This window comes from Camellia sinensis, chromosome 10, assembly GCF_055761805.1.
Source record: "Camellia sinensis isolate YWXY chromosome 10, ASM5576180v1, whole genome shotgun sequence".
Classification (NCBI taxonomy): Eukaryota; Viridiplantae; Streptophyta; class Magnoliopsida; order Ericales; family Theaceae; genus Camellia; species Camellia sinensis.
In genome coordinates this window covers 156,770,998-156,843,086 of record NC_138970.1, presented here as the reverse complement: position 1 = coordinate 156,843,086, position 72,089 = coordinate 156,770,998, and the positions used below count along the sequence as shown (strand labels likewise).

The following is a 72,089-nucleotide window of genomic DNA, read 5'->3' as shown; positions in this document are numbered from 1 at the left end:
ACTAATGTAAACATTCACACTACAACGTGAAAATATAAAACAAAATTAAAAATCGATTATTTCAATTGTTCAATGGTAATAAAAATGATTGCTCAGCCAATAAGCATAATAACAATTAATATATAACAAGTCATCAAACAATATATAAAGATCATCAAATAATTCATATATATTGATACACTTTTTTGAAAAAAAATTGTATATAATCAACTCCAGCATAATACTGACAAATAAACTATACAATATCGATGACTACACAAACCGAAGAAGAGACTACAGTTTATGTATAACAATAACAAAAAAGATTGTTTATCACCAGTTTACCATCATCTCTGTTGTGAGTCCATTATTATTTCTATTATTAGTCTACATATACAACTAACCTTCTCTTTCAAATATTCTTCCACGGCAAGACCTGATTGTACAATAAGGGTGAAGGAACACCTTGGATCAAGTGAATCTCTCATATTGAGACAAAAAAATACTCAGAATAATAATTTTTTATATTTATATACAGTATTTTATATACATTATAAATGAAATATATCTAATAATAATTTTATCTCTCCTAAATATATGGTATAATATATATATATTATAATAATTTATAAGGATAAAATAGTCTACATAATACTTCTAATATGAGAAAAAAGGCCTATTATAATATAAATGTATGAGAATAGTTTGTGGACTTATTGGGCTATAAGTCATCTAGATGGGATTTATAAATAAATCTCTCTTAAGTTTATGGATTTTGCAACACAAAAAATTAGTTCAATCTAATAATTGTAACATATTCAAATTTATCACATTTGTCACAAAAAAAATAGATGACAATTATGATTTTAAAAATAAATCATTCTTTTCTTCTTCTTTTTTTGTGCCAAACGTAATAAATTGAATGAGTTATGATCATCGAATCGATCTAATTTTTTTATAAATAAAATATACAAAATACTCGATAAAATAAATAATTTGGTGAGCCCTACAAAGCCAAACAATGCTTCTAATTTAGATTATGGCGGGAGGAAATCTGCCTCCTATTATGAATACTGAAATTACTAATGTGGGAATATTATAATGTAAGATAGATTTTGTTTGTTTGTTTGTTTGTTTGTGTAGTAGGGGTGTACACGATCCGTATTGGTTCGGTTCTGTGAAAATCCAAGAACTGAACTGATCCTAACGGTTCTGTGATTTTAAGAACCAGACCAGACCGTTACACTTGTAAAACCGGACTAGAACCAAACCGAAAAAACGGTTCGGTTTCGGTTTGGTTTACGGTTCAAAAAATTTCTATTTATAAGAATAAATTGTTAATATTAGCAAAATAATTACTCAAACTAATTACATTTAACTCATGATAAAAACTAATAATATTAAGGCATTACTTAATATTACATATCTATGCCATCTTAATATCATTAAAATTATAAAAAATCAATTAACAAAAATAAAACTTAATATTATATATATATATCTTTTAAAATTCGGTTCGGTTCGGTTCGAACAGCGGTTTTTTTATAAAATCCATTAACCGAACCGTTTTTACGGTTATCATATTTCTTAATCCGAAACCGAACCAATTTTTAATAGAACCGAACCAAACCGTACGATTCGGTTTGGTTCGGTCCGGATTACCGGTTTGAACGGATTTTTGAACAACCCTATTGTGTAGTAATGTGCTAGTATTAATTAAAGATTAAATATATAAAATTGCCTAAAGATTCTTGTTATAGATGATTTTATTATTTTTTTTTAAACCGAAGTCGTGAGATTGAGTTAGCAATTACACCCCAATATTTGTATCAAAAAAAAATTACACCCCAATATAAAAATGCTACTTATTCCCTTTAGTTTTTAGAGTATTTTTGTCTACTTGCAAAACACTAAAAATCGAAATATTTATGTTCAAATGTAAAGTTACAATAAATAAGTTAAAAAAACAAAAGTAAAATTGTCACTGGATAATCACTACAACAAAAAACATTTTTGGCGACACTTTTTAGCAACCAAACAAAAATTTAGTTGCCAAAGATACATCATTGGCGACAGAATAGTTGTGGTCACTAAAAACCAAACTTTTGGCGACGAATTTAAAATTTTGGTCACTATTGAGTTTGGCGCCAAGTTATTTTTTGCGCGAGAGTGCTGAAAACAATTTGGCCACCAAATTAATTTTTAGCGACGGAAATTTTAGTCGCCAATTATATGTATTTGGTGACAATTGGTCGTCGAAAATTTGAATAATATTTATGGCAACCAAATTTGGTTGCCAATAAATTATTTGCCTTTACCCTAATTTTTTATTGCCAAAAATAATTGACTGAGTGAATAAACAAACAATTGACCATCACTTTCCTTCTCACTTTCTCACTCCATCTGAAACGGCACACACAAGTCGATCCAGGTAATGTCTTCTTCTCTTCTTCTTCTTCTTCTTCTTCTTCTTCTTCACTTCTTCTTCTTCTCTCTCCCTCCCCCTCTCCCTCTTGCTCTGCTGTATCGCCGAATGTGAAAGGCACCGGAGCGCTGTTGACAGCAGCGCTGTACGGCGGCAGATCGCACCCTCTTTTTAGGTCGATTCCCTCTTCCCTTCTCTATCTCTGATATGTTGAATGTAGTCCCTCTCCCTCTTGCTTTCTCGAGCTGTCGGATGCCAATGGCACAGCACCGCTGGGCGGCAGATCGATGCCCTCTTCTTTGGGTCGATGCCCTCTTCTCTCCTCTGGGCCAAATGATATTCTGAATGTATTTTCTTAAACCAATTTTTAAAGTTACAGAGGTGAAATAAACTAATTTTTATTTTATTTTTGATATGTATTATATCTGTTGTGTGACCTACATGAACTATATGTCTAGTAGTGACTCCAAATCAGTAGACCTTCAGCTATAATTGCATGTGTGATCACCTTCATTCTGTTTTATGTTGTAAATAGTTGATCTGTAAATGTAGATTACCTCCTCCCTCTTAAGAAATCCAAATATGCGAGAGATAGTTAATGCACCATGATTAGATTTTGTCGAAATATGCGTCAAACTGAACTATATCCATTTGTTGATGTATGTCAACAGCTTGAGGTTCATGGTTAGTCATCTTAGGTATCTTAGAGAATGGAACACTTTGTGAAGAGATTTCAATTAAGCCTTTTTTTATGCTAAGATCAACATTTTGTCTGAAGACAGTGGTATGGAAATACTTTAGTCACTTACTTTTAAAAAAAAATGCTAAGATCTTGTGCAATATGTAAAATTTGTATAAGCATTTTTGTTGAGTTATTAGAGAAAAACATGCAATGGATCTTTATTGACACTAGCAGTAGATCTTTGTAGTTATGGTTTCCTTTTCTTTTTGAATTTTCCCTCTTGACATATATTGATAGTGAAATGTAGTTTATTGGTACGTCATGGTTGGCTATTCATTGACCTGACAATTTGTAAATCTATACAGTTTGAGTATGTGGTTGGTGTTGGTGTTGTTGTTGGTGTTGGGTTGTGATTTATAATGAACACTTTGAACATGTGACCTCTTTTTAATGGCATTGGTTGTTTGTGGAGAATACAGGTTATTTATGGTTTTTTCTTTAGGGATCTGCGTCTGTGATTTTAACACTCCATTAGGATTCTAGTGAAGCTAAGAGTATTTCCTGGTATTGTACTGGAAGGCATATCATGTTGGATGTCTACCATATTCAATGGGCAACATGACTTGTTTTCTGCCTTGGAGTGTACCTTCTCATTTTGCATAACTTGGGTGATTGGAAGGCCAGTTACTTGCCAAGAATAGGCTTTTTTTTTTCTTTTTTCTTTTTGGGATGTTGAGGATGTTTGGACCATTACATTGGATTGTCCTTGTAACTTGAATATGCATCTGCTTGTTGATTATATTTTCTGATTGGATCTTATTCTTCTTTCTTTCATAACACTCCTATTAACACAAAAGGGGTATTTGGGGTTAATAATGTATAATGGTCAAAATTTTAGGATGTTTGTAGTATTTTTTTTTAAATGCTTGTGAAATTTGACCTTTAAAAAATAAATTTATTAAGTCTTTGTCAGTAGACATAACCGAACTTTCTTCGGCAGGGCAACCCAGGTGCCATTTACTCACAACTGGCTGGAGTGTCTTTGTTAGTGCCAAGAAATTAGTTGCTGGTGATGCTTTTATTTTTCTGAGGCAAGTTTTGTCATATTTGATGCTTTTGTGATTTTGTGCTCTCGATTTTATCTTATTTATTTTTGTCTTTTCATGGTTATATATGTATATGTGTAGTCATAGATGTGGTTTTTTTTTCTTTAAGATCTCTTTCAATACCATCCTCTTGAATTTCCATTGGACCTTTCGGGCTTAAATCTTTTTCAGTAACTTCCTCTCTTCTAATTTTATGGAAGATGATTTGATAGTGGAGAGGCTGACATAATATGCTTGTTTTTGTTTCATGGGGTAATTTAACTCAAAAGACTTTTTATTCAACTTTACATACAGTAAGTATTTGAATTGGATATGTACTGTATGTCAGTCTAGTTTTTTGTTTGTTGTTTGGTTCCTCTGTGAGCTTGTGGTGTATTTTGTTCTATTTTTGGTTCTCTATCTCAATGTCTCAAACACTGCTTTCGCTCTCTTCCTCTTATGTGTTTTCATTTCACCAATGAATTCAAGATCAACCCAAAGCTTTTCCAGTCCAAGAACAGCCAGTCATGGTTCAACTCCAGTTTGTATACATTTGATTAATAAAGAAAGGGATCTTGATTCAACTCCAACATTGCGCTTTGATCCTTTTTTTCTTCTTTCTTCTTTCTTATTTCATGTCTATTGATGTAATCTCATATGAAATGTATGTTTTTTTCATCAATAAAGATTTTTTTGCTGATCAAAAAAAGATTCCATTTTTGATGGAAGGGATTGAAAATGTCCTCCATTAAAAATTTTCTTGATTGATAAAAATCAGTATAATATATATATTTAGAAAAGTATTCATATATATATGTGTGTGTGTGTGTGTGTGGTGATGGTGGTGGCTTGAACTTGGGTCTTCTATAGAGTGAAGGAGTTGTGGAAAGATGGCATGCTTACGTATGATGGTGCATGACACTAAATTGATATTGCTTTAATTGATATTTATGTTGCCATGCCATTGCTTTAATTCATATTTATTCTTGCTTCAATTCAAGTTTCCAATCTATGTGCATGACACTAAACTAACGAAATTAGAAACATGCTTTTGGCACTTAGGTTTGGAGTACTTGATTCAATTGTTGTCTAGATTAGAAGTACAATCATTTATTTAGATGTGTAGTCAAATTGTTTATTTTGCACATATCCATGGCAAGGAAGTAGGACAAATAAGGTAGAAAATTAAAAAAAAAAAAAAAAAAAATTTGAAGACAGGACATGAGTATCCTTATATGTTATTTGACATTCATTTCATGCCCATAACTCTCCATTAATTTCGTGTATAGTGCGATTTTAATTTAAACTTTGATTTACAATTGCCAATTGGTTATAGGCTATCGGTTAATGCATAGAGATAAAAAAGCTGCACTTGTTCGTTGGGGGCAATTACTACATCAGGTAATATTTGACTATTTGTTAAGGCTTTTTAAATTTATTTAGAGAATTTTGACACTTTTTTTTTATATTAAATTTGTAGCTATTAGAGGATTCACTTATTGTATTCTTAGTTTTTTTTTACTACTGTGAACGTATCATAACACATACATACATAAAAATATGGAATTCTAATGTTTCCTGGACTGCAAGAACACAGATCGCGCTAGATGCGTCCGATTCCTTTCTTTTTAAGCAATGCTTAAAAACATTATGCAGAGACAATTGTCAGAATTTTCTTCTAAACTTAAGTTTAGATTTGAGTTTAATTTTAATCACCTATGGGTCAAAAATGTAATAATTTTTATGTCAATTACTATAGAGCTACTACTGGTCAATTTGTTAAATTTCAAAGCTGAATTTAGTGGTGTACTTCATTTTATAAGGAGAATTGTAAGTAATCAAACTTTCCATTAGCCATATGTGAAAATGTGCTTCTTATACATATGTGGTGGCTCTCATTTAAATCCATGAATTCATTCATCAAAATTTACTATGTTCAAATGTAATTGTTGATTCATTTTTCCAGTAATTCACTCAAACAGGTGTTGTCCCTTTTATTTTCCTGCTACTCCTTGTTGAGTGTTGTTCCGCGAGGCCTTTCTATTCACTCCCTAGCAAAATTGAAAATAAAAACAAACAGCCTCTGCAGACGCCTTGCCCATATAACCTTGCACATCGAGGTTCAAATTGAGAGCTTCCTGAAGAATCTGCTCCTGCATACATGGTAAGCATGCCGGATAACATTTTGCTTATTTGAAAAAATATTTTCATGTCCTGATCATGTAATGAATTTGGAAAATTTTTCTACTTCATGGTTGAGTCGGTAAAAAATTATGCTCTGTAAATGGATATGCCTTAGACCTGGGCTGTACCTCAAATGGTCTTGAGGGGACCCTTAGGTGCCAGTGAGGTTAAGGCATCAGGTTCAATCCAATAGGGTGACATCAACTTGTTACAGTAATCTGACTTTACTAACATACTAACATCCTACTGTGGGGTAAAAAAAATGTCAATGCCTTGATTCTATGGATTTGACTGCAACCATTTTGTGGTTTTAACGGTTTGATTGAAGGCCAATAAATAGGGGAAAAAGGGTCATGATTGATTTGGTGCGATTAATAGGGTTTTGGGCAGAAAAAGTGACTTTTCTAAAGACGTAAACATTACCCAAGAATAATAATAGGACTCAAATTGACCATAGGCAAGTTAATATAGAGCATTTGAAGTGGGTTCCATGTCAAATTTCAAATTTTCCCCTCTTTATCACATGCTCTGCATCACTTTTATTCTTGAAAAATGACTTTCTTGCAGAAAGCTGTTGAAGAGGGCGCGGACTTCATAGAATCAGATATCCTAGCCTCGAAAGATGGCTTTCTTATATGCATGCATGATGTAATGCTTGATGCTACTACTGATATAGCAGAACACAAGGAGTTTGCAAATCGGAAGAGGACCTACAATATAGCGATCCCGGTTGTCCCTTTATTGTTCTGTTGTATTCCGGATTCAGTTCCGTGGAGTTGGTAGTTGTATCTATCTTGTTGTCATCCTTTAATTCCATTTGTTCGGGTTTTAGGATGTATTAGGCAGAGTTGTTACAGGTTGGTTAGGCTTTGGTTTCAATTCTTTGTTGCCCAGTTTTTAGGAGGTCCACTCGAGCGGGTCTTCTTGCGCTCGAGCGGTGGAGCTCGAGCGGGTACTCTAGCGCTCGAGCAGGTAGTACTTTTTGGTGTAAGTTCTGGGAGGGGGAAATCTACGCTCGAGCGGACTGGTTTTCGCGCTCGAGCGGATGTACTTTATTCTTGTGTCTTGGCGCTCGAGCGGGCCTTCTTGCGCTCGAGCATACCTAGTTTTTTGTTCTTGAAGCTCGAGCGTTGTGTTCTCCGCTCGAGCGGGAATGTCGTATATCAGTTGGCAGCTGGGCGTTTTAAATTCACTTTTTACATTCTCTCTCTCTCTCTTACTTTCTAAAAAGACATTTTGAGAGTTCCTCTCTCTAGAAACTCCCTTCTCTCTAGGGTTTGATCTAGTTAGAGTGTTTCCTTTTCCTTCGGCCTTTGTAAAAGTTGGGTTGATCGTCGAGGGCTACACATTGATCCGAGAATATTGAGTTTTGGAGCACGTTGAGTTTCTTCACCTTCTTTTCTTGAGCTCCGAATTTGAGGTAGGGATTCCTACTCACTCTTATGGTCTTTGACATAGATTTTTGATTGTTTTGATAAAGTGTTGAAGTTGGATAAATTTTGACACTTAGGGTTTCAAAATGTTAAAAGAGGATTTGTTATTTTGAGTCTAAAATGTGTATTGTGGGTTCAAAATAATGATATCGTTATTGGTTGTTGATATTTAGACCATTGGGTCAATATTTAAAAATCGGGTGAAAAACCCTAATTTTGGGAAAATTGTGACTTTATGAAATTGAGTTGGAAATAATGAAATTGGTTCATTATATGGTTGAATAGTGGAGTTAGATTTATTAATCGCTCACTTTTGAAAACAATGATATTTTATCTGTTGGAGCTTTTATTATCTGTTTAGAAATAATTGCTTGGGCTACCGGTGGAGGGTAGTTTTGATTGTTGTAGACAATGCATGATAATTAGGCAAACTAAAACTAATCAATTGGATATGTCATAGAGTATGACGGTTGATAGAATACATTAACGTTATGTATTGATTGATTGTGTATATGACCTTTGTGTATATACGTTGTGTATGTGGGAGGAGATAGGGGATGTACTCCACGGTTTAGAGGAAGATAGGGGATGGACCTCTAAACCGGATATTGTTTGGGAGGAGATAGGGGATGGACTCCACTGATACAGCTCATATGCTTGTCAGATAATGTGTTGATACAGCTCATATGCTTATCTTTGGAAGTGTTAATACAGCTCATATGCTTATCTTTGGAAGTGTTGATATAGCTAATATGCATATCTGTTGAAATGTGGATACAGCTTGTATGCTTATCTGTTGAGATGTTGATACAACTTGTATGTTTATCTATTGTAAAAATGGGAAATGTTTAATATGAGTCACTGTCTCATATAAGTGGTTGGCCAGGTTCTGAGCCGTTGATGTAAATTGTGAAATTGATAAGAAATGGAAATTGAAATGAAACATGAACATAGTGGTCATGAAATGGAAATGGGTTATGAATTGGTTTATGGAAATTGAACATTTATCAATTGCTAATGTCTTAGTCATTGCTCATACTGTGTTTAGTATATCTCTACTGGGCGTTGGCTTACCCTTTATGGGACATTATTTTCAGGTACAAGTAGTATACCACCTCCAAGGACATAGTTTGGATAATGATGAGAGTTGAAGACTCTTTTTTTTGTTTTTTTTGTTTGTATTACATATATATCAAGCCAAGGGCTTATTTTGTATAGAGTTAATACTCTTCTTTTGTGTAACCAGGTGTTGACTTGGAAAGCTGTAAACCCATAGGGCATTTGCTTTTGTTGTTAACATGTAATACAGTTGTAAGAATTACTCTGATGAATAGAAATGGTTGGTTTCTTTTATATCAATGCATGTCTAAAGTGATGGGTTCTATGTATTATTTTGAGGGCGTTACAACTTGGTATCAGAGCGTACCAGGTTCGAATACTTTGGGTACGTGGGAAGTGATTAGGATCACAATGGGTTTGTCTCGCTTGATAGAGACTTAGATGTAGTGTCATATGCTATGTGCTTAATTGATAACATGCTTATGTGACTATGTGGGTATGGAATGTAGTTTCTAGGATGTTGATTGGATCCTTGGATTTCTGGGAGTCTTGTTGGAAAAGCACTTGATCAATGTTGTTTCTAACCAGAACTCTAGTAACGCCTTGGGACTATCATTATCCGGAAATGAAATTCGTAAGTGCTTATGTGTTTATATGCTAACGTGGAGTGAATTACAGTTGTCCATGTATTAGGACGCAAGTGTTTAGTTTTGGCACATTTATGAATGTGCTAACGTTCTTCGTTACCTTTATTAGGATGTCAGGACGAGGACGTGGTAGACGAGGCAGACGTGGTAGGCAGGAGATGCCTTTACCGGATGATATTCCGGCACAGCAGGAGTGGGTTGGCCAGGCCAATGTGGCCGAGCTAGCAGGTCAGGAGGCTATGAGCACTTTAGCCCGAGGGATAGCCGATGCTTTGAGGGCGTCTGTAGGTATTTTCCGAGCTGAGAATCCAGTTCAGGCTCCAGTTCAGGCCCAGGTTGTTGAGGCAGGGCCTTCCTTCTTGAAGAGGGAATTCTTCCGGTCCAATTTGGACGAGTTTGTTGGGGATCCGAAGGAGCCACTTAAGGCTGACGAGTGGTTGGAACAGATGGAGAAGACGTTCAAGATGCTTGGCATCGAGGACGGGGCTTTAAAGGTGACCTTGGCATCCTTCCAGCTGAAAGGAGATGCGGGTCAATGGTGGAAGTACGAGAAGGGCAGTGTTGGTGGTGCATGGGAGACGTTTGTGAGTACTTTCCAGGAGAAGTTTTTATCTTCAGCTGCTAGGGAGAAGCTGAGAGAGCAGTTTTGCCAGCTTAGACAGCAGGGCTTGTCAGTGGCCGAGTTTGAGGCTACTTTTACTAGTCTGTCCAGGTTTGAACCTGAACTGGTGGCGTCCGAGGAACGTCGTTGTTTTGAGTTTGAGCGGAAGTTGAGGCGTGGACTCAAGTTGAGGGTTGGAGGGTCCTTTATCCGAGAGTACAGACGTTTGGTTGATGCTGCTGCTCATATGGAGATTATGATGTAGGAGGAAGATGAGGGGCAGAGAGGCTCCAAGAGGAGCCAAGATGGTCAGGGTGACGGTAGGAGACAGAGGGGTTCTAACCCTCAGCAGTCTCATGGTGGTTTGGCTAAATCGACCTTTCCAGTGCCGAGTGCGGGCTTTGGGAGAGGTAGTTAGGGAGGCTTGACTTGTTTTGCGTGTGGCCAGCTGGGTCACAAGTCTTCGGTTTGCCCGCAGAAGGGAGGGGGTCAGTGAGCTGCTTCTTCTTCAACTAGACCTCAAGGCCAGAGTCAGGGCAGGGGCTAGCCTTTGTCTTGTTATCAGTGTAGTCAGCCTGGGCACTTGAAGAGGTATTGCCCACAGTTGAGTGCTACTTCAGGAGTGTCTGGTTCTAGGCAGACGCAAGGTTATCAGCCAGCTCAGTCTGTGCAGGCCTCGAGGGCCAATCCGGGGGCTTCGTCATCCCAGTCAGTGCAGCAATCTTTTGATCCTAGAGGTGAGCAGGTAGATCAGGGGCCTACAGGGCGCGTGTATGCTGTTACCGCGCAGGATCTAGTACCGGCTCCATCAGTAGTGAGAGGTACCTTTCTGTTTTGCAACTCGGTTGCTAGTATTTTGATTGATACGGGTGTATCTCATTCTTTTATGTCTGCTGCATTTGCATCTGTTTTGAAATTGGAGTTGGCATAGTTAGCATCTCATATATGTGTAGTATCACCTGTTGGTGGTGTGTTGATCTTGAAACAAGGTGTTAGAGGTTGTGATATAGAGGTCGCCGACCATAGGCTTCCTTTTCCTTTTGTTGTCATGCCCATGAAGGGTTTTGATGTTATTTTGGGTATGGACTGGCTATCGTCATACCGGGCTGTTATTGATTGCTACCGCCAGAGGGTCACAGTTTGTACCTTGAGCAGGGAGTGTTTCCATTTCTTGAGGGATCGGGTTGGTAGTGTGTTGCCACCGATGTATGATCCGCGAGGGCGAAGTGAGCTTAGTGGTCTACTTGCTAGCTTTTTGAGTGGTAAGTGTGATAAGACCCAAACTGTGTTGCCAAGAGTGGTTTGTGAGTACTTGGACGTCTTTCCCGAGGATCTCGTTAGTTTGCCACCTCACCGAGAGATAGAGTTCTCTATTGATTTAGTGCCCGGCACAGCGCTGATTTCTATGGCACCTTATCGTTTTGCCCCAGCCGAGTTGAATGAGTTGAAGATTCAGCTCCAGGAATTGCTAGATAAGGGTTTTGTTCGCCCTAGTGTTTCGCCGTGGGGAGCACCGGCCCTCTTTGCTAAAAAGAAAGATGGTGCCTTAAGATTGTGTATAGACTACCGGAAGTTGAATCGGGCTACGGTCAAGAATAAGTACCCTATGCCCCGTATAGATGATCTGTTTGACCAGTTAAAGGGTTCCCGTTGTTTCTCTAAGATAGACTTGAGATCGGGTTACCACCAGTTGAGGGTCAGGGAGGAGGATATTCCTAAGACGGCATTCCGTACGCGGTATGGCCATTATGAGTTTCTGGTGATGCCATTCGGGCTTACCAATGCACCGGCAGTCTTTATGGACTTGATGAACCGGATCTTCCGAGAATTCTTGGATCGATTTGTAGTCATTTTCGTGGATGACATTCTTATCTATTCGTCTTCTGAGGAGGAGCACGAGAAACACTTGAGAGTGATGCTTGAGTTGCTTAGAGCCCATAAGCTGTATGCCAAGTTTGGGAAGTGTGAGTTCTGGCTAAGAGAGGTCAAATTCTTAGGCCATGTGGTATCCGAGGAAAGGGTGTCTGTTGATACATCCAAGGTAGAGGCAGTGCAAGATTGGGCACAGCCTAAGAGTGTGTTTGAGATCCGCAGTTTTCTGGGATTAGTTGGGTATTACCGTCGGTTTGTGAAAGATTTCTCCAGGCTAGCTTCGCCGTTGACTAGATTGACGCGAAAATGGGTCAAGTTTGTGTGGAGTGAGACTTGTGAAAAGTCGTTCCAAGAGTTGAAGGTTAGATTGACCACCACTCTGGTTTTGATTATTTCAGAGAGAGGGTTGGGTTATGCGGTTTATTGTGATGCCTCACGAGAGGGTTTGGGTTGTGTGTTAATGCAAGAGGGGAAAGTGGTAGCTTACGGCTCACGTCAGTTGAAAATACACGAGAAGAATTACCCTACACACGACCTAGAGTTAGCAGTAGTGATCTTTGCCTTGAAGATTTGGAGGCACTACCTTTATGGTGAGAGGTTCGAGGTGTTCTCGGACCACAAGAGTTTGAAGTACCTGTTTACACAAAGAGACTTGAATTTGAGGCAGAGGAGATGGATGGAGTTCATTGAGGACTATGATTTTGAGTTGCACTATCACCCGGGAAAGACCAATGTTGTGGCCGATGCCCTTAGTAGAAAATCCATTAGTGATGTAGCTTGTATAGCCATCCGGGAATGGGAGATGTTGGGTGCACTTGGCAAATTTGACTTGCTTCTGAGTGAATCAGCTGAGGCTGCAGCCTTGTTTTCTATTGTTGCGCAGCCTACACTTGTGACCCGAGTGTTAGAGGCACAGAGAGGTGACCTTGAGGTAGAATCCCTCCGAGAGAAGATCTCAAATGGGAAGGTTGAGAAGGGTTTGACGGTGTATCCCAACCTGAGTGTGAGATACCGAGACCGTTTGTTTGTGCTGGAGTCTTGCCGAGAGGAAGTACTCTGAGAGTTCCATCATTCACGTCTTGCGGTGCATCCGGTAGGCACTAAGATGTATCGGGATTTGGGTCGCCAGTTTTGGTGGCGGGGTATGAAGAGAGACGTGGCTGTTTTCGTGTCTAAGTGCCTTACTTGTCAACAAGTGAAGGCTGAGCATCAGTGGCCAGCGGGTTTGTTGCAACCCTTGCCTATTGCCGAGTGGAAGTGGGAGCATGTCACTATGGACTTCGTTGTAGGTCTTCCGAGGACTCAGCGGGGTAGTGATGCCATTTGGGTGGTTGTAGACCGGTTGACTAAGTCGGCGCACTTCATTCTTATGCGCATGAGAGATTCAGTAAATCATCTCGCCGACTAGTATATTCGGGACATAGTGAGATTGCACGGGGTCCCAGTGACGATCGTCTCAGATAGAGATCCTCGTTTTACTGCTAGGTTGTAGCAGTATTTGCAGAGTGCCTTGGGCACTAGGTTGACCTTTAGTATGGCTTATCATCCTTAGACTGACGGGTAGTCCGAGGGTACTATTCAGATCCTTGAGGATATGCTTCGAGGTTGTGTCCTTGACTTTAGTGGGACGTGGGAGAGGCACTTGCCCTTGGTGGAGTTTGCCTACAACAACAGCTTTCAATCTAGCATCGGTATGGCACCGTTTGAGGCCTTGTATGGCTGACCGTGTAGGTCTCCAGTGTGTTGGGCCGAGGTGGGTGATGCACCTTTGTTGGGTCCGGAGTTGGTTAGGGAGACGACGGAGAAAGTTGAGCTTATCCGTAGGAGGCTTGTTACAGCCCAGAGTCGCCAAAAGAGTTATGCCGACCATAGGAGGAGGCCTTTGGCGTTTGAGGTAGGTGATCATGTCTTCTTGAAAATATCACCTAGGCGAGGTTTGATGAGGTTCGGGAAGAGTGGGAAGTTATCCCCTCGGTTTATTGGTCCCTTTGAGATCCTTGAGAGGGTTGGCGAGGTTGCTTATCGTTTAGCTTTACCACCACAGTTGTCCGAAGTGCATGACGTGTTTCATGTGAGTATGCTCCGGAAGTATGAGCCGGATCCGTCCCATGTGTTAGATTGGACCGACTTGGAGGTAGATGAGGATGCCTTGTATGAGGAGAGACCAGTTCGGGTCTTGGATAGGCGGGATCAAGTCCTGCGTAGCAAGACCATTCCTTTGGTGAAGGTTTTGTGGAAACATCACGGAGTGGAGGAAGCCACTTGGGAACGTGAGTTGGAAGTCCGCAAGAAATATCCGGACTTGTTTGTTGATGTGTAACCATGTATTGGTAATTTTGTAATATCGTTGAACTTTAAGAACATTATATGTGTCTTAAGTTGTAAAACATTGTGAATGTTTTGGTTAATGAAAATTTGTTATAACATTGCATATGTTCAATGTATTGTGGAAATGCAGGCATGATGTTAATGTTGCATGTATTATGGAATTGTGGAAAATGAGTTGAAATTAGTAAATTTCAAAGGAATGCATGTTGATAATGCAGGTTGTTATGTGTAATGTGAAATGCCTTTTGAAAGAGAGGGGATTGACCGATAATGGGTCGGATTGTTTAATATTATGTTGTAGCATTGTTGAGAATAGAGAAAACCTATTTTTGAAAAACTTGTGTTTAATTTCGGGGACGAAATTCTTTAAAGGAGGGAGGTTATAGCGATCTCGGTTGTCCCTTTACTGTTCTGTTGTATTCCGGACTCAGTTCCGTAGAGTTGGTAGTTGTATCTATCTTGTTGTCATCCTTTAATTCCATTTGTTCGGGTTTTAGGATATATTGGGCAGAGTTGTTACAGGTTGGTTAGGCTTTGGTTTCAATTCTTTGTTGCCCCGTTTTTAGGAGGTCCGCTTGAGCGGGTCTTCTTGTGCTCGAGCGGAGATTGCACGCTCCCAGTATTTTGGTGCTCTGCAGAACTTCTGCAGGCATGTTTTTCATGCTTGAGCGGGTTTCTTTGCGCTCGAGCGGTAGAGCTCGAGCGGGTACTCTGGCGCTCTGGCGCTCGAGCGGGTAGTACTTTTGGTGTAAGTTCTGGGAGGGGGAAATCTACGCTCGAGCGGACTGGTTTTTGCGCTCGAGCAGATGTACTTTATTCTTGTGTCTTGGCGCTCGAGCGGGCCTTCTTGCACTCGAGCGTACCTAGTTTTTTGTTCTTGAAGCTCGAGCGTTATGTTCTCCGCTCGAGCGGGAATGTCGTATATCAGTTGGCAGCTGGGCGTTTTAAATTCACTTTTTACATTCTCTCTCTCTCTCTTACTTTCTAAAGAGACATTTTGAGAGTTCCTCTCTCTAGAAACTCCCTTCTCTCTAGGGTTTGATCTAGTTAGAGTGTTTCCTTTTCCTTCGGCCTTTGTAAAAGTTGGGTTGATCGTCGAGGGCTACACATTGATCCGAGAATATTGAGTTTTGGAGCACGTTGAGTTTCTTCACCTTCTTTCCTTGAGTTCCGAATTTGAGGTAGGGATTCCTACTCACTCTTATGGTCTTTGACATAGATTTTTGGTTGTTTTGATAAAGTGTTGAAGTTGGATAAATTTTGGGACTTAGGGTTTCAAAATGTTAAAAGAGGATTTGTTATTTTGAGTCTAAAATGTGTATTGTGGGTTCAAAATAATGATATCGTTATTGGTTGTTGATATTTAGACCATTGGGTCAATATTTAGAAATCGGGTGGAAAATCCTAATTTTGGGAAAATTGTGACTTTATGGAATTGAGTTAGAAATAATGAAATTGGTTCATTATATGGTTGAATAGTGGAGTTAGATTTATTAATCGCTCACTTTTGAAAACATTGATATTTTATCTGTTGGAGTTTTTATTATCTGTTTAGAAATAATTGCTTGGGCTACTGGTGGAGGGTAGTTTTGATTGTTGTAGACAATGCATGATGATTAGGCAAACTAAAACTAATCAATTGGATATGTCATAGAGTATGACGGTTGATAGAATACATTAACGTTATGTATTGATTGATTGTGTATATGACCTTTGTGTATATACGTTGTGTGTGTGGGAAGAGATAGGGGATGTACTCCACGGTTTAAGAGAAGATAGGAGATGGACCTCTAAACCGGATGTTGTTTGGGAGGAGATAGGAGATGGACTCCACTGATACAGCTCATATGCTTGTCAAATAATGTGTTGATACAGCTCATATGCTTATCTTTGGAAGTGTTGACACAGCTCATATGCTTATCTTTGGAAGTGTTGATATAGCTAATATGCATATCTGTTGAAATGTGGATACAGCTTGTATGCTTATCTGTTGAGATGTTGATACAACTAGTATGTTTATCTATTGTAAAAATGGGAAATGTTTATTATGAGTCACTGTCTCATATAAGTGGTTGGCCAGGTTCTGAGCCGTTGATGTAAATTGTGAAATTGATAAGAAATGGAAATTGAAATGAAACATGAACATAGTGGTCATGAAATGGAAATGGGTTATGAATTGGTTTATGGAAATTGAACATTTATCAATTGCTAATGTCTTAGTCATTGCTCATACTGTGTTTAGCATATCTCTACTAGGCGTTGGCTCACCCTTTATGGGACATTATTTTCAGGTACAAGTAGTATGCCACCTCCAAGGACATAGCTTGGATGATGATGAGAGTTGAAGATTCTTTTTTTTGTTTATTTTGTTTGTATTACATGTATATCAAGCCAAGAGCTTATTTTGTATAGAGTTAGTACTCTTCTTTTGTGTAACCAGGTGTTGACTTGGAAAGCTGTAAGCCCATAGGGTATTTGCTTTTGTTGTTAACATGTAATACAGTTGTAAGAATTACTCTGATGAATAGAAATTGTTGGTTTCTTTTATATCAATGCATGTCTAAAGTGATGGGTTTTATATATTATTTTGAGGGCGTTACATACAACGTCCAAGGGGTCAACAAAACTGGTTTTTTCACTGGTAATTTCGTTTACCTCATGCTTGTAATGTAATAATAATATTCATTTGTTGAACTAAAGTCATTGCCGGTGAACTTTTCTTTTTAATAATCCTATGCAGTTGATTTTACACTAAAAGAACCAAAGTCGTTGAGGTTGAAGCAAAGGTTCCCTTTCCAGGATCAACAATATAATGGTAAGTTCCCTTTTGAGATTTATCATGAGCCCAAGTCTTCCCACTTATTTCTTCTATTCAACTTGTAAAAATTAATATTTTATCTAATGAGATTACAAGGGAATCCTAATGGAAATACATACATAAAAATATGGAATCCTAATGGTGTACGTACCATGCTTTAGTGTGATCGTGAATATATTCAATACCCTTCGCAACATCTAGCGCGATCTGTGTTCTTGCAGTCCAGGAAAGTGGCTGATGGCCTGTTTCAATAATTTGATGAGAATGAATTGACTATTTGTTTCTCGATTTCAGTTCAATTCTACAGAGGCGTTTAGCAATTGGACTAATTGATACAATGTGAAAATTTAAGCCAAGTATAGAGTAATGGATAGAGTATCATAATGAATTGGGTCAGATTTCGGATTAAGCCAAGTAAACCAAATTTAGATTCAGATTATGCTAAAACCAGTCTGAATTCAATCTGTTGAGAGGCCTATGCTAAATAAATACCTTTGAGTAATGGAGCATGAAGGTAATCACTGACAAATCCATTTTGAATGTACTCATAAACCAAGTAGAGGTGGTCATCTCCACTGGCATACCCCAACAACTCCACCTATAAATACATATAGGCTTGATTGGTAAAAAATGTTTGAACTTTGTTAAATCACATTAAATTTCATTTTGCAGATATGAAAATGTTACTTACCACATTAATGTGATGTATCTTGCACAAGACCTTGAGCTCTGCAAAGAACTCCTTGAACTTGTTAGATCTCATCTTCTTAATCTACAAAGAACTCCTTGGATGATTTAATTCCATATAGGTATGCCTACTATCTCTCTATTGGCCATGATGGCTATTGTAGGTTTAATGCTAGTGGGTTTGTATGGTGGGATGTGTGGGTTTAGAGAGGAACTAGAGAAAAGAAAATGAGAGTCTAGGAAGGAACTAGAGTTTAGGAATGAGAGTTTCAAAGAAAGGATTATTTATTATCCCTATGTTTTTTAGATTGCTGCTATATTTTGTTTTAATCTAGGGACCAAAGATGTGTTTTAATTTCATTATCCCAATGTTAAACTCTTATTACGTTTCCTAAGAACACTATAATGCTATACTAGAAATGTCACACATCTCATAATTTGCGTTTGCAATATCAGACAACTAATTATCACAATATATCATCGACAATAAAGTATGATTTGTGGGCACAATGCTAGCAAACTATTCATATTCATTCTAGTTTTTATTTGAGGAAGTTTTTGACCTTAATGTAAGTAAAAGCAACCTCAAGTTTAAGATTTAGGTCCTTCTGATTTCAATTTAGTCATGAAAGTAAAGTTAGCACTTTGGATTACATCTCATTCCAGTGGTAGCTCCTACTCAATTGATATTTGCTCTTGTTTTGGAACCTTGAAATTGGATTTCATCAGTATTCCATAATGACATAATTTGAGCTAGGTTTTGGTTGGACAATATGTGACTGATTTACAAATTTATAGAGATATTGCTTGTAATTAGTTCATATATGCCAAGTTTAATTAGTGAATCATGTGTTACTTTTTGATTTTGGTATATTGAAATTTTGTAATTCACCGTAGGAAAATTTGCTCTCAATTTGTTCATCTATAATGTGAACCCAATGTTTTTAGATCAAGACCTTTATTATTAACATTTTAACATTATAATTTTTTTTTTCATATGTTTGACAGATTGGCAATGGATGGAATATAGTTCGAGGAGTATCAAAGGATTACATTTTGAATTTTTGGATATATTTTGTCATAGGTTTTTGTTATGAATTTGCAAGCTTGGAAGGTTTTTTGGAATTACATGTTTGAAGTTTTTTCCATATGTTTGACAGATTGGCAATGGATGAAATATAGTTCGGGGAGCATCAAAGGAGTACATTTTGAATTTTTGGATATATTTTGTCATAGGTTTTTGTTATGAATTTGCAAGGTTAGAAGGTTTTTGGGCATTACATGTTTGAAGTTTGGGATTGTAAGAGATTTGTACATAAATTGGATGTTTTGGATTTGATATGTTGTTTATATTTAATATGGTACTACTTTTGAATTAAGTTTATATTTTGGATGCTTTGCACAAGTGTGTTAATTTGAATTATATTTGCTTATGTTTATAGGTTTATGAATTATGTATTGAACATGGAAATTGTTAAAAAAAAATTATAAATAATGAATTTTTGGTGACAGGTTTTTTTAGTTGTAAATTTACTTTTGGTGACATTTTATTTATGTTGTTGAAAGTATGTGTCCATAATTTTTTTAGCGACCCAAAACTTGATTGGTTGCCAAAAGTTTTAACATTCAACAACCAATCTTTTTAGTCACTGAAAGATATTTTTAGCGACGCATTTATATGTCGCTGAAACTTAACATGTCATCAGTTGAAGGCTACTTTTAGTGACTGAATGTTAATTTATGGCGACGAAATTTTAGTCGTTTGGCGATGGAAATATTTGGTCGCCAATTTATTTACAAAGGCAACCGAAATTGATTTGGTCGCCGAAGCATTTAGTGACAGGGCTTCAGCAACCAATTTTGTTCATGTCGCGGATACTTTCAGCAACCAAAATTACACTTTTGGTCGCTAAAAGTGTTTTTTTTTTTTGTAATGAATTTTATTTTAGAAATGTCGAGAAAATCCTTGCAATAATCGAGAATATCCGGAGTTTTGATATCACCTTTCCTTCTTATTAGAGTATTAATTAACAATGTTTAAATTGATAACATATTATACGTCCTATTAGACATTATAAACAGACATTTTAAATTTGAATAAAAATTTGAGTAAAAGTTTCATTTGATATCAAATACTCCAGTAAAAGTTTTTGAAGCTTCATTAAAACACCAGTTGTTCAGGTAGATGTCTAGTCGGTCAACCGGCCAGTGTAAATTTTTCACACTTTTTTTGCCTTGAGGTGGCCATTTGGGGAGTTGACCAAGCGGGTGACCAGGGGATCGACCGGTCAGTGTAATTTTTTCAAAAATTTTTGCCTTGATATGGTCATTCGGGAGGACATTCGGACGAACATTCGATGGCAAAAATCAAACAGCTATGAACAGTGATTTAATGAAAGACATATTGATCCTCAGTTTGATGAAAGAAAAATAAATACTAGATTTAATACCGATTTGATGAAATCGTTGGAGCTAAAAAAGGAACCATTTTTTATCAAATTCAAATTTGATGATAAATTTGATACACCGTTAGAGATGGTCTAAGACACTCATTAACAAAACCTTATTAAAAAATTGAAAATTCATTTGCAAGTTTGGTTCTAAAATATGTTTAAAGTTAACTTATTTATTTTTTGAGTCGATTCAAAAACAAGTTTTAATCGAGTTAAATTTAAATAACTTAGTTTTTTATATTGCATATAAATTTAGAGTTAAGTAAATTGTTTTTCAAATTTAAATTAAAATTTATCAAACTTTAAAATGTGTCCAAGTTTGACTTGTTTATATAACGAATTAATTTAAACGAATTTTTAACGAGTAAAACACACATGGTGGTATTACTTGGTTGGAATTAAATACAAAATTACATAAAAATTCTTATTATATAAAATATGACTTTATTAATTCTGTGAAATGATAGACAATAAGATCTTTTTACCTCTAATCTCATGGGACTGAATTAGGAAACCCATAGCTACAAATAAGAATTAAGAGTCCACTCTTAATTCTTATGGTGGTTTTTCAAACAAGCATAATATTTGTAGGCTCTACCTCAGCACTAATCTAATTTCACCTTTCATCTCTGAAAACAAACAAATTCTTAGAAATTAGAAGAGCATTTTTAAGAATGTCAAATATTTTACCCTTTGAAGTTTGGATTAAGTTGGGATTTGCCTTTTTTTTATTATTTTTTGTTTTTAGTGATTTTTTTCCTTGAATTTTTTTAAAAAGTTAAAATTTTTAAATTTTACTCTTTTTTTTCTTTTTTTTGTTACAGGAAAATCCTCCCTGCCCTCCCACAAGTCCAAGGCAGCGCCGCTTGTAGAGATCACCAGGGTGTCCTGTTAGCTGTTCCGAGCGAGGAGACTATAACCTGGGAACTTGTCCCGACCTCCCAAGACAAGCTTCGCTTAAGTCAGGACTCGCAGAGCGGGAGAGCATTAAACCCACACCAAGTGCTAATTAGACAAATCGAGATCCAACCTCCTAACCAACAATGCTTCGCCCAGGAGATTGGCCCAAGGGAGAGGGGAATTGAACATGTGACCTTGGGGCTTAAACCCCAAGCGTTAACCACAATAGATAGATCGAAAAAATTCAAAAACATAATTTAAAAAATTTAGATGTTTCCAAACACCCACAGTAGTGAAAAAGAAGATGGGAGAGAGCAAACTAGGGTAGAAGACAGCCCACGCTACTTAAATTTCCTTGCCAGGCCTAAAAATAAGCTATGACAAGTCCTTTTATTACATCCCTTGCTTGTTCTATTCAGTGGTCTTTTGGCAACCTTGGTAAACAGCATTGATAGAGACCCCTTCTAATCACCACCCTCACCATCTCACACACACGTGGCGGATGGTGATTGAAGGAAAAGGGAAAAAAAAAAAACAAAACAAAACAAAACAAAACAAAAACTGGCCAATGGGAGGGAAAGGGGGTCAAAGGGGATGGGAGGGAAAAGGGGTTTGAAACATTTTTCCCTTAGTAAAACGCTGCGTTTGCAGCTTAGAAAAAAAAAAAGGCACGTTAGCTTTTTTTTTAGCAACAAATCATTTGACTAGGGAAAAAAAAGTTACACGAAAAATTATAATTATACCCTTTATATTATTTAGGGTTATACATGAACAAGGACGGACCCAGAATTCGATCATTGGGGGGCCAAAAACAAACATAGGAAGATAAGTGAAGTTAGATTTAAAGCAATAGATTTTCATGCAATAAACAATTGTGATTTTCATATTATTAATTAAAAATGGATAAACTCTTATTTTTATTAAATATTTGATGTAACATTAATGTTACGTTATAGCATCATTAATCAATGAGAGTTTTTATATTGCAGTAGCGATAAATAGTGATTGAGCTAATGAGATACAAAAATTGTGAACTTAATTTCATTTATAAAGTGACTAATATAATTAAAAATATATTTTAGAACATAATATGTTAGGGAGTTATCATAGTGTGCACTCTTTAAAAGGTGCATATTATATACACGTTATCACAATATATGTCTATAGCATAACCATAACAAATTGCTACTTCTTTCACCAAAATAGTTTGTAACATTTTGCATCACAAATAATTCGTAAGATTTACACTACATCGTTCATAACGTAACTACAATAATTCATAATTTTCACTTTCACTTTAAAGATACACACCATAAATTAACTACTCGTAACATTTACTTCGCATAATACTACAAATATTCTAAACTTTCATAAAAAAAGAAATCATATAGTTCTTATAATAATATTTTTTTTATATATATATTATACTATTATTTTATTATAAAAAACTGTTAAAGAAAATAGTTAAAATTATAAGATGGGAGGGAATCCAGAGGAGAAGTTGGTGTGTTGATCTTAATCTATATATAGCTGAGCATTTTGTGCAAAGCAGGGGTCCATATGTAGTTCTGTCCCTATACATGAGTGAACATATAAATTTTCTAAATTAGGTAAGGCAGTTTGGTTATTTTATTATGATGTGAAATCATAAATAAATATTAACCAAAAAAGTCAAAATTAATTTTTTATCAACTTCTCAAATCACTCTCTAAAAAAGTCAAAAAGCTTAATAAAATATCAAAAGCTAACTTTTTATCATCTTTTCAAAATAACCCTCAAACAAGCACAAATAACTTAAGTTGCTTTTGGATTTATGAGAAAATCTTATTTTATTTTATATTTCAAGTTAGAAACCAATTGTTAAAGGGTAAATTGCACTGTCATACCTCAACAATTTGGATAAATACAGTGAGTCCTAGTAGTATGTAGGGGTGAAACAAAACTGTTTGTAAACAGGCTCGAACTTGGTTTGGTAAGAATTCGTTTGAACTCGATTCGTTAAATTTTTTTTTGTATTTGAATTCAAACTCAAACTCGTTAAATTTTTAATAAACATACTAAAACTTGACTCGTAAGCTCGACTCTTTTAACATTTATTACTTATATATTAAATAATGTAAAATATATATAACAAATAACATAAATATATTATTTCTATACTTAAAAAATATAAATGTAAATAATAGTTAATTATAGATAATACATTTATATAATAGTAGTGATAAATATTATTATTTTAGTAAAATTTTGACTTTTTTTTAGTATATTTATATATGTTGTATATATAATAATATAATCAAAATTTTAATTGTAACTTTAGTGTCATACGTAAGTATAAATTTATAAAATTTTTGACTCGTTAAGACTCGTAAATATGTTCGAACTCAAGTCAAGTCTAAACCAACTCGACTCGAGCTTGATTCATTAAATTTTTATTGAGTTTGAGTTCGAATTCAAACTCGAACTCAAATTCGAACTCATTAAAATCTTAATAAATAAGTGCAAACATACTAAAATTCAATTCAACTCCTTTGCAGCCCTATTAGTATGGAATAATTATAGTGTACTCTTGTTATGTCATGGCTAGTCTTTCATAGATTTCACAATTAAGCCTTTTTTTATTTTATAAATTCAAAGGTTTGACGATAACATCAGGAAAATATATATATAATATATATATACTAGTAGTTGTCACACGCGATGTGTGTGCAATTCAAATAAATAAAAATAAAATAAAGTATTTATTATATATTATGTGCTAGTTAAGTGGTAAAAGGCTTACTCATTTGATATGAGTCTAAGGTTCAAATCCTCTCCTCTCATCTATCTAATTTTTTTCTTATTTCAAATAAAAAAGTAGGCACATGACAGCATAAGAAACAAAGGTTTCAAGACACTATGAAAGGTGTTCACTTTATAACAGTATATAAATAGATAGATATGTATTGATTTCCTATTTTACCATTTTAAATGTTGTTTCAACTAGAAAGATGAAGCAGCCTGACCCATACCCGTAGCCTCGCCCCTTTGCTTATTTGTTTTTGTCCCCTTTTCTTCCCAATTGTCATTTTCCCTCTCTGAAAAGCACTATGGATGGGTTGAGACAGATTGTGGGAGGTTAAGGTGGCTCAGTCAAAGGTGGAAGTTGTGGATGGATTGGTGGCTCAATAAAAGGTAGAAGCTATTAACAGTAACAATGGTAGTTAAGAAGATGATGGCGATAGCGAGGTCTTGGTGGAGCTAATGGGCTCCAGAGGTAAGGATTGATAAAATTTGATGGAGGTGGTGGGCTTCAATGATAATTTCTGTTGGGTTAAGAGGAGATAATTGGCTGTAATTGTGATTGTTGACCAAGTCCACGCTCCTCCGTACGACGTCGCTTTGTCACCTGAAAACACAAACGTGAGCTAGCCGGCGGGTGTGTGCCGGAAACCTCTCCGATGCCTAAGTCAGAAAACTTGACAAATAGACAAAGCTCTAGGTTCTCAGAAAGATTGTGTTCAATTACCTCCTCCAAGGTGATGTTTGTGAGCTTTTATAAGTTTCCCGTGGCACAATCCTAGTAGGACTTGTACTTCTCCATGCAGAGTCCTCCTAGGATTCATTCTCCTAAGGATAATGCTTATCCTTTTACACCCTCCCCCACTGCTTAAACCAAGTGGGATGGTTTTCTTCATGGCCGAACTACAACATGACCGAAATAACACTGGCTATGCTGAGCCACATAGAAGGCCGAACTATCATTAGCTCGGTCTTCTCCTCTAACTCATTACTTCGGCTGCCCTTGTTCAACCTTGGTGTGCTTAGATCAAACTTCCAAGTAGCAAGTTCTGACTGACTTAACCAGTGTGTCACGACCGGACTAACTTCGAAGCCGGTCTTCCCAGAACATACAGCGACCGGACTAACTCTGAGACCGGCATAACTCCGAGTTGTCTCTGGACCGGAGTAGCTTTACTCCTCCTTGGGCCGAAGCAACTATCTCTTCTTGAGTCGGAATAAACTCACCTTCTCGGGCCGAAGTAACTTTGTCTCCCCAAGGCCGGAGTAACCTTGCCCTCTAGGCCGGAGTATTCAGTACGGCCTTTTTACCTAGTCCTCTGCGTTTTGGGCCTCAAAACCCAACTCGAAGCTCGGCCCAATTTTTCCCAAAAATTACCCTCTCAATTGCCCCTTAATCCTATCTGTGCAACATGATTGGGATTACCAGCCTTTTGGCCGAGCTAGAGTTTGTTACGCCTTTTCAGCCGAGCTAAAAACCCTTTAGCCATCCCAGCCGAGCTAAGTTCACCTCGGGTATCACTATGTCCGGTCAAAACGTCTCTTCAATCACAGCGACTGTAACGCTTCCAATTCTAGTGACACGTGGCAAGCTCTGATAAGCTGTGGCCAACTGTCACGCCGTCCTTCAGAATTTTTGTACTGTTCCCGCTTCTTTTTGCCGCCTTTTTCTCTCTCCCTTTTTCACAAAACAGCCCTTCCGATTCTGGAATCATTTACTCTACTGTTTTCATCTTCTTTCTGTATCTCTACTTCTTCCATACTTGAGCTTGTGTTAAGCTTGTGTTCTTTTCTTGCTGCCATCGTTTCTGACTCCAGTCTTCTTTCTCTCTTCTCTGGTAAGAAAATCTAACCATCTTGCGATTTTTTGTTTTGTTTGTTTTACCATTTGTTTCTGTTTTGAATGCTTTTTGCAAACATCTTCTTTCATTTGTATGCTTTGCTTTTGTACTTTTACGAAGAAACCAGTAGAACTCCATGTATGTATGAACTATTGTGTAGAAAACCAGCCCTAGATCCAAAATCACATAGTAACCGAACTAGGATCCTGTTTGCCCCCACAGGTAGATCTTTGTAGGCAAGAACCGAACTAGAACTTAATGCTTCGATGGGTTACCAGGGCCTGACTCACTTTAGCCGAGATAAGACCACCAAATTTTGAATATAGGAAACTAGGAACTTCGGTTATCAACCGAACTAAGCTTTTGGGGCCAAGCCGGTCTTCTTGGTTCCTAAGCCGAACTCAGAAAGCCGCCCGTAGAAGCTTAACCGAAGTAACTTTATTCATTCCACAACTGATTTAGGCCTTGGGGCTAGACCAGCTTTCTTTAGTTCTTTAGGCCGAACTCAGAAAGCTGCCCCTAGATGATAAACCGGGCTAGTCTGCTCAAGACCGAGCTAACAAACCTTTTGATAAACCGAGGTAGAACAGCCCACTAAGCCGAAGTAGGATTTGCATATCTTGCTTATAATTTGTAGCGCGGTCCAACGATCTGTGCTTAACCCCTTTGTTTTCTACCTTGCAGACTTAGGTTGCCCAGGCACTCCTGTGTGTGCTCAACCGAGCTACTGAGCCAAATTTTTGCACCGAAATAATTTATAAGTAATTTATTCACCAGATGGGTAAGTATAGATATCTAGTTGAGACCCCTGGTGGTATGGCCGAATTTAGGGAAGATTACCAAATTCCTGACGATGTCCATCTGACGTTGGCCCAAAAAGATGCTACTCCCTGGGATAACGAAGGCTTCGTCCCTTTTACCCTTCAATCCATAATAGAAACCGGACTACGGTTTCCTGTCCAACCGCTAATCTGCGAATTTCTTAGACAGACTAGGTTATGCCCCACCCAACTGTCCACCAATACATACCGTATCATAATGGGAATAGCCGCACTAAACCACCAGACCGGTTTAAATCTTGGCCTAGCCGAAATATTCCATCAGTATTCCATCGGCTCGAAGAATGCTGGGTGGGTCTATTACCTTAGAATTCGCCGCCGCCGAGAGAAGATAATTAAGCACACTCCGGACAAAGATCTTAACGATGATGATTTCTTTTGGGTCTCTGGGAACTTTGAGGATTTTCAAGCTCAAATTCCTGGCCGACCTATAAATTAGAAAATGGGAGAGCCTGGTAATTTTATTTCGGTCTTCTACTTTGTGTGTTATCTCGGTTGTTTAGTCTATTAGCCGAACTAACACTTCTCTTTTTAACAGATTTCGCCCATCTCCATTCCTTGTATAGCTATCCCAACCTCGGAGTCTTGCGGGCTACATTTCGGATTAAAGAAAGAGATTGGGCCAAGCTTCTAAATTTCGAACCGACCTACCGTTACAGCGGTCGACGGAAAGCAAAGGTAACCGATTTTCTTCTCGAGGAAGCACCGGAGCCGGACCCAACTTTGCCCGAGATAAGACTTGTTCCATTAACCGCTGAGGAAGAAATGGCAAAGAAGAGCAGAGTCAGGGCCCTTCTAACTTCAACAACTAGAGCCGAAGTAACACCAACTACTGAGGTGCAGCCTGCCGTCGTGGCCCTTCCTTCACAACGGCCTTCTTCATCACGCCCTTCAAAACGCGCCCGATCTACGTCAGCCGAACAACAACTTGTTGATGAAGTCGAATCCGTCCCCCAAAGTCCTCATCCTGCGTCCCAACCAGAGCAAACTGACCGAGCTCGATCTCCGAAGTGGGCTCCGCCTTTGATCTTCAATGACCGAAACATCAAAGCCACTGACTCGGTCGTGGCTGAAAAAGACCACCAACTGGCCTTTAATCTGGCCAAAAGTGTGTGCCTCCCCAAGGACATGGAGCACCACTTGAAGCAACTGAACACCGAAATGAAATCAATTCGGTCTGCTTCCAAGTCCATGATCTTGGTAAGTAGCTCTGTCTGTCTTTTCCTGTCTAAATTTTTTCAAACTTTTACTTCGGCTGAGATGAGATTTTTGTTTTGCCAGGCCTTGCAAAAGAACAATGTCACTTATAGGAAAGTCCAAGAACTCCGCAAAACCACAAGGCAGGCGATGGCGGAAGCCGAAGCAAAGTCGGCCGAACTACTACAAGCCGAAAAGAGAATGGCCGAGCTAGAAGCGGAGAACAGTCGTCTTGCCGATCTAGTTAATTCGGCGGAAGCGGAGAAGCAGAAAGCTGTCATCGTTATGAAGGACAAGTATTTGCGGGAGTTGTTGAAGCTTGAGAAGAGAAAGGACGCCGAAATAAGCGAACTAAAAGAGAACATGGAGGCGGTCGACAAGGGGGGGTACAAGCGAGGTTTCAAGGAGGGAGAGGTGGCCTACGTCAAGCAATGCGATGCCGCCAAGGAGCTCTTCTTCAAGTGCGGCTGGAGGGCGGCTGTGGAGAAGCTCGGTCATGATCAACAGACCGAGGTCTTCAACCCTCCAGAGTACTTTATACCGAAGTCCCTTGCGGGGTATGCGGATGCCATGCAGCAGCAATTCCTTGAAGGTTCAGATACTGACGAAGATTCTGCTTCTGAGGATACTCCAGTTGAAAACGTGGATCAGATAGATCGGCCGGAGTCCAGAGTTGAAGATCTGACTATTGAACAGCCAAATGAAACTGTGGCTCCGGTCGGTGCCACTATTGTGACTGAAGGAGTCCTGCCACCAGAGACCGGTCTTCCAGCTGTCACTGATGCTGCCTTTGATGCCGAGATTGAAGATCTTTTCGCTTGACTTTGTATTCTTTTTTGTAACCGAACTAAGCCCCCTTGTAATGACCTCTCTTGCAATGAAAATTTTACTATGAAAATTTTACTTCTCTTATTCCGGTTATTGTGTGTATGCTTGCATTTGTACTGTCTTCTATTACTCCAAGTGTTGTTTCGGTTTTTGGTTAGTTAAATTATACTTACCAGCCAACCACTCCTTAGCCGACATAATTATTTCGGCTGAGGAGTACTAAGTGTTTGTTTAATCCAGCCAACCACTCTTCAGCCTTACACTTACTTCAGCTGAAGAGTAACAAGAGTTGGTTTATTCCAGCCAACCACTCTTCAGCCTTACACTTACTTCGGCTGAAGAGGAACAAGAGTTGGTTTATTCCAGCCAACCACTCCTTAGTCATGCACTTACTTCGGCTAAGGAGTACAAAGTGTTGGTTTATTCCGGCCAACCACTCTTCAGCCTTACACTTACTTCGGCTGAAGAGTATCAAGAGTTGGTTTATTCCAGCCAACCACTCCTTAGTCATGCACTTACTTCGGCTAAGGAGTACAAAGTGTTGGTTTATTCCAGCCAACCACTCCTTAGTCATGCACTTACTTCGGCTAAGGAGTACAAAGTGTTGGTTTATTCCGGCCAACCACTCTTCAGCCTTACACTTACTTTGGCTGAAGAGTATCAAGAGTTGGTTTATTCCAGCCAACCACTCCTTAGTCATGCACTTACTTCGGCTAAGGAGTACAAAGTGTTGGTTTATTCCAGCCAACCACTCTTCAGCCTTACACTTACTTCGGCTGAAGAGTAACAAGAGTTGGTTTATTCCATCCAACTATTGAAGTTAGTTTTTCCAGCTAACTTCTAGTTTTTGGTTGTTCCGACCAAATGTCCTGCAGCCTGGATCCTTATCCTGGGCTTAGGAAGGGTGTTGGTTTAATTCAGCCAACCTCTAAGTTAGTTTTTCCAGCTAACTTAGAATAACATGTTTGCAATATACTTAAGTCTTGAAAGCTAACTTTTACAAGGAATAACTTGAGCTAAAAAAGAATTGCTTGTTTTATTGAAGGAAAGAAAAAATTACATATGTTCAAAAAGAGAAAAGCTAAAAGTAAAATAACTTGAGATTGGCCGTATTCCATGGCCTAGGGATTGCCTTGCCATCCTTGTCTTCTAGGTGGTATGCCCCTTTGCCTGCTAACCCAACCACCTTGTAAGGACCTTCCCAATTTGGGCCTAACTTGCCGTCTCCTGGGATTAAGGTGTTCCCCATTACTTTGCGTAGTACCCAATCCCCAATCTTGAACTGTCTGGGATGAACCTTTTTGCTGTATTTTCTGATTAACTCTCGTTGGTATGAGGCGATGTGGACTAGCGCTCTTTCTCTTCTTTCTTCTGCCAGGTTGAGTTCTAGGGCGATGGCTTCTCCATTTAGGTCTGGATCAAAATTTTCGCTTCGAATTGTGGGGAGGCCCACTTCTAGTGGGATCACTGCCTCCATTCCATAGGCTAAGGAGAATGGTGTTTCTCCTGTTGAGCGCCGAGGTGTGGTGCGGTAAGCCCATAGAACATGAGGAAGTTCATCTGCCCACTTGCCTTTCGCTTTCTCTAGCCTTTTCTTTAGTCCATCCAAGATGACTTTATTTGATGCTTCTGCTTGCCCATTTGCTTGAGGATATGCCGGTGTAGAATTGTAGAACTCTATCTTGTACTCTTCACAAAAGCTTCTAAAAATTCTGCCGTCGAACTGAGTGCCATTATCTGAGATCAGGGCTTTTGGAATGCCAAACCGAGTGATAATATTCTGCCAAACAAACTTCTTCACGTCTTTTTCTTTGATTGATGCCAATGCTTCTGCTTCCACCCACTTTGTGAAGTAGTTTGTTGCTGCGAGAAAGAATTTTCTGCCCCCGGGTGCTGTTGGAAGTGGTCCTACTATGTCCAAGCCCCACAATGCGAAAGGCCATGGGCTAGTTAAGGGTAGGAGTTCTCTTGCTGGTTGATGTATTTGGTGCGCGAATTTCTGGCATTTTTCACACTTCTTCACATATTTCTCTGAGTCTGCTTGCATATACGGCCACCAATATCCTTGTGAAATAGCCCTGTAAGCGAGCGACCTTCCCCCTTGATGACTTCCACACACCCCTTCATGTATTTCGAACAAGAAAGCTTCTACTTTGCTGGGATGAACGCATTTGAGGTAAGGCCCAGAGAATGACTTCTTGTATAATGCCAAAGATGGAGATAGCAAAAATCGCTGCGACTTTGCCCTTATTTTGTTGCCTTCTTTTTTCTCTTCTGGTAGGATGCCGTCTTTTAGGAACAGGATGATGGGATCCATCCATGAAGGGCCTAATTCAGTGCAATATACTTCTTCTGCTTCGGGGTCTTCTATGCTTGGTCTTGGTAAGAAGTCGATGAGTAATGGATGAGGGATTGATGTATCTGCCATTGAGGCCAGGCCTGCTAGCTCGTCCGCTCGGCTGTTTTCCTCCCTGCCAATTTGTTCTATCCTTACCACATCAAATTTCTTGATCTCTGTTCTGACTAACTCTTGGTACTTGGCCATTCTGTCGTCCTTTGCTTCGTATTCGCCAGAAATTTGGTTTACCACCAGCAGAGAGTCACTGTATACCATTAGTTCGGCTGCTTTCATGAAGTGTGCTGACTTGAGTCCTGCGATAAGCGCCTCATACTCCGCTTCATTGTTGGATGCTGGGAAGCCAAGGTTGATTGCTTGCTCTATAACCAGACCGTCTGGAGAGATGAGGACTATGCCAAGCCCTGCGCCATGTCGGTTGGATGCTCCATCCACAAAGAGCTTCCACATCTCTCCAACGAATAATTTCCAGCAAGTGGAAGGATCAGATGATGTCGTGAGGTCAAGAATGGTGTTGTCTTCAAGGTCCATGTCGGCTATCTGTCCTGCGTCCTCTGTTTGAACTGTTGGTGAGCCTTTGTTTGTCTCTTCCTTGCTATCCTTAGCATGGTCTGCCTTGGTGCTTGATTGACTACCTTCTACTAGGGGTTGCGCTTTTCCGGCGTCAACTTCCGTCCCTAGTTCGGTTGATGGACTACCTTCCACTAGGGGTTGCGCTATTCCGGCGTCAACTTCCGTCCCTAGTTCGGTTGTGTTAGTCAGGTCGACTGGGCAGATATGATGACTTCCAGGGGTGAATTCTACGACGAAGTCTGCCAAGGATTGGGCTTTTATTGCGGTTTTAGGTTGGAATTTGACGTCGAATTGTCCCAATTCTACTGCCCACTTCAAAATTCGCCCACTAAAGTTCGCCCTTTCAAACAGAGCTTTTAGTGGAAAGGCTGTGAGGACGACTATGGTGTGGGCGTGAAAGTAATGTGCCAACTTTCTGAATGCCATCATTAATGCTAATGCTAGTTTCTCTAAGGGCAAGTACCTTGTTTCGGCTCCTAACAATGTCTTGCTGACATAAAAGATGGGCAAGTGTTGTATTCCTTCTGCACGAACCAACACTGCGCTAACTGCGTGCTGAGAGACTGCCAGGTATAAAAAGAGTTCTTCACCAGGTACTGGTGTAACAAGTAGTGGTGGGGAAGACATGTACTCCTTCAAGCTTTCCAAAGCTCGGTCGCATTCTTCGTCCCACTCAAACTTAGTTTTTAAAGCTTGGAAGAATGGTCGTAGTCTGTCTGACGACCTGCTTATGAACCGGTTGAGTGCAGCCGCCATACCAGTAAGATGCTGCACTTCTTTGACTGAGTTTGGTCTCTCCAACTACTGGATTGCTTTGATCTGGGAGGGGTCTGCTTCTATACCTCGGTTGGTCACTAGGAAGCCCAAGAATTTGCCCGATCCAACTCCGAATGCGCATTTGGATGCGTTGAGGCGCAGCTTGTGTTTCTTCAGGATCTGGAACATCTCGCCCAGATCTTTCAGGTGGTCATTCTCATCCTTGCTTTTGACCACCATGTCGTCGATGTAAGCCTCCATTGTTCTGCCTAACAATGGTTCAAACATTTTGGTGACCATCCTTTGGAATGTCGCCCCTGCGTTCTTTAGGCCAAAGGGCATGACCTTGTAGCAATATAACCCCCTTGGCGTTGTGAAGGATGTGACCTCCTGGTCTGGTTCATGCATGGCGATCTGGTGGTAGCCTCTGTATGCATCCAAAAAGCTAAGTCGGTTATGCCCCGCCGTTAAGTCCACCAGTTGATCTATCCTTGGGAGAGGAAAGCTATCTTTCGGGCATGCCTTGTTGACCGTTTTGTAGTCGACGCAGACACGCCATTTACCATTCTTTTTTGGCACTACCACTGTGTTGGAGATCCATCTTGGGTAGTGTACCTCTCTTATTGCTCCTGCCTCCAGCAGGTTGCCTACCTCTTCTGCTACTATTTCGGCGTGGTGGAGTGCCGATCTGCGTGTGCGTTGAATGACTGGTCTGGCGGATGGGTGGACATTGAGTTGGTGACTAATAAAGTTTGGATCAATACCTAGCATATCGTATGGCGTCCAGGCAAACACTTCGATATTAGAGGTCAAGAATTCCAAGACCTCTAACCTCTCAGCGCTGGATAACGATGAGCCAAGCAAGAAGAACTTATCCGGGTTCTTCTCATCTATCTTTACCTCCACCAAGTCCTCCACCGCTTTCTGATTAGCCTCTTTGCCGACGTCCGCGAATAGTTCATTACTTTCTGGTTCTTCCACCGAATGAACGTATCCTTTGGCAGCTCGGCTTCCATTCGCTGTGGCGAAGCATTGTTTTGACATGATCTGGTCGCCATAAACTTCTTCAATTATGCCGGTGTCGTTAGGGAACCTCATTACCTGATGGTATGATGACGCTACCGATCGCATGGCGTGCAGCCATGTTCTGCCCAGGATGATGTTGTAAGTGGAGGGGACCTTCAATACCCAGAACTCCACTTGTTTTGTTACACTCCCTGCTCTAACTGGGAGGATTATCTTGCCGACAGGCCATTCTGGCATGGAGTTGAATCCAATCAGGGGAGAAACTGCAGGCGCTAAGTCTTTGTCTTGCAGCTTTAGTTGCTTGAATGTGTCGTAATACATGATCTCGCATGAACTACCCTGGTCAATCAGAATCCGCTTGACGTCAAAATCCTTGACTCGGAGAGTGACAACCAGGGCATCATTATGGGGGCAGTAAATTCGATCCAAGTCCTTATCCGAAAAGGACATGACATTTGTGGCCTCTGTCTTCCCCTTCTTGGCGGCAGGCTGGGCGCTTAGTACTTCCCTGAAGTGCTCTGCCTTCTTGATTGATCCCTTGAGCTCACATACACGCTCAGGCTCAAAGACTCCATGTATTACGTTGATGATGCCTTGTGGCGGGGCGTCGATTTGCATTCTGTTGGGATGGTCATTATGATCTTGGGGGGCCGGTTGCGCTCCTCCTTCTATGTATTCGTCCAAGTGGCCTGCTGCCACCAATTCTTCCAAGTGCTGTCTTAGTGGCATGCAATTCTCAGTTCGGTGCCCCTTTTCTTTGTGGAAGGTGCATCGTGATCTATCGTCGTAATTCTTCTGAGCTTCCCCTAGCTTGGCTGGCCACTTGACAAATGGCTCGTCTTTTATTTCGCTCAGAATCCGATATATTGGTTTTTTAAACACCGTTGTTATGGCAGTGCGAATTCTCAGCCATCTTTTGTCTGGATCTTCTCCGTTATCTCGTCTGCCACGCCCGTTTTTGTTACTTCGGTCCACCGTATTAACCTTTGCTGAGGTTTTCTTTTCTGGTACCGCGGTCGCACTTGATTTTGCCTTGGAACGTGCACCATCTTCTTCTACCCTGATGTGCTGATGCACTCTCTCCATCAGGGCCTCCATGGTGAGGGGTGGCGTCATTGTAATTGAATCCCTTAGTCTATTCCCTACTGGTAGGCCTCTTTTATATTGCGCAATGGCCAGATTGGTGGGGCAGTCTCCAATCTGGTTGAATGTCTCCCAGTAGCGACTGTTGTAAGATCTGAGGGTCTCTTTTTCTCCCATGTCGATGGAGAGTAACTGGTCTATCTCCACCGGTGTTTTAGTATTTGTCCGAAACCTCGTTACGAATGCTTCTGCCAATTGGGCCCAGGAGGCTATGCTGCCCTCTGGGAGCTTTTCGAACCAAGTCAAGCCTAGGTCGCCAAGACTTGACGGGAAGAGTATGCACATTAAGGCCTCGTTTCGCCTGTACACAGCCATGACTTGGCGAAAGTGGCTCAAGTGTGAATACGGGTCTGTCTTCCCTTCATATGTGGTGAATTTCGGCTGAAGGAAGCCTGATGGTAGGGGCGCGTTTTCGATTGCTGGGACAAACGACGAAGTCTGTAATCTTGCCAATGCCTTGTCCGTCGGTTCGTAGGCCGGTCGCGGTATTGGCATTCCAACCTCGACGCTTTCATGCGTCCGAGGAGCCAACCGCTGTAAGGCCGAAATTCAGTGTGGATCCCTTGCCCTGGCATCCTCCTTGCATCGTGCTTTTTCTTCGAGCACGGTTCGTAAGTCGGATGACCGGGGTAAGTCCGTCTGTCTAGATCTGGTTTGATGCGAGTGCGAAGGCCAATACGTGCTCCCTTCAGTGTATGATCTTTCGGATCTCGTCCTCTCAGGCCTGGAGTGACGAGTCCTGGAAGATAAGGAGTGAGTGTCGCTTGTCCTGAGGCTTCTGCTTTCTCCTTGGGAGGGTGTAGTATTTCTACTACGATTTTCTGAGTGGCGAGGGGGCGTCTTGTGCTTGCGCCCCTCTCCTGTCGCCACATCCTTAGTCTTCATCTGGCGTTTCAAAGCCTCCATGTCCGCCGCCATCTTTCGAATTAGTTCATCTTGTTCTTTCACGCGATCTTCCAGGGCTTGAGGATCAATCCTCCTCCTTTGCCTGTCAGGACTTTGAGAGTGACGAGGGCTGTTAATCCGTCTTCCCCTGCCACTCCTCCTGGAGTTATGTTGTTGGGACTCCAGATCTGCCATAGGAGGGACAGAGGGTAATCCTTCTCGTCTTGCGCCCCCGTCTGGAGTTAGCCCGTCGACGGCGGACTGTGGTGGTTCTTCAATGTGTGCCATTGATTGAGAAAAGGAGAAGCTTAGTCAAGAGGTTTTTGTTCTTGTCTGTTCTTCCCACAGACGGCGCCAATTGTACGGGGAGGAAATAATTCTCCTCGTATAATCCTGTTGACCAAGTCCACGCTCCTCCGTACGACGTCGCTTTGTCACCTGAAAACACAAACGTGAGCTAGCCGGCGGGTGTGTGCCGGAAACCTCTCCGATGCCTAAGTCAGAAAACTTGACAAATAGACAAAGCTCTAGGTTCTCAGAAAGATTGTGTTCAATTACCTCCTCCAAGGTGATGTTTGTGAGCTTTTATAAGTTTCCCGTGGCACAATCCTAGTAGGACTTGTACTTCTCCATGCAGAGTCCTCCTAGGATTCATTCTCCTAAGGATAATGCTTATCCTTTTACACCCTCCCCCACTGCTTAAACCAAGTGGGATGGTTTTCTTCATGGCCGAACTACAACATGACCGAAATAACACTGGCTATGCTGAGCCACATAGAAGGCCGAACTATCATTAGCTCGGTCTTCTCCTCTAACTCATTACTTCGGCTGCCCTTGTTCAACCTTGGTGTGCTTAGATCAAACTTCCAAGTAGCAAGTTCTGACTGACTTAACCAGTGTGTCACGACCGGACTAACTTCGAAGCCGGTCTTCCCAGAACATACAGCGACCGGACTAACTCTGAGACCGGCATAACTCCGAGTTGTCTCTGGACCGGAGTAGCTTTACTCCTCCTTGGGCCGAAGCAACTATCTCTTCTTGAGTCGGAATAAACTCACCTTCTCGGGCCGAAGTAACTTTGTCTCCCCAAGGCCGGAGTAACCTTGCCCTCTAGGCCGGAGTATTCAGTACGGCCTTTTTACCTAGTCCTCTGCGTTTTGGGCCTCAAAACCCAACTCGAAGCTCGGCCCAATTTTTCCCAAAAATTACCCTCTCACTGACCCATACCCGTAGCCTCGCCCCTTTGCTTATTTGTTTTTGTCCCCTTTTCTTCCCAATTGTCATTTTCCCTCTCTGAAAAGCACTATGGATGGGTTGAGACAGATTGTGGGAGGTTAAGGTGGCTCAGTCAAAGGTGGAAGTTGTGGATGGATTGGTGGCTCAATAAAAGGTAGAAGCTATTAACAGTAACAATGGTAGTTAAGAAGATGATGGCGATAGCGAGGTCTTGGTGGAGCTAATGAGCTCCAGAGGTAAGGATTGATAAAATTTGATGGAGGTGGTGGGCTTCAATGATAATTTCTGTTGGGTTAAGAGGAGATAATTGGCTGTAATTGTGATTGTTGATAGGTTTGGGAGAACAGTGGGTTTCGGTGGGGGCTGTTGGTTGGTAGGTTTGGTGGTTGGAGTTTGAGGGCAGCGGTGGGAGGTTAGCGATAGATGATGGAAACCAACGACGGCGGGGTAAGAGAAGTGGTAAGATGGTTGTGTGGTAGGTAAAAGAGGAGGAAATGTGGGGGCATGCATATATTAATGTAAAAAAAATAACATTCAGTGTGTTTAGTTTGAATTTTTTGGATTAAATTTTTTGAAAATTGAATTTTTTAGTTTTCGTATTTTTTTATTTTTAGTAAATATTTTTAAAAAGTAAAAAATATTTAGTGAATTTTTAAAAATATTTAATGCACCTTATTTAGATATATCTAAAAAGTTAAAAAAATTGTTAAAAAATATTTTTAAAAATTAATAAATACATAAAAATACAAAATATGTATTGAATTGTTGTATTTTTTTTGTATTTTTGATATTTAGTGAATTTTTAAAATATTTTTTTTTTATAATTTTTTTACTTTTTAAGTGTATTTATGTTAGATGTGCCTAAAAAGTAAAAAAATTGCTTAAAATATTTAAAAAATTCAGTAAAAATAAAAAAACATGAAAAATAAGAAAGTAAAACTTTTTGAAAAGTATTTTTTGAAAAATAAAAATAAGCAAGGTGAATAAATTTATTTGACTAACAAATTATTAATAACAAAAAGATGAAGTGTAACATAAATTAAAATATTAAGAAAACTCAATATAGTTATATCATCACTGTAACACGTACTGTATTTTCTTTAAATCCCTGAGTAGTCAATGTAATTTACCCAATTTAAAATTACTTCCCTTTGAAGCTCCAAATTCTTTTTATTTTCCTTTCCACAAAATAAAAGTCACCCTGCTTGCACATCAGTTACAAGTTAGTGGGGCCACTAACTCATTAACATACACCATATGGCAGAAGACAATAAGAATTGCCCAAAACCTGGAACATAAAGCTAGCAAGTTTGTAACAGCATATCTCATTTCCATTTTGCACCCACTTAATTCCAAGTTCATCAAATTCAAGACTCAAATTTGTATATATATCAGTCATTTTTAATAATGCTTCCTCTCCTGATACTATTCCTATGCACAGTACTATTGTCTATCCACCAAACAATTCACCATCTCCCTCACAAGGCAGTAATAAAAGCGCTGCAATGTCTAAGTCTAAATGTACGATTTTTTTTATTGAGAGACAGATTTAAGAGATATTCAATGATAGCCGAAGAGATATCCATGTAATTAACCCAAAATACTATGTTCTAATACAGTGATTTGATGATAGAGACAGAGAGTAAGGTGCATTTCCAACAAGTTGTTTATAAATAAAAGTATTCATTTTCTTGCCAACAATAGATAACTAAAATGATTTGGCACAACTCAAAGCTACCTATTTGATATCATTTTTTTGTTAACAATCGATAACTGAAATGATTTGGCACCACTCAAAGTTACCTATTTGATACCACAGTGAGAGGACCACAATTGAACGACATAAGAAAAAGGAAATCCAAGGTAAACAAAGGCAATGACTATTTTCCACAAGCTATATTATCAGAATCTTATGAATCGCGATTCGATTCTCGATTCGATACGCACATTTTGCAAAATCGATACGAATCTATGAGTGAATCTATATTGGAAGTGAATCTCTAGTGAATCGCATGATTCACAATCGATTCACGATTTGATTCACTTTTTACGATTCATGCAATTTTTAAAGTTATTGTGTCCGACATATTTTTGACTCATTTTTTCCATCTTTTTAGTGAAAATGACATAATACAACTTCTAATAGTATTTAACGCCAAAATAACCAACATATATATATGATTTGTTATTATTTTAGTGATTATGGAGTTTTTTATAAGATCCAATCATATTCAGTCAGACCTAACATATTTTTAACTTTTCTTCTCATTTTTGTCCCGTTCAAAAAATTGTAATATATCTTCTAAAGATGTTTAAGATTAAAGTTACACTATGAATTATCTATTACTATTTTATTAAATTGAATACTACATGTGTGAGGTCAGTTATACCTTTTAAAATATTTTAAGTTTTAAAATAAAATATTCTAAATAATTCTTTCTTATTATTTGTTCACTCTTACTTAGAAAAGTATATATACTTATTGTCTAAATATCAATTTCGTTGTTAACTATTGTTACTTTAAAAATTAATAGTTTGTCTATTTGGTTATTACCTTTATAAAGAATGGTTGATAAAAAAATCTAAGAAAAAAAAAAAAAAGGGTAAGATGGTGATTTTGCATAAGAACTTTTGTTAACTTCTTACCTATTAAATTATGTGATTATCATTCAAAATAACATTTTTGTTGATTTAAGTCTAAATATTTTATACTTATAAGATATATTTAACATCTAAATGTGTAGATATATGTTTTTAAGTGATTTAGAAAAAGTGACCGAATCTTTACGATTTACGATTCGATTCGATTCGATTCGCGATTCGATACGAGACCATTTCGATTCACGATACCAATTCCAATTTGACAACTATGTCCACAAGTAATTATTGTAAAATTATAACTTTGAAAGGAAAACTAACCTGATCAAGAACTTTTCCATCACTGGTAAACTTCGACACCTATCAATTTGAGACCGAGTCTGCAGAAACAAAGCAGCATTTGAAGTTGCAGCAGCACAAGAAACAACTATACCTTAAGACAGGATGAGAGGTATAAAAAATAAAATAAAAAAACAATTGAATGTAACAATGAAACAAAATTGGGCACCACAATCAGTGACCCAGCAGCACCTTAACAATCACCAACTCTAAATGGCAAGAACTGTGATCAACTAGTAGTTCCAAAGCATCACTTAATTAAGAAATTTTCCAAATCACCAAAGTAATACATATGTGAAAAGCATCTTTAGTTCACATCCATGGAGGAATACCAAGAGCACATGTGGATATATCATCAACCCAAGAAAGAGAGCTGAAAGATTCAGACTAGACACAATGATCTTGCAATGCCAGGCTCAAAGCACTGTCTCTGGAAAACAAGAAAAACATAGACGAAGTAAAACTGGCACCAACAATTTAGAGATGAATGTTGAGGAGTGTCAAAACTGCACCATCACTTGCTACTACACAAAATCAACAAGACCATGCTGTTACTTAATAACAGATCAGGCCTGACATCCTAAATTGAAGGAAAGCGAAGAAAACTACAGTAGTAAAAAGAAGGCATTTCCCCCAAACTGAAGCTACAGTTTTCCTAATATTTGATACCTAATACATAATACACATGAGAGAGAGAGAGAGAGAGAGAGAGAGAGAGAGGGGAGGGGGGGGGATCCTAACAACAAACTCAAAGAATGGAGTGGTCAAGACATTAAAAACTTCCACACTTTCTTTCCTAGCGACACTTCACCCGGATGCTCTGGTTCATCATCGTCGCCATCGTCATCGTCGCTGTCGCCATCATCGCCATCACTGTCGCTGCCATTGAATGTGCTCCCATTCTCAAATTCACCTACATATTCTGATGTACCATCTACCTCCTCACTCAAACCCATATTTTCAACCAACTTTGCTGCATCTAAACTCTCATCAACATCTGCAGCAGTCCTGAACTGCAATATGAACAAACATATCATGAGTCAACAAAGTTGGCCTAAAGAATCAATGATGTGGACAGAAAAGGACTTTTATTGTGTTCTTATTACTTCAAATTTTAAGGGATTTTATTAATTTGTTTAGTATTTAATTAGGAAGTTTTTATTTTGAAAACTCTTAACTAGGGCTTTTTGGGTGCCTATACATAAGCCATTATCTAGGAGGAACAATTTTGATGATAAATTGAATTGAGAGTTTTTAGTTTTGAGTATTGAAAATTTCTTTGTTTTTAGGGTTAGGGTTTACTTTAGTTGATTGGATTGACCCTTTTCCATTATATTATTTGTTTTCTCTGGCTGTGTAATACTGCTAAAACAGAGGAAAATAAAATACTTACCCTGACAACCTTGTCAGATGAAAACTCTGGAATTTCAACACTTTTTTTGTATGTCATAACCTGAACCAATGGAGTTGTATTGCCATTCTCACTTGCAACTCCCAATGAAGGTGCTGAAGCAACTTCAGGGTTTGGTACTGCTTCAACTGTATCACCGCCATCATTGGCTTTTTTATCCTCCTCCTTTATATCAGCAGAAGCTTGAGCTGTCGTGGCCATGCCTGCACTGTACCATGTTCAGACGAAGAATTTAGAACCAGTGAATGCTAGATCAAATTTCCAGACTGGTGAAGTTCATGTAAATAATCCAATTTGATCACAAAAATCCTTCAAGGTCATATGTTTAGATCATACCATAGTTTTAAGGGGCTTCAGGGCAAAAATTGTAGTTTCACATTGAAAGAACATAAAGCGTAACTTTCTTTGAAACTGATCCCATCACTATCTTAAGTTGATAGACACATATATCAATCAATAGCTTCTTCTTTTTTAACCTTTTTTAATGATTATTGGATGTCATTACAACAAGAAACTAACATCAAAGATCAGAGAATAGACAATACTTCTAAAACTGTCTAAAATGCAAACAAATTGTTCATGGCCCTAGAAGTTAACAGAATATCCATTCAACAAGGACTAGACGACCACCCTGGGCTCAAGCACAGGCAAGATTTGAAAAGCCCAAAAAGTGCACAGAAGCATAGAGTCAAATGAAATGCAACATTTTTTTTTTTTTTTTGATCAGCAACAACAAAGATATATTAAGGCACAAGGCCAAAAAGAAATGAGGATAAGGCATCCTCTACAATAAAGTTGACACAGCGAAGAAAAAACCAAAAAAACAATTCAAAATGCAAGAAGGCAACCAGTTACTACTACACAGTACAAACTGACACCCAATCAGAAACAAGCATAAAAAGCGGGATTCCTTGGAACACTGAACTCGCCGAGGCCCAAAAAGACGCCAAGTATTGCACCCTATCCCATAAATAGTCTATATACCGGGCAACTCCTTCAAATACCCACGCATTTCTTTCCAACCAAATGAAATGCAACATCAAAACGCTTTGAACTCCAACTTCTTCTTAGTCAAATGCTTCCCACGCATACTCAAGCTTAATTAGTTCTATACACATCTCATCACCAAAACTAAAAGTTCTGTCAAAGAGTAAAAACTAGGCACTTACGTCTTGTGTCGCCTGAGATTATATCGTTTTTCCCCTGGAGTTTGCGTAGCTGGAGTAACTGTTTGCCGCCTCTTCCTGCGCCCACCTGTAGTGACACTCTCAGACTGTCCTTCACTGTAATCAGCATCCTGCTCACTTTCCGTGATTTTAGAGGTTCGTGCACGTTGCCGCTTCCTTGCAGTGGTGCCAGCAGCTTTCCCAGCACGGCTGGAATCTCCCCGACTTTCCTCATTGATATGAGCAGAATCATTAGGATGGAGCTCATGCCGCTTTGAGTCTTCCGAAGCTTCCCCTAGAAAGACCTTAGCATCTTCAACCACTGCCTTCACGGAGCGTGTTCTATGAATATCAACCTTCGGTTTTCTCCCAGGTTTGCGCCGACCACTCCTCAGCTCTGATTGCTGGGAATCTTCTGGAAATTCTTGGGCCTTACTGTCCATGTTGCTCTGGTTGTCAATGGATGGAGCATTGCCAAGATCCACCTCTCTAATGACACTACTGGATGCAAGGTTTTGAAAATTGAAGGAGTCATTCGCAATCCCAAAGGATGGCTCTGGTCCCTCTTCAGCTATACTCAGCCCCCTTGCTTCTTCTATATCAACCAGCATAGTTGGCACATCAGATTTTTCACCTCTATTGACCTTCACAGCAGACAAAGCTGATTCCAAATTTTGAGCAGCATCATGCTGAATCATTCCACCAGGGGACAACTTGAAAATTTTCGAGGTGCACTTTCGGAACCAAGACATGTGTCCCCCAGAATCTGATTGAAAACCAATTCCACTAGGAGATCTCTTGATATTTGTTCCATCAGTAGCAGCTGCAACACCCTGAGAGCTCATCAAAACCTCATCTCCAAATCCCGGGAAAGGAAGGGCATCCACATCTTCCATGTCAAGCAACTGCAGATCAGAAAGAACAAATTCCCGTGTGATATCCCCACAGTTCTTGCAACTCTTAAGCCTCTCAACAAATGCTAGAAACCTACCTCTTTCCTTGATAAATTGCTCACGCTGATCCTTAAGCTTCTTGCTAAGAACACCAAGCTCGTCAATGTCTCTATGCATTTCACTTTGCTGTGTTTCGAGTTGTTTCTTGTTCAAAGCAATTTCCTGCTTTTCCTTTTCTATTCTACGCCTTTCAGATCTCATTTCATCCATTTCCCTCTGGACAACTCCCTTTAGGTAGCTGATATTACCAAGTTCTCTCTCTCTCTTCCCCTCAAATGCTTTCTCCCTTTCCTGCAGTTGTTTCTCCATTTCCTCTTGCTTATTCTGCAAATCAATCTCAAGATCTCTTCTCCGCAACTCAAACTCACGAAGTAATTGACTATGTTTATTTTGAGCATTTTCGGATAAAACTGATTGCTCATGCTTCATCAGGGCTGCAAAAGATTCTTTCTCCAATCTGACATTTTCCAACTCTCTCTGTATATAATCCTGCGTTGCAAGTTTCTCCTTTTTCAACCGTTCTTCTTCAGAGTGTTGCAATTTTTCAAGTTTCTCTTTTTCTTCATCAATTTCCCTTAACTCTTTAGTAATAGAAGTTCGTTTGTCATCCAATGCTTCCCACTCCTCTTCAAATTTCTTTCTATCCTGCTTCAAATCCTCACCTTCCTTCAAAAGTAACTCCTTCTGAAGTCTGCACTTCTCTATTTCCTTTTTCAACTCCAACTGCAAACGGAGATGTTCAGCTTTATCATCTTCTAAAATTCTGAGTTTTTCCTTCTCTTCATCTATCTGTAGTTCACGCCGTCTAATGTCAGCCCTAATATTCTCAAGTTCATCCTTGAGAATGAGAAGATTTTCTTTATCAGAAAGTATTTGTTTCTTTTCAACCACCAACCTCTTCTCCTCGGCTTTGATAGCTTTCTCATTCTCCTTTGAACTTTTCAACTTTGCTTCAAGGCCCTTCTCTTTCTCCTTCAGTCTTTCTGACTTCTTTTCCAATGCTTGTTCTCGCTTTCCCAGTTTTTCCTCCATGTGGTTGATTTCTGCTTCCTTTTGCTGCACTGCTTCTGCCTTGCTTCTCATTTCATCATCAAGAGATTTCCTACTTTCTTCCATTTTCAAATCAAATTCCCGCCTTTCTGTATCCAGGATGGCCCTGTGCTCGTCAAGGATCTTCTGAATCTCCACCTGTAACAGACCAAGCAGTATTAAGTGTCATTCTAGTGACTACAGCGTCAGAATTTTTTTTTTTTTTTATATACAAATAGACTACAGTGTTAGAACTTGAAAGTAATTATAATACTCAAATCCATGCAAGTCTTTTAAAAATAGAAATTGTATCGATAGTGACCTCTACATACCATAGTCCATTAATATGACCTCACATGAGATCATTAGACTTGGGTATTGGTGTGTAGAGTTGAGGAAACGTTGAAGTTGATCCACTTTGACCAATTTAAACAAGAGATAGGCCTCTACAAGTCCAGATGTTGCTCCACTTTGACCAGTCATGATACCTCGTAAGTTGCACCATACGTACCCATTACAACTCAACCCACAAGCTCTCAACATTAGTACAATTGGGCCAAAAAAGATGAGCCATTTGTCCCCAAGCATGGGACACCACACAAGGGTGAGATAGTTCCCATGGCCCAACCCTTCTATAAAAGAAAGCCCCTACCTCCACAAATACACAAATTACAGTTGTACTATCCTCCACCACAAGTTCAAAGCTTCTCCTCAGTCACTCTCTCTCTCTCTATACTCTAAGGTTGCCTCAGTTCTCTCTTTCTCAACTTCTGGTAGTGCTCCACCATCTCAGTGCCTACAATCTTCCCAGAAGGCCCCACACCAACCACCTTAGAGCTGACCGCCCACAAATGGATAAAACACAAATTCTGACTTTATATTCAACAGTAGATATTAGAAGTGTTTGAATTTACTTATCAAAAACAAAAACAAAAACAAAAATATGTATGTTTGTACTAATTAAAACAAATTTGTAATTTTATTACTTATTTTATCTAAATTATATTTGCAATAATATATAATAAAATGCACTATGAGGGATTAATTGGGCTGTGCATTTGCTGCTAGAGAAAAACTGAACTCTAAAAATTGACCCAAGTACAAGACATAAAACAATATATTTATTCAAGTAATTTGATAACTCAATATTCTATTTCCTTTTAACATGTGAATATATTTATCATATTCTACAGAACTTAATTGACAAACTCCGTTCTTATAGACTCTAAAGGAAAATTCCGCATTGCTGAAAGATAAATACGTTCAAAATTATTTTGAAAAATAGAAAAGAAACAAAAGAAAAAAGAAAACATCTAAAGAAGCTGAAAACTATACTCGTCAAGTAAATCATAAGTGAAACCTAAGTAATGTGAGTGAAACCTAAATAATGTGAATAGTATAAGTAAATTCACTGAGAAAGCAACGCATTTACGCAAGACATATTGAATTATGTAAAAAGTTTAGGGCGTTGCAACTCACTCTTTCTCTGGCACTAAGCTTTTCCGTCAAAGCAAGTAATTCCTTCTCCTTCATCTCTAGGCTGCCTCTAAGAGATTCAGCTTTCTGCAACCAAATTGGACAGAAGGTAAATACAATTGATACCATACCATCATCAATTTTATATCAAACAAACGCTGACATAAATCAGAAACTCACTTCTTCTTTTGCAACTAAATCCAATAGTCTGATTTCTATATCTTCTTCTCTCTTCTTCAAAGTTTGGCCAGTCAACTCAATCTTCTTTCGTGTTTCTTCAAATGCCTTCTCTTTCTGCTTCAAATTCCTGTCCATCTCATTTGCCTTTTCCTCTCTCTGATTGTTGATTCTCCGACCCTCACATAGCCTCTCTTCCGCTTCCTGCAGTTTTCTCTCCCATTCCAGCAAATCTTCTTTATGCTTACCAAAAGTTGCCTCGTGCGCTTCTCGTCTAATAGAGACAGAAAAAGAGAGAAAAATTAGAGTTCATCAAAAACTTCTAAAAAGTGAGAGCAAACACAACGATCGGCATTCACATGAAGTTTGAGATAGATCATTACTCCGTGTTTAAGGATAGGCGCTCCCTCTGAAGCACACTTTCACAAACCTCCAGTTCGTGCAATTTCCTCTCCAACTCTGCACTCTTTCTACTCGCCTCAGCAAGCTTCGCATCAGCAGCATGCAACTTTTCCTCTACCTCCAATGATTTATCCTCAATTCCAGCAACCAAAGCATTTGCTTCAGTTAATTTAGTCTCAGATGTGATCTTGATGTTTGCATGCTCAGCACGCATTTCACGTAATGCCTTCTCAAGCTGCATGAAGGAAGTATTAGCCACTATATCCGAGTCCATGGTAAAACAAAGTAGAGGCCAAAAAGTAACACAAAACAAACTATTAGGAAGTGCACAGTAAACCCATTCGAACAAAAAGAGAGATGTACCACTATGCCTGCCTGGAGAAGTGTTTAAATTGATCGATTTTAGTTGCAAGAACAGGCAGCAAAAGCTGAAAGATTACCTCACTCTAACAGATGAACAATGGTAGAAATACCTAAAAAATATAGAGTTGAAAGATTTCCACCATAAGATTGCAATGGTAGAAATATTAAGCGTGATCCAAATATTACGGGTTGAAAGATTTCAACTATAATTTTTGCCCATCTATTTAAATCCCTAAAGATTTCAACTCTATTTTTTGTCCCTTGAAAGATTTCAACTATTTTTTGTCCCTTGTCACAGCTATCATAAGATTGCAATGGTAGCAATATTAAGCATGACAATGTTTTTGTTTATGGTTTCAATACCTAAAAAATATAGAGTTGAAATATTTCTACCATAAGATTGCAATGGTAGAAATATTAAGCGTGATCCAAATATTAAGCATTGAAAGATTTCAATTATATTTTTTGTCCATCTATTTAAATCCCTAAAGACTTCAACTCTATTAAGATTTCAACTCTATTTTTTGTCCCTTGTCACAGCTATCATAAAATTGAAATGGTAGCAATATTAAGCATGATAATGCCTTTGTTTATGGTTTCAATTCCCCTGTTTGACAGCTTGCCACATGGCCAAAGAAGCCAAAGATGAAAACAGTTTAAAAAGTTTTGTATTATAGTTATCATAGTATTGCAATGGTAGCAGTATTAAGTGTGTTAATGTTTTTGTTTATGGATTCAATTCTCCCGTTTGACAGCTTGCCACATGGCCAAAGAACTGCTGACCAGATTGTTACACTCAAACTACCCCCTCCCCACACAAAAAGCATAGGATTTGTTTTACTGCCAATACAGCACAATCAAAGGATATTTGAAAATGGTTAGCAATGTAAGGTTTGCTGCACCACTTAATCCATAGAGATGTTTGTGGTAAGGTTTTCAATACAAAAATAGCAAAGATACAACGGCTACTTGAAAATTCTATCAGTATTGGGGCTTATCTGTGGAATAGAAGCAATAATTAGATGATGTTTTATTCTGTATTTTTGTTCCACCATGATCAGTGGTGTTTGTTTTGCTAAGGACTTCATGTTTTTCAAGTTTTTAATTCCCTTGATCACTTTTCCGAGTTGTGTCAAAGCGTTTCCTGTATATTTTTATTGCTTCAATAAAATTTTACTCTTACCAAGCATAGAGAGAGAGAGAAGAGAGAGAGATTTAACTTCAGAAACACCCTTTGCAAAGGGGTCAAAATTATGTTATGTAACGAAGCTATTTAAAGGGTATATATTGTCATAGAAGAGAATAACAAATTTCAAGTAATTAAATTAAATGAGATTTGGTTTTCCCATAAGTTGAGTTAGTAGTTCTGTAACTTTTAGTTCTATCAACCAGAGAAACAGTCAGGACTAAGCACCAGATATTGGTATCTACATGGTGAGTACATCTACTTTTAAACGAAAAATGGCGAGTCCATTATATATCATCATTAAATTTATGTGAAGGGACAAAAGATAGAGTTGAAAGATTTCAATATCCAAATACCTAAAAATGTTGAAAATGCATATAGGGATTTAAATAGATGGAAAAATAGGGTATAGTCAGAAAAGATACAACCCACCATAGATGCTAATCTCGGGGTCATAATCCAAATAAAAAAAATCCAGCAGCCTAGGAAAATCTGTGTACTCTTTATTTTTTGGTACTAAAGTACATTTTCAAAAGACTAGAACGTATGACTCAATTTAGTGGGAAATGTAGCCTAGGACAAGGGTGTCCCCTCGAGGACAATCAGTGTAATCTTGTCTGACTTTCAGATATATTTGTGATGCGAACTAGGTTTGTACAGCCTAAGGGATTCAATATGAGTCATCCACTTCCTTCTCTTACATTGTTTGTTTCAACATTTTTATCACAAGAGCCCCTAATTATTCAGATTTTAATCCCATAAACCTAATGCAATAACCACTGCCCCTCCTCTCTCCTTCTTTCCACTTTAACAGCAAAAACTGAAAACACCTAAATAATGATAAGACCCATCACATCATAAATATACAAGTCTACAAGTTATCCTATATTCAACTTTTGGAACCATAAATCTACAAGCTATCCAGCATCTAAACCCATTACATCATCAACTGTAAAATACACTATTTTAAATTTTCAAGTGTACTTCTACATCAAAGAAGTTTTTTTTTTTTTTTTTAATAGTTATTTTGAAGTAAGCGAGAACCAAATATATGCCATAAACCCATGAATATGTAAGAAATGATGAAACTAAAAGCCATGACATTTCAAAATACATAAGAGATGATGAAACCTATTTCATTAACATTTATAATATTTCATGCTACAAGAAGAATAGAGCAAAGTATCTTACATCAGCCACACACTTCTTTTCAACACCTAAAGCTTTCTTCAAATTCTCCTCTCGCTTCTCAGCTTCAGATAATACAAATAAATGTGTTGCCTGCTCACGTTTGAGGACCTCCTGATCCTCAGCCAATACTTCTCTAAGTTCTTCAAACTTTGATGCCCACTCCTTCTTCTCAATCAGTAAAAGCCCCATATTATACTGGTAATCAAAAAGCTGTTGAAAAAATAATAATAATAATCAATTATAAAATATTATACTGCAACTTCAACCAGGATCTTAAAGGTCAAAAACAACACCAATATCAACAATCCCATGTACATACCTAGACATAAGGAAAAAATTAAAACTTGATGGCAAACCAATAAAAAAATGAAGCAATAAGAAATAGAAGGATAAAAAAAAAAAAAATCACTCTTTAGATGACAAACAAAGGCATAGAGACATTTTACCTAAAAAAAAAAAAACTACAGAAAAATGCACAAGGCTCTCATAAACAAGAGAAAATCTAATAAACATAACTCATTTGTAGAGAGGGGAACTTGACCCAAGGAAAGCAAAAGGCATGCAAAACAAGAAAGTGGGATATAAGATTAATCTCTTCATATGATTAAATTTAGAATTTAGTTTCATTAACTACATCTTTGTAACAATATTTAAACTTTTCTTATTTGCAAATAATATAAACCTAAGAAACACGGATACAAACATGGGACAATGATGCAACATGATACAAACACACCAAAAAGCAATTTTCAAAAAAATAAGGAAACAACATGGAAAGAGTTTTAAAATAACAATAACTTTATTTTTTGCAAATACATACATATTGCATCATTTTAAAATAGCAAGTGATCCTTTTCAACATTACATTTTGGAAAAGAAGTGTGAAAAAAAAAAAAAAAAAAAAACCTAATATTTATTTTAAAAAGTTCTATTTGCAAAACAAAATGAAAATTTTAGACTTCATAGTTCCTAAAATAAAAGAGTTTAAAGGAGCTGAAATTAATGGGTAAGTCATATTTTGATTTTAAGCATTGGCTCCAATATTATTTTCTTTGTATCAAAGTGATGGACACATAAGTCCCCCAATAGTTTTAAGCTCATCCGATTCTAAGAATATTTTAAAACATATATATGACGCATTTAGACCGTGTCCAATAAGTGTCAGTGTCACATGGGCCCGATACGAATATAGCGCAGTGTCCATGTTACTTAGATAGAAACCATCTCAAGTACTTATTTCATAAACAAATATATAGATTAATGTGTATTGTGGTTGGAAAATAAAAAAAATTATCAAAGCATTCAGGTAATGATAAAAACTAAAAGAAAAGTAGAAGGTATTAAACTCCATCCTAGACCAAGGAAGCTAACTCCCTCTAGTTTATCCTAAGCATTAATTAACCACCTCAAGACCAAAGTGATGTTGGGCTGTGACAAGGACAACTCATGCAACCCTTAGGATTAGTTAACCACAATCCAAACCCAACATGCCAAAATAACAACCCTGATCCTTTCCCCCTTCTTGGACTAACCCATGTCCTACTTATCTATGTTAAATAACAGTTATATGCATTATATAATATAAGGCCAAGTTTGGGATGTTCCAAAAAAGCCAAAAAGCCAAAAAGTTACTCAAAAAGTTAAAAAGTTAACACTATTCATCAAAAGTCAACAATTACGGCTGCACAACTCTCAATTCAAATTTTTCCCTACAAATCAATTTTTACAATTTTTTATTACACATTTTTCAATAAAAAGTCAAAAAGTTAACCCAAACATCCATATTTTCAACCTCAATTTTTTAGTTCAAAAAGACAAAAAGTGCACTTATTTAGTCTTCCCAAACTTGGCCTAAATAAGCACAACGTCCAAAAATACAGTGCATCACTCTGTAAACTTGTAACATAAAATAAATGCACTAAAATATGGAACACATATAAATGTCTAAGAAATTCAGGAAGGTAATTTTCTTTATCTAAGGTCAATTAGTAGCAAGGATAAAGGTATTACAAGGAATGTCACAAAATGAATGTTACGGGAGAGATGAAGCGGTCATTATGGTATATTGGGCAATCAACCTATGACAGTCAAATCAAATCCAAGCAACAGGAGCTTGGGAAATCGGTTTCTTTTTCTCTTTTTAGATTTGTTTCCACATTCCTTATTTTGCTTTTTGTCGTTTTCTTTTTTCCTTATCCCTTATTTTCTTTCTATAGTTTGTTTCTCACTAAAATGAAAATATTGGCAGTTAAAAGAGAAATGGATGGAAGACCAGGACGTTCATGAACCCATTTCAGTACGTACACAGAAATCATATGTGAAATCATGCACATAACTGCACAAGTACAAAGTACAAAGTTCAAAGTAGTAAGTTATCCTACACAAAACTCCAAAAATGATTAGAACCTTTGTTGGAAAAGGATGGCACTGATATTCTTCACATACTGCTGGAATAAGCTACCAGAGTGTTCATGCAGCATGCTTGGACTGAAAAAGTTGGTCCATAGTCACTTTGTTAATTTGTGTCAAACTAGCACTTAAAAATAAAATCATCCTTTCTATTCCATGGTTAATTTAATTCGAACCATTGCAGTCATATTACTACTATTCTTCTGACTTCTATTACTATCATTTTTCAGCCCTGAACCTCGAGTTTAACACAAAAAGAAAATAGGCTAATCATGAAAATCCCTAAATTTCATATCCTTCCAGTTCACAACTCTAATTAATTCAGATAGTGAAATTGAAAACCCAACTTCACTGAAACTTTCCTTTCCCTATCACTAAACCAGCATGGACCCGAACCAAGGTTAATACTCAAAGACTGAAACCAATACAAGATACAATAATTAAGCTTCTACAATCGTAATTTGCTATTAATCCCACTATATGAAGCTAGCTTAAGTTACAAATATCGAACACCAACCGGAATTCAATGACAACATTTTAATACCAATTAGCATAATATAACAATGAAAAAGAAACTATTTTGTTAAAACAGAATTTTTTGAAACACACATTAATAATCATACTAATACAAAGAAAATGCATCACTGTGACAATATAGGCAAAGTAAAACCCTCAAATAATTATCGAATTCAAAGAACAAACTCAATAGCAATTGATTCAAACCTCTCTCTCAAGCTTCGAAACTTTCTCTGCCATGGCAGCCCGGTCCTTCCTCTCCATTGCTGCCTCGTCCAAAAACCCCGCCTCCCTAAACCGCCTCCAGTCCTCCATATCACCCACATCCACCACCGCCTTCATCCCACTCTCATTCAACGAACCCAGCGGCGGCGGCGGCCCATCTACAAGCGCCACCGCCTTGCCCTTCTCCGCCTCGGTCCGCGGAGTCGGCTTCCTCTGCGGCGTAAACATCACGAAACACTACGAAGCAAAGCCAAATTCGCAAAATTTCTTACACGAAACCCTAGTGCAATGCGAATGGATTTCGAGTCCTCGAAAAACCCTAATTTTTTGACCGTTGAGAAATCGAAAAGGTTACCAAAATATCAGAATCTCCGGCGAGTTGTGCGTGTATATATATGTATAGAGAGATGTATGTATATCATATAACGGTAATCAGAGAAGAATCGAAACAAAGGGGTGGTGTTGGTTTTTCTGTGACGACCAGTCCTTTTATGCGAAGATGTCTAGCGGTGTTGTTTGTGGTATAATCATTGGTGTGTGTCACACGATTAATGGACTGATATGGATTTAACTTATTTAAAAAATTAAAATCACATCTCACTCAAAAAAAAAGTTTAAATATTACTGTCAAGTTTGGCTACTCAAAATAAGTACGTATTTTTTATCTTTTTATCTTTTTTTCATCACATCACCTCTCTACTTTTTTGCACATCTTTTTGTAAAAAGACAAAAAGTACACTTATTTAGGTCATCCCAAACAACCCCGTAGTGTCAAAATCAAACTGATCCAGATTACTCAATTTTTCATTACACTTATATCACATCTCACTCAAAAAAAAGTTTAAATATTACGTGTCAAAATCAAACTGATCCAGATTACTCAATTTTTCATTACACTTATATTATTAAGTTTTATATATTTTTTATTCAAATATTTCTAATATTTTCGTTTTTTTTTTTTTTTTTTTTACTTTCCAATAGAATTCAAGTCTTTTGATTTTTTTAAACTTTTTTACATCTCATATAATCAAATAACATATAATACCTAACAAGTGGAGAGAAAAAAAATGAAAATAAAAAGTATAAAAATATTAACAAAAAAAATCAAACTAAATATTAGATAGAAAAAATCGAAGTAAACCTTAGATTTATCCTTATAGTCTCTTATGGGCCGAGTTTATAGATGAACTCAAACATCTTCGTGTAAAGTCCTAAATCATATTTTATGAATTAATAGTAACTCGTGCTATACACGAGACTTTATAAATTAAAAACAAAATAACTATCTTGAAATAATTTAATATTTTATCTTGCGGTATAAATAAAATTTATAAGTTAACTGTTATGTTTATAATTTTTTAAATTATTAGTTTAAAAAAATTAAAATATATATATATAAATGTATTTAGTGTAATTTTGATAATTTGTATTTAAAAAAAGTTAAACCTAACTGAATTATGACATACATCTTCTTGCTATGAAAATATACAAATTTAAAAGTTATAATTAAAACAAATATATAATTTTATTATTAAATATGAAGTGAAGTGATATTTAACAATAATTAATATGATGTTTCTATTATTAATCCAATAATTTAAGTTACATTTCTTTTGATTTCAATTTCATGACTAAAAATACAATATGAATATAATACACACACGAATTTCTAATCTTTATGAATAAGAAGGTTTCAAAATATTTTCAAACTTTCATCATTTCCTTTTAATTTTTTTTATCTAATTTGATTTTAAATTTGAATAAAATTTTTGATTTGATATAAATTACTTTAACTTTTCCATTAAATTTTTATCAATTTTTAAAAGAGTATCCCAAATTTTTTTTTCTTTTCACCAATTTTGATGAAAATAATATTTTCAACGTTTCATCTTTTTAAATTTTTATCAAATTATAATTTGAAAAAAATATATATTAAGGGTTGAAAATTCTCTTAATTAGAATTATAGTAAAATAACATCTTGAAAGAGTCAAAGTTTGAGTATGCGGTTGGTTGAAATATATAATTTAATTAATTCTCTTCTCATATTTATATAAAAATTGGCATTTATGACTATATCATTATAAATTGGATTATGGAAAAAAATTTGAGGTGTCAAACATTTTCTATTTGCAAATATCCTACACATTAAAAAATGAAAAACAAAGAAAAAGAAAAAAAAAATTGTGTAGCTTTTTAATATGTGTTTATCAATTTTGTTTTATGGATATAAACAATTGATATTTCAATTTAAAAAAATTTAAAAATAAAAATAAAAAATAGATTGGGTTTTTTAGAGATAAAAGAAACCATCTAACTGTTCTATATACTATTAAGATGGACTATTTCAATTTAAAAAATTAAAAAGTAAAAAAAAATAGATTTGACTTTTTAGAGATAACAGAAATCATCTAACTCTTCTATATATTATGAAGATAGACTATTTTAATCACATAAAAAAATAGAAATTGTATTTAGAGATTATCCTTATATATTATGTTATTATATATAACTATAGTTGTAACAAATTAACTATAATATATATGAAAAGTTATATTAAGCTTTCATTCTCAATTAATTGAATTATAATTAACAAACTAACAAATTCCAGTAATGGTCTAATGAGATAGAAAGAGAATAAAAATAAAGAACACAATGATATTTAAAAGTTTTAAATTTACCTAGTTATACAAAAATCTAATGTTATAGTAAAATCTTGAATTCTCAATAAATGTTCACATTTTTTATAAAATAAAATGACAAAAAAAAACATAAAAAAAAATTGACACCCATTTTTTTTAGTTCAATTTTATAGTCTTCATTGAAGAAAACAAAATCCGATCAAAATCATTGGCATGGAACAGACATAATTCTTCTCCATCATGCAAACCTGTAAACAAACGCATAAACCTCACTAAAACTAAAATCAAACCCCAACCAACAGTAGAGAAAGAGAATCACACAGGAAAAAAATAAAATTAAAAAATAAATAATTTATAGAGTGGGAGACTATTCACTCCAACAACTTAAACCTCACCCAACCCAATCCATTAGCGCCTCTACCAGTACCCGCAAAGTTTAGGAGTTGGGATGACTAATCAGATTATTCTTTAAATAAGATTTGAAAATTGATTAATTTGTCTCATTAAGTGATTTAAAATTTTGATATATATACATCAGAAAAATATATAATTATTTTATAAAATCATAATTCAAATTTAGATATTGGCATATTTTTTTTAGTTCCATATCTAAATTCTTTTCTTTTTGTTTGGTTTCTATTCAGATTTTTTTTTTTTTCAATTTATTTAAGATGGAGTTGTGGGTATCTATTTTTTTTAATTTAATTTATTTGTGGTTTCTATTTATTTTTAATTATTATTATTTAGGTAATTTATGATGTACGTTCGATTTGTGATAAACATGTTAGTTTTATTGATTTAAAGTATAACGGTGGGAGATATTTTCAAATTAGATTTGTTTAGATAAACTGTAAAGATTTTTTAAATTTAAAATTGGATATTGAGATGCAAAAAAAGATTTTAACTGAATAAATAAAAATTAAATTTATTAATTTTATCTGTTTGTATATTTGATTTTTATTTTGTTATGTTATAATATAATATATAACATATATAATATAATATATAACATACAGATAAATATCTATAATTTTTATGAAAAATATTATCTAATTTTTTGGGGAAGAATGAATGAAGGCAAGTCTTAATATATATATATATATATTTTTTTTTTAAATTGGTGAGAAAGATTAGGAGGGAGCAATCATGAAATCTTTTTGTTATTAAATAAATAAATCAGTCAATATTTTTTTAATCTATTTTAAAAATTAAAAAAGCAATAATTTTGGTAGATATACATCAAAAAAATAGATAATTATATTACTAACTCATAATTCAAATTTAGATATTATATCTTTTTGAGATATATAGCTAAATTCTTACTTTCTTTATTTTTGTGTGTAATCATAGTGTATAAGAGAAATTGAAAAGGGTGCTGCAGTAATTATGAGAGAAGTCAAAAGGATTTGTGGGTTGGAAGAAGTCAATAAATACTGAGTTTTTTTTTTTAAATCAAAAAATTAGAAAATTAGGATTATGATATTGAAATTCTCACAAAACTTGTATATTAAAAATCCATTTTTTCTTATACGATATATAGATAGATGGATGCGCGGGTTGTCTTTGTTTTTGCTAGTAGCGTCAGGGTAGGTCCGGACCAGGTCGTATTACATAAGACCATCTCCAACGCTTCACCAAACCTTGCATCAGATTTGAAATTTGGTGAAAAAGTCACTTTTTGCAGCTTCAATGGTTTCATCAAATTGGTATAAAAAAGAGAATTCACCAAAATTTTCATCAAAGTGAGAACAGGGGGAAGATTTCACCAATTTACTGTGCGTGACCGTTGGGGGAGAACAACCGGTCCACCAGCTGGTCGATCGGCCGGTTGACCAACCAGTTGACCGGTTCCCTTGCAAATAGGTTGGTTCAAACAGGTCAAAAGGTTCAAAGAGGTAAAAAAAATAATACACTAACCGGTCGACCCCTGCTTTGATGACAACCGTTGGAGCAGCCTGTATCAGATTGAGAAAATAGTCTTTTTTTTACTCAGATTTGGTGAAAATTTTGGTGAACCGTTGGAGATGCTCTAATACGAAAATTTGTATCTGTTAGTTCTAATATTAAATTTTTATATTTGTTTGATTCTGGTCTAATTAATAATTTTAAAATTTAAATTCACCTATAGGTTATATGTTAAAAAAAATTATGGAATTTATGTGTAATTTTTAATAGATTGACTTATTATCTAGTAAGTTCTATGATAATTAATGTCATTTTTTCATCAAATACTATTAAAAAATATCACTGATCGTTACTTTTCAACGATAATTTAAAAATTTCGTCACAAAAAATGTAACTAATTATAAGGTTTAACGACAGTTTAAAAAAATTGTCACAAAAAAAGTCACTAATTTTCAATTTTTAGCGACAGTTTAAAAAATTGTCACCAAAAAAAAATTCATTAATTATATGTTCTAACAACAATTTAAAAAACATGACAAAAAAATTTTGTTATATGCAAAAAAAAAAAAAAAAAAATCACTAATTGTCAATTTTTAATGACATATGTAAAAAATTGTCATAAAAATTTATTTTTACCGACGATTTTAGTAGAACTTATTTTCAACAAGACTTAATGAAAATTAAGTCCAACTATAGTTTATCCAAAAAAGTAAACTATTCCATAATTAAATTCAATCACATATCATATTTCTTAAATAAAATATTTGCATCATTGTAATTTGAAAGAATTCATGTATAAATTGAAAACTTTCTTAAATAAATTAAATCGCATATCACTACAAATATGAGTTTCAATAAAAATAAAGATAAAGTTTAGATCATGTCACGGCCCAAACTCGACCCTACAGGTTTAGCACCGCAACCGGCCAGTAATCTTAGGATTACCGAAGGCTTCTGAGATAAATTAACATAATATTAGGGGCTAGCAGAAGTAAATAACAAATATACAATGTCCAATGAGCTGTGCAGACTTATATGAGACAGAAAAATTTAAAACTTTTTATGTACAGATATACACATCATCCTTACGTCATAATATATATATATATATATATAGATTGGACAAAAAGGGACTTAGCCCCATTTACAAAATACACAAGACTTGTTTAAGCAGGCAAGAAACACAAAACTTAAACTTTAAATCACATGGCCATAGTCACTTGACATATCCGGAACCTCCATGGGAGGCACATAGATTGGCTGACAAAAACAGATTCCAGGCAGATGCCTCCAAGCCTAGTCACGTGCCTGATCACCTACATACATAAATAATACAGTGAGCTAGAGCTCAGTGAATAATAATAGAATAAAGGGTTTTAATGAATGATATCCATCACAGAATTAGAAATTCGAGTTTATATCAAAAACATATTCTTATCGGAAACAGAGTCTTATGCATATTCAGATTTCAAATCAGAAATAGATTCAGATACATGTTCATATTCATATTCAGATTTTACATAAGATCATACGTGGTACATCTTTTAGCTATCGTATCAACTTGGTCCTGAGACCCACATGTATAGTCGGTACCGACGACAATAAAGGTCTATATCTTGCACGTAAGTAGCCATGGTATTGTTACTCCCAAGCAAGGGCCACGTGAATATATGCCTCGGTATTGTTACCCCTGGGCAAGGGCCACGTAAATATAAGCCACAGTATTGTTATCCCTGGGCGAGGGCCACGTGCATATTGACCACGGTATTGTTATCCCTAGGCGAGGGCCACGTGAACTAAGGGTGGCATAAATACATTTTAGAAAAATAGACATTCATTCATAATTCATAAAATAGTATTTCAGAAAACATATCGCATCATATTGGTCAGAAAATACTTGTAATTAAATATAACTTTACAGAGTTATTACTCACAGATGGTAGCAGAAACAAATCAGACAGGTCAAGCAGACAATAGCGCGTGACCTACACAAACACATAACATATACACAATGAAGCACAATATTACTCCATTGATCAAACTGAACTTTCATATTTTCTGTCTAAATAATTTGAAGGCCCTTTACGCTTATTTTTTCTTTAGTCAGATGAATCAGGTTCTCATCTCACAAATCCCTTTTATTACTAAATCATTATTTTCTGAATAAACTAATTCCTCACTTGACTTCTTAATCAAGTATCACTAAGTTAATGACTTATTCTTTAATCAACTAATTTATGTTGATTGGCAACTTATTAATCTTTATTGAGTCATAAATCATGTCTAGAATGCTTTGGAAAGAGATGAGAATAAAAATATGAACTAAATATAATTTTTCAAAATATACTGAGAATAGTTGTTCGCTCGAGCGAGCCTCTAGTCTCTCGAGCGGTTTGTAAAAGATTATAAAAAGTACTGGAAGCCTTCAATTTGCGCTCGAGCGGCAATTAGTCCGCTCGAGCGGTCTGTAAAATTTCAAAATTTCGAACTTCTCAAAAATGGCTTCCAAACGCATTTTCAATTCTTTTTAAATCCATGCACGTCTTGATCAAAACCAAGAAAATGCCTTAGAAAATATAAACACTTATTTGTTCATAAATTATTTGCTCAAAATCTTGAAACATAATAATTAATTTATTTAAATCAAAACCTTACTTAATTTCAAAATCAAAACCCATGAACTCATGGTTTTCTAAACTTCTTTTTCAAAATCAAATGTACAATTAGAATATCAAAATTTGTAAAATTTGTTCATGCATGTAGGAACTAGACTCAAACTCATGTAAGATATTCAAAAGCAAATCAAAAATAATTAGCTTCCATAATCATGAACATGCATGTAACTCATTTTATGTTCAAAACCCAATTTCTTCCTAATTCCATGAATTTAATCTCAAATCCTTCGCAATCTCAAGAAATCTATGATGCATGTAAATTTACAATATCCATAATAAAGGTTCAATCGCTAATTTTTAACATAATTTTCAAACATTTCTAAAATCCAATTAAACTTATATATATAATTCAATTTATCAATTTCATGATTCTATTTTCAATTTGGGGAAAATCATAAATTATCAACTTAGGGTTTTCAAGAAAAATCAAGAATTTCAAGAAAATTGAAACTTCTCACACCACTACTTTTAATTCCAATTTCCCCCCTTGATTATACACCTAAGGTTCATAATCCACCATATTAACCCAACAATTAAACCCCTAACACTTCAAACCCTAAACCCCCAAATCTCATGATGTAACACTATATGCTAAAAAATGTAAATTTTGCATTTATATAGTCAAAATACCACAAATTTGTCTATTAATGTAAGTATTGAAGAAAAACTAGTACCCCTACCTCAAGAATCAAGCAAAAGAGAAAAGCTTTGATGAGGTTCCTTCACAAATCCGAATTCCAATTGGTAGAAAAATAAAATCTTCATGTGTTATTCACTTTTTGGTAAGAGATCTTGGTCAAAACTTTGAGGAATGGAAGATATTTGGGTCAAAAGATCAAGGATTTTCGAACCTAGGGTGAGAGGAAGGAAGAGGGAAAAAGAAAATGTAAAGAATGATCTAGAAATTCACTTTTTAAGTTGCTGAATTCGCGCAGTCTGCTCGAGCGTCGCTTTTCCCGCTTGAGCGTACCTACTTCCAACACATATTCCAAAACTTCAAACAGGTATAACTCTCTTATCTGGACTCCGTTTTAGGTCGTTCTTGTGTCCAAATTGAAGCCCCAGAAACAAGCTTTCCAATGGTTATAGCCTCACACCCAAATTCAAAGTGTCAAAAAAGAAAAGGGGCAAAAGAGTGACGGCTGATCGTAGGCAAATTATTCGAATTAAAGTTTTTGGTCAAATCTTACTTTACCATCATGTTACCACCTCAATCAATACTCTAAAATAAAATAAGAAGGTTCCAAATACACTAATAAAAATGTCAAGGGCAATCTCACTTTCCACGCTCGAGCGTCGCTTTCCAACAAAGCTGTCCACTCGAGCGACCACTCTTACGCTCGAGCGGGAATTCACAACTCTCAGAATTTCAGATCGTCTGCAAAAATACTGAGAACCTCTTAAGTTCGCTTGAGCGTCAACTTCCCCGCTCGAGCGGAGGGAGAAATTTTAGATTGTTACAGATCCTAACAATTTTTTTTTAATATATTATAAATAAATAAATAAATAATTAATTAACTTAATAACGGGGTAGGTTGAAAGTATAAATCTGAAACCCTGCCCATCAATAATTTTGAAATGAAAATGTATGCCTAACCCGGCCCTATGGGCTAAAACAATCTTTCCAAGCCCTAGAAAAATAGGGCTAGGTCGGGCGGGCTAGACGGACCAACGAGCTAATGTCCACCCCTAGTTGTTGCTGAAAAAGTACTATGATTTTTTTAGACTTCCTTATGGAAGTTTAATAAAATAAATGATTAATTACTTAAAATTCCTAATGATAGTAGCTGTGGTAGCTCAAGTCCTATGCAATAGTTTTTGGATGCATAAGTCCTATTTTGGAATGCAATTGACATTCATGCCCTTTTGAATCTAACGTATTAGAGATGCAACTTTAGAGAAAGAAGAGGACTTGGAACGTCCCTAAGAAATTTTACGACTAAGAGGAGGAGCAGAGTTTGCATCTTCATGGATCTTTTCAAACATTTAATGATGATGATCGTTTGAATTATCCGAAGGTTTTTAAGTTGGAGGTTTGTGATGCCTCAACATTTTACACTTTCGTTTCGATCTATTCTCTTCCTTAATCACTTCAATTTGCAACAACTTTGTGTGTGTTTGTAACTCCAATCTTTAAAATGCTTGATTGCTCAATTTCAGGGTTCAGAACGAAGCATATGAAATCGACTAAAGAGATGGGGCAGGAGATCTAGTTTGTAGGTAAGAACAGAGATATTCTCAGCTCTAAAACTGAGAATGTTCTCAATTTAAATTTGAGAATGATTTCAGTTTGCAAAAATATCCAATAAAACTGAGAATTTTTTCAATTTTTTTAGTGTTAAAATTGAGAATATTATTATTTTTTCAGTTTTAAACTGATAATATTCTCAATTTTAAAATTAGAAAAAATTGAGAAATTTCTCAATTTTACACAACCATTGTTTATGAAAATTTCTTAGTTTACAACCATTGAAAATTGCACGATGAGAATGAAATACCTCTTTCGGGGAATAAGTGGTCTTGGAGGTGTAGTTTAATGTGATCGAGTCCCCACTCATTTAAAGGACAAACCCAGTTGAACCTAGAATCATCATTTTTCCCCAAGCTCTCGTAGTCACCAATGGCGGATGTAAGGGGATTGGATCTGAAACCACATCATCCATGATGAGGATGAACTTAGGATGTTACATATTTGGTGGGTACAAAGAGAGAGCTTCGAGAACTAGTGATCGAATATAAAAATCGAGAAGACCAACTTTGATTTGGCATGGTGGAGAAGAACGATGATGGTGTGGGAGTTGAGGCAGGTGTTGATGGTGTTGAGATAGATAAGGAGAGAACCAAAGTCAAAAAGCTTGGGCTCTATTTTTTATATGTGAAAGAGGGAGTCTGAAAAAAAAAAATAGAAAACAAATGAGAGAGAACGACATGTTTGGTTGTTGTTATTGGGGAGTGGCTTTAAAAGTAAGAGAGAGAATGAAGATGTCAACTTTACACCAAGTATGTAGTAAGCATCTGGCAGTGATGGAGGTTTTAGAAGGGTAAATTAAGGATAAATTAGTCTATTAAAAATTAATGTGATTTAAAGGAAGAAATAAGCTTATCTAGGACTTAATGGATTATAAGTTCATAATATGGGACTTGTATGTAAATGCCCATTTTTTAAAAAATATTCTTATTAATAAGAATTTTATAATTTGACTTCAACTTTCCGTTGGATTAGATAGTTGAAATTTTTTATCGGTAAGAATTATTAAACAAAAGTTTTTACCATTAAAAGTCTATAAAAACACACTTTAATTAATTTTTTAAAAATATTCTTATTAATAAGAATTTTATAGTTTGATCACCCTTGGGACATCTGTAACGGTATATCAAAATTTTTACTAAATTTGAGTAAAATGTCAATTTAATATCAAGTGCTCCAATGGACGCGTTTGAAGCTTCATCAGAACACTGGTTGACCAGGCAGACGAGTGGACAGATATCCAACCAATCGATTGGCCAGTGTAAAGTTTTGCCAAATTTTTGCCTTGAGGTGGTCATTTGGGGGGTCAACTGGGCAGATGATCGAGCGAATGTTCGGTCAGTCGAGCGGTCAGTGTAAATTTTTTATAAATTTTTATCTTGAGTTGGTTATTCGGGGACATCCGAAGAGATATTCAAGAGATGGTAAAAATCTATCAGGTATAAATAGTGATTTGATGATCAATTCTTAATCTGATGAAAGATTTCAAAAATTCTGAATTTAATAAAAAAAATTAAAAAATCATTTAAGCAATAAAAAAATAAATTTTTTAATCAAATTTAAATTTGATAAAACATTTGCCCAACCATTGGAGACGTACTTCCCAAAAAGAAAAAAAGAAAGGGGTTCTATTGGAAAGAAGGCATTCCCAATCAGAAACACAAACGTATGTCATGTTTGAGAAACCGGAAACCCTACACATTATCTCACTACTTCAAACTTGAAAGAGGTCAACAAAATCCAAATCCCCTGCTCCTTCTCCCTCTGCCTCTGCAAGAGAGTTGAGTCCCTTCCCCCCCCCCCCCCCCCCCTCTCTCTCTGCATCTCTACTCTCTCTCTCTCTAAAAACCAGGGGACTGCAGTTTGATTTCTTGCTCGGTCTGCTCTGCTGCTGCAACTATGGCGGCAGAGACTTCTAGATCTACTTCATCGGCCGATTCTTACATCGGCAGCTTGATTAGCTTGACTTCCAAGAGTGAAATGAGATACGAGGGCGTTTTGTACAACATCAACACCGAAGAGTCCAGTATTGGATTGCGAAACGGTACTCTCTCTCTCTCTCTCTCTCTATTTTTGGGGGCTTTTAATTGTTTTCTGTTTATTTTTTGGGGTTTTTGATTTGTTAATCTGAATTTATCTCCTTTTTTTCTTTTTTTAAATTTTTATCTAATACACAATTTTGTGCTGTAGATTGAAAAAGGAATGTACTTTTCTGCTCTACTCATGAGTTTGTTGCTTGAAATTTGGGTCTTCGCACTTGATTTAGTGAATAGACTCATGTTTTGAGCTGAGATTGGCACCTAGATGAGTCGTGTTTTGAAGCAGTTTGTAATTGGGGCTCGTGTGAGAGTGGAATTATACTGCATCTGTTGCTCTTGATGTCTTTGTCAATTTTATTTATTTATATATTATAAGTTGTGCTCTTCGTTATTGAAGAGACAAGAGAGGTTCGATACTATGCCTTGTTTGGGGAGAAGCGTTTTGGCTAAAATAGGCGCCCCCCCCCCCCCCCCTCCTCCCTCCAAAAAAAAAAAAAAAAAAAAAAAAAAAAACACACACACAAAAATGTCACATTTTACCCATCAATCAATCATTTTTTTCCCTTACAACAATCTATTCAGCTAATCCAACTAAACTAGGTATCCAAAATTCACTAACCTTTTTTCATCTCATAAAAAAGTTAAAAAATAAAAAAAGCAGCTAAAAAAGCCAAGTTCCCAAGCGCGCTCTATATTCATTCTGACTTGTCTGTATTTTTGAAGAGGACGGGCCTGTGCTATTGTTATCTCAATGTAATAAAAGTTGGGTTTAGTAGCTTAGAGACCTTTGAAATATCCCAGACAATCAGATTTGCAAATCAATCTTAAATTATGAAATTCAGATTACATTTCAACATAAAATTTTGAAAATTTTGAAATATGAGCTCGCACTGCTGGGAATTGTTTAACCAACAAGATTTGCCAGTCGTCATGTGTCAACTTTTAAATTAGAGAATGACCAAAATAATGCTAGTTGACTATGTAAGTCTGAAAGGGGTAATGCATATAATGACCAGTTTTACTATTTTGGCTTAGTTTTTGTAGTTGTTAAAAGAATTCTATTTGTGAATACTATTATGCTATGGTTTCCATGTTAATTGCTGGTGTTCATCTTTCTCATGGTAGTGAGATCATTTGGAACGGAAGGACGGAAAAAGGATGGTCCACAAGTTCCTCCGAGTGACAAGGTTTATGAGTACATACTATTCCGTGGAAGTGATATCAAGGTAGTTTGGTGGCAACCTTATGCTTGATTAGGCTGTCTTGTTATTGAGTTCCATACTTTGCTTATTTTCCTTTATTGAAAAGCTATTCTCGTTGTGCCTTGGTTTAATTCCCCTCTTTTTAAGGATTTTTGTTTTTTATTGTGAAAAATAGAAAAATCCACCTTATACATCTGGTTTAATGATAACAAATTTTGTTCTCTTTTTATGAATAGGTGAAAGAACAACACAAGCATGTAAAATTAAGAGAATAGATCAAACAAAAGAACCATATAGGGATTTTTGTTTCTTAATGTGTTTATGTTGTAACCTCTGCGATCCTTGTTTTTAATTGCTGGGTCAATTGAAATGTATGAATATTTTGTGGATTAAAACCTTGTAAACTCGGCCTCAGCAGGATTCTTTTCTGTTCTACACACACACACGCGCGCGCGCACACACATATCTATGTATTTTATCTGTTTGTGATAGTAGCAATACCCCTGAAATGTTCTGTGTGTTTACAGGATTTACAGGTTAAATCTTCTGCACCTGTTCAGACCTCACCTCCCATTAACAATGATCCAGCTATTATTCAGGTGATCCAAAGGAAGACATTTGTATACGTGTTGCATTAAATTACTTATCAAAAAAAAGATTGATGATCTTAATTGTAAATTTGTTTCTGAACTCTTCCCGATTCCGTATGCAGTCTCACTATCCTCGACCTGCTTCTACATCTTCAAGCTTGCCTCCTGCTGTTAGCGGATCTCTTACAGATCTTAGTTCCCATACTGCACAGTTGGGACATCCAGGGTCAAGTTTCCAAGGTAGTTTACCTTTGTATCAACCTGGGGCAAATTTAGGGTCATGGGGGCCTTCACCCCCTATTCCAAGTGCGAATGGAAGTGGATTAGCTATGCCAATGTACTGGCAAGGATTTTATGGCCCCCCAAATGGTCTCCCTCAGTTGCACCAGCAAACTTTGCTTAGGCCACCACCTGGACTATCAATGCCTCCTTCCATGCAGCAGCCGATGCAGTATTCTGGATTCAATGCCCCTTTTCCAACTGGAGCATCTAACTTGCCTGGTTCAAACTTGCCAGAATATCCTTCTCCTCTGCTTCCTACTACTACCAATTCCCTCAACTTGACACCTACATCTTTTCCGGCATCAACTTTGCCATCAATGCTTCCTCCTGCGCCTTCTATCACACTAGCTCCTGAAGCATTACCTAGTTCAATCACAAACAAGGCTCCTAGTGCTGCCCTGCCTACAGCAACTCTAAATGCTAACCTGCCTTCTCTTTCTCCTTTGGTTACATCAAGTCCAGATACAAATGCTGTTATACCACCAATCTCCAACAAGACTAATGCAATTTCTGGTCCAACTTTGCCATATCAAACCATATCTCAACCCATATCCTCTATTGTTGGGAGTCTTGGGACATCCAGTTCAAGTCAGACAGAAACACCAACACCTTTACTTGTAACCCCAGGTCAGTTGTTGCAGTCTGTACCGGCTGCAGTTTCTTCATCTCAGTCTTCACAAACAGCTCATAAGGATGTGGAGGTTGTTCAAGTGTCATCATCAGAACCGTCAGTTCCAGTTCCAGTTCCAACAGAAGCTCAACCACCAATATTGCCATTGCCGCAGCCTTCACGTGATGGACAGAAGGTGACCCGGTCATCTGAATTATCATTATATTTTTTAAGATTTTTTTCTTCCTGGGTAATGCTATATGAACAGTTTTTTTATTTATTTTATTTAAAAAGAAGCAAAATTTTCATATAGGATGATGTGGTCTTTTGTGGTCGTTTCATTTAAAACCAAAACACACACCATTGTGGCTCATAATTTCAGAAGTTGAAAAACCACCACTTTCACATCATTTTGGATGAGTTTTCTGTAAAAAGTTTTGTTTGTAAATAATTGTCTTTTTCTTCCCTATTGCGGTTATAGTGCTGATTCTTTTAAATTTACCTGACTCATTAAATTGCAATACTAAGCACAAAATCATTTACACTAGTTGCTCCAATCAATTATGATTCTGATTGTGCATACTGCATGATTATGGATGTATATAGATTGCTTTTCTCTGTGTGCATGGGTTATCAAGAAATGCTACAACTTGCTTCAAGCAATTTAGGTAGCACTTGGTAACGTTTAAAAGGCTACAATTTGGTTTGCATATGTTTTTTGTACACCACATTCGTGTGTGTGTGTGTGTGCATAGTTACAGCAAAACCTGTGATGTGAAATTTGGTTTCTGTTCATTGCATAAAATGAGAATACATCTCCTGTTGAGTTGTTTCATATGTTGTGTAATTAATGCTGATGAGGACTCTTAATGTCTTTCTTCTTCAGCTGAATGGAGCTCCTTTCCAAAGTCGTCATGGCTATAGAGGGCGTGAAAGGGGAAGAGGAGCTGGGGTAATGTGTTTGACAAGAAGTTTTTGTTTTATTAACCAAGTTGTCAACCTGAAATTTTTCCTGAAGTTCCTTAAATTGCAATTTTATTTGCTTAAACAAATGTCCGTTTGATAACTTCCTTTCTTAGGTGGTTACAAAATATCACCCTGCCATCCTACACCAGCATCAGCATTATAGTGTATTTTTTATTACTTTTTTTCCATGCAGAATACTTTATTAATCTATTGGATTATATTTTTTTTACTAACTAGTAGTTTTACTTGTGTAAGATGAACTGCATGCCATATGATATTGTGCATTACCAATACTATGTTTTTACAGAACTGTTTGTTGGCACTAATGATAACTTCGCTTTTCAGGATATCAAGTTATTAAAACTTCGGTTACTCATAAAAAAAAAGAGGTTATTTGAACTTTGTTAGATTGCTAGATTGAGTTGCGAGGTATACTCTCATGGAAGAAACCGTCTTAACTACAAATGATTCTTTAAAAGTCTGCATATCCTCTAAATAAGTAGATGAAACCCACTTCTGCCAAAGCCCAAAGGGGAAACTCGCTTGGAATGACTTTCTCTCTCTCTCTCTCTCGTATTTTGCCTATGTAGCCCTGCTGGACAGTTAAAAACCATTGAACATGCAATTATGCACAGCTGGCCTCCATGTGTGTTTGTGTGCATTGGGTGGGGGGCTTGTAACCGTATGCACCCTGTGTCTGTGTGTGGCATTTAACTTTTCTCATTTTGTCAAAATTTTGGGTGGGTAAGCTCAGATGATGCTTCTAAAAATTATTCAGGGAAGTATATGGGTTTTTCTTAAAAGAAGCATGATTTCTTATTCATCTGCTCTATTAACAGTGCACTTTCATAATTATATATATATAAGTAGATGAAACCCACTTCTGCCAAAGCCCAAAGGGGAAACTCGCTTGGAATGACTCTCTCTCTCTCTCTCTCTCTCTCTCTCTCTCTCTCGTATTTTGCCTATGTAGCCCTGCTGGACAGTTAAAAACCATTGAACATGCAATTATGCACAGCTGGCCTCCATGTGTGTTTGTGTGCATTGGGTGGGGGGCTTGTAACCGTATGCACCCTGTGTCTGTGTGTGGCATTTAACTTTTCTCATTTAGTCAAAATTTTGAGTGGGTAAGCTCAGATGATGCTTCTAAAAATTATTCAGGGAAGTATATGGGTTTTTCTTAAAAGAAGCATGATTTCTTATTCATCTGCTCTATTAACAGTGCACTTTCATAATTATATATATATATATATTTTAATTTTAATTTTATGGTCATTATTAGAGTGTTGAATTATAGCTTTTACTTTCCACCTTGAGATGTTGCTTTGGTAAGGAAATGAATTATGGCTTGTGCAATTATTTTGAATTGATGAACATTGAGATTAGATAACAAAGAAATGCTCAGAAGTAATGTGGGACTGGGAGATGGAGAAGCAGCAGCTTATGGATTTACCAGTGTTGTGGTGGGGAGCTTGCAAATTGGTGATTTTGCAGTTTTTCTCTCTCTTTAATGCTTTGAGAGATGGCAAATGGGGTCTTAGTTCATAGGCAGGTATCCTAATTGACGAGGAGCAGTGTTTATTTAAGATATCCTGGGCTCTAGGTATCCAAAACCAAGGTGATATAGAAATCTGTTAGATTAGGTATGTGGACTGTTGGCCAGAGTTTTTATAACATCTAAACACTGATTAGGATATGGCATCCTTTTTGCTCGTTAGATCTGACTAACGAGAGAACCAACGTCAGGGATAAATCATATGCTTTGCTTGATGGGCTCTGAATTACATTTGTCTTATCATCTTGGATCCAAAGTTGTACATGTTCAAAACCTGTGGTTGGAGAACTCAACCAAACTGAATATTATGGGTTCGGGTTCGGGTTCTGGAGTAAAATCCAAATTCATTCTTACTGTTCCCCCTATCCAAACACAATAGTCAGTTCCTTGTTTTATTTTCAGTTAAAAGCTTAGGTTTTCTTAAGGATTGCAGAATGTAAACAAAAATGTTAGTTTTTGTTTTTGGCACCCATAAGCACATATTTCCCCCCCCTGATTTGTGATGTTGCTTGTGTTTGGAATGCATTTATCTGTGTAACTATTTGAAATTGGAAGGTTGTGAGATGTAATAGAATTTACTCAGCAGTTTGTAATTTTTATTTGATCAATTCTTGATGATGTACTGGTACTGAAATACTGAATTATGTTAATCTGAATTGGGGTTTGATGACATTGAATACTGAACATTTGGCATGCAGAGTTCACGTCCAGTGACAAAATTCACTGAAGATTTTGATTTTATGGCAATGAATGAGAAATTTAAAAAGGATGAAGTATGGGGTCATCTTGGCAAAAGTAACAAGTCTAAAGAAGGGGATGAGAATTACAGTGATGAAGATGATTTTCAAGATGAAGACAGTGCCGAATTACCAAATTTTGAGATCAAAGTGAGATATCCATCCCGTTTTCTACTTTCTAAAGCTAGATTCAACCTGTGAATGAAGATATCTCATTATACATTTTGCTTTTTTGTCTTCTTATATCACGTTTGCTTCTGATTTTGTGTTCTATAGCCTGTTTACAATAAGGATGACTTTTTTGATACCATCTCTTGCAATGCACTTGGTCATGAATCAAATAATGGAAGGACTAGGTTCTCTGAGCAAATGAAGATAGACACAGAGGTAAAATTGCCATTTGGTGGTTTTGGTTTTTACCTTCACAGACTAGGTCCTCTAACATGGTTGCCTGTTTCTTTGGGGTACAGACATTTGGTGATTTCTCACGGTATCGAGGAGGCCGAGGTGGTCGGGGGCCCTATCGTGGTGGTCGTTCTCGAGGCTCATATTATGGAAGGGGTTATGGCTATGTTGGGAGGGGTCGTGGTCGGGGCTTGTGAACTCATGCTCCCTAGATATTATGTGGTATTTTTCCAATTACTTGGGTAGAAAAACAAAAGCTTGATTGTCCCTGGGGCCAGGATATTTGACTTGGGACTATGCTTGTAATGTTTGTGCTTCTTACTGTTCATTGGGTGAAAAATAAAATTAGAATTTGTGGTCTTTGATGTTTTAATCTCTTTTATCTTTATCTATGTTTTTTTTTTTGGGGGTCTTTTCTCTTGCTGGATATGCTTCTTGTTGTCAGAAAATAACTCGTTTACTTGTGAGACTTATACACTAATAAGGTTCATATGAGAGCAGAAATGGGAAAGAAAGGTGAATTAGGTTGAGATGGATTTCTTATTGGCATTGATTTGCGAGTTACATTAGCAAATCTGGAAATGGCTTTGGTTGGGACAGTTTAGATGGTGAAATGCATTATTGTAGGGTTTAGATTATTGCTAATGATCGTATGTGGGTTTCAGTTTGGAGTTTTGCATTGAATCAAGTTGCTTGATCATTTTTTTGGGGGTTTTGTTTTGGTCTTGTTGATTTGAAATTATTATGGCGATAAGGCATGCTGGTAATGTTTCTTTGAGGTATGACTTTCACAAGGAAAATGTTATACATCCCAACAAATTTATCAAAAAAATTACCAAACACATGGATCCTTTATCCGTGTGGTAGTGTTTTTGATAAATTTGTTGATAACTCTAGCATTGCTCTCCTTTCACAATGCAACCTTCAGTGGTTTCAAACCAGCATATTGGCAGCATGTAAATTGTAACTTCTGAAGTTATGGATTACAAAATCAAAATGAAAGATTTTTTTTTCCTTTTTTGGGTGTGGGGCAAAAAAGGAAAGAAATATACGTGTGAGGAAGTGGTAATGAGGGGGAGGGGATTGGGGAATGGCTTGTACATAGTTGTGATATTTAATTTATATATAAATTAAGGATGCACAGGATGAAATAATATATTATTTATTAAAAATATGATAATTATATTTAAATTTTTTATATTTTATCTTTTGTAAATAAAATTTTATATATAAGTTTAAAAGTTTTGTTTCAAATGTTTCTTTACTACAATATATAGTATATATATATATATATATTAAAAGAGATTTTTATTGATAAATCCATTCTAGAGTTGTTATAACCCATTAGGTCCACAAAAGAATATGATAACCTGATTAGTCCCATAAACTTTTCTTTTTATTCCATAAGGTCCATTTTCCTAATTTAACATATTTTACTGGACTATTTTGCCCCCATATATATATATGTATGTGTATAGTGTTATACGCATTTACATATTATGTGCCTGTTTACGTGGCTGTTTCCTCGGTGATTCAGTTTGGCAGTTTCCATTTTACGTTTCTCTTCGTCAATCCAATTCCAAGAGATACGTTTATGTTTTGCATACTCGTTCGAAGGATTGGTGGTGCTAGGGTTTCATTGTTGGTGTTCTAGTCTGGTTCTGGTTCTGTGGTTTGCGAGTGAAGATGACGAAGAGGTAGCTGTTCGGCTGTCACATTTTCCGAGCTTTAAGTAGTTCGAATCAGTTGTGTTCGACTTTCTGGAGGATTGTAGGATTGCATGGTTAAGGTTAGTATCAATTTGATTGTGAATAAATGTTCAGTTCATTTGTATGATGAAGCAGATGCTCTGTTTTTGGATTGATGTGAATTGGATGCGCTGGCTTTTCAATTATATGCTTCTTACGTCGTCATGTGGAGGGGAGTACATTCATATTATGTGAAGAACAGTGTTAGTTCTCATTTTAGTTAGTTGTATGCGTCATGAGGATCTGTGTATATGATTTGATTATCAGTATATATGGCAATGTGAATGTTGACATTTTGTTAATGTGGATTATGTGAAGAATGTGGATGTTCTCATTTTAAATTGATGTTTACTTAATGAGGCTCTGTGTGTGTGATATAATTCAGAGTGTATGTTTCAATGTAAATGTTCAGATTTTGTTAATATTATGTGA

At 36.8% G+C, this 72,089-nt stretch overlaps 2 protein-coding genes across 2 annotated transcripts; one reads left to right on the top strand and one right to left on the bottom strand.

The window, feature by feature from the left end:
* Positions 1 to 39,788: 39,788 nt before the first annotated feature.
* LOC114257090 (nuclear matrix constituent protein 1) lies at positions 39,789 to 52,608 on the bottom strand. Its single transcript, XM_028196813.2, has 8 exons — positions 52,038 to 52,608; positions 48,906 to 49,115; positions 46,147 to 46,400; positions 45,767 to 46,037; positions 45,590 to 45,673; positions 42,132 to 44,269; positions 40,945 to 41,170; positions 39,789 to 40,564 (listed from the first exon to the last, which is right to left on the bottom strand). Exons 1-8 carry the CDS (start codon positions 52,281 to 52,283, stop codon positions 40,316 to 40,318), a joined length of 3,678 nt encoding a protein of 1,225 aa, XP_028052614.2. The 5' UTR covers positions 52,284 to 52,608; the 3' UTR covers positions 39,789 to 40,315.
* A 10,482-nt stretch (positions 52,609 to 63,090) lies between these two features.
* Positions 63,091 to 70,282, top strand: DCP5 (decapping 5). Its single transcript, XM_082892658.1, has 8 exons — positions 63,091 to 63,567; positions 64,688 to 64,788; positions 65,292 to 65,363; positions 65,477 to 66,442; positions 67,133 to 67,198; positions 69,466 to 69,654; positions 69,781 to 69,891; positions 69,975 to 70,282. Exons 1-8 carry the CDS (start codon positions 63,423 to 63,425, stop codon positions 70,104 to 70,106), a joined length of 1,782 nt encoding a protein of 593 aa, XP_082748784.1. The 5' UTR covers positions 63,091 to 63,422; the 3' UTR covers positions 70,107 to 70,282.
* Positions 70,283 to 72,089: the final 1,807 nt, after the last annotated feature.

Coding starts and splice junctions, on each gene's coding strand:
- LOC114257090 (XM_028196813.2), bottom strand. CDS start 52,283: ATGTTTACGCCGCAGAGGAAGCCGACTCCGCGGACCGAGGCGGAGAAG. Junction 49,116..52,037: donor TTTCGAAGCTTGAGAGAGAG/GTTTGAATCAAT, acceptor TTTTTTCAACAG/CTTTTTGATTACCAGTATAA. Junction 40,565..40,944: donor CATCTGACAAGGTTGTCAGG/GTAAGTATTTTA, acceptor TTCATATTGCAG/TTCAGGACTGCTGCAGATGT.
- DCP5 (XM_082892658.1), top strand. CDS start 63,423: ATGGCGGCAGAGACTTCTAGATCTACTTCATCGGCCGATTCTTACATC. Junction 65,364..65,476: donor ATGATCCAGCTATTATTCAG/GTGATCCAAAGG, acceptor TTCCGTATGCAG/TCTCACTATCCTCGACCTGC. Junction 69,892..69,974: donor AAATGAAGATAGACACAGAG/GTAAAATTGCCA, acceptor TTTGGGGTACAG/ACATTTGGTGATTTCTCACG.